This window comes from Leptosomus discolor, chromosome 2, assembly GCF_034619465.1.
Source record: "Leptosomus discolor isolate bLepDis1 chromosome 2, bLepDis1.hap2, whole genome shotgun sequence".
NCBI classification, from domain to species: Eukaryota; Metazoa; Chordata; class Aves; order Leptosomiformes; family Leptosomidae; genus Leptosomus; species Leptosomus discolor.
The window spans coordinates 43436085-43498867 of record NC_141392.1 but is presented as its reverse complement, the minus strand read 5'-3'; the positions used below and the strand labels follow the sequence as shown (position 1 = coordinate 43498867).

Genomic DNA, 62783 nt, shown 5'->3' with positions numbered 1-62783 from the left:
AAAGCAGCAGGGAAGCCCACTCACTGCATTCCACTGGCTGCTGAACCTTTTGTTAGTCAAGCAAAGCTCCAGAGTCATCAATATGATGATTCATTTCAAGAACAGAATATACTGATCTTTCACCTATTTTACTGACATACTGCCCTAAATTTATTTATAAGATAAAGGATAGATATCTAGTGGAGTAGAATTTAAAGAATGTATGTGATTCAATCACTTAATGAACAAACTGCTGCCAGATCCCCAGCTGGAGACTTGCATTCTGGAGGTAATACTTAGTTCTTACAGACAGACTAAGCAGGGGGCTTCTCACAACTGTAGTTTCTATAGCCATACGTGTTTCACAACCTGCTGCCTTTTTTTTTTTTTTTTTTTTTTCCCCAGCAAGCTCTCCAGGCAATAAATTATAAAATACTACACAAAAACCAGTTTGCATTTAAGCATAGGTTAAACTGATGCATTGTGACACTTCCACTGAGCGGCCATTATCCTCTAGTAATCATCTGTCATTCTTAATTATATGCCTGCAAGTTAAAAATCTAGTATGTTGTGACAAAATCGTGCAGTTGGAGAACTGCAGAGTACGCAGTTTGCCAACTTGCAACAACACTGATCAGGACATTTGGTTTCAGAAAGCCACACTGGATTTTCACCACGAGGAGAGAGTTCTTTACAGGTTAAAAATTGAGTAAAGTTGGGGTTTTCAAACACCCTTCAGATGGAAGTGTGGCTGAACCACTCCATTAAGTCATCAGGAAGCTGTACTACTTTCAGTAGATTTCACTTTTTTGCAACTTACTACATCATTGATAAACTTCACTAATGGTCTTACCATAAAATATTTTTGTGTGTGCTGGAAGATCTGGATGGAAGTATTTAAGAAAACATTTAACTTACCTCTGAACAAATCTAAGTAGTATTTTGTCTTTTGTTTAACCATTGAAGCAATTCTCCTCTCCTGGAAAACCTGGGAATCTATTGTTTGTAGCAAAAAAGGTGAACTGTAGCTACAATGAATCTTTTCTTCAACTACCACAGCACCAGAGAGTCAGAGACTGACATGATTACCAGTCCCAGCATATTACAATAATAAAAAAAAATGTTAACAATGAAATAAAACACATCCCATTTTCCATTTTTAACCCAAAACCCAATGTAAAACTATATCTGAAATTTACTTGCTCCTGAGCAAGGCTGCCACAGTCAGGAAAAGAACTGGGCAGATGAATTAGACTAGGTCAGCATGAGAAAACCCTGTTATAAAAAAAATGCCATTAACTCTTTAGGGTTAGAAGAAGGAAACAGAAAATTCACATTTTTATCATTCAAAATCCTTGCAAACATTTAACTGAAAAAATATGATAGACACAAGACAGACACCTTTGAATGGTTAATGCCAAATCTTATCAAAGGATGAGACTCCTGCCCAGACTGTGATTAAAATAAGGAAGTCAACACCACAGATCATTTTGGAGGCCAAAGATTTAGCAAGATTCAGCCAGGAAGCAAACGCGTGTAGGAATGAACTCGAGTGTCAAGGCCCAGAGCACAATCCCACCACAAGTAGCTTAGCTGGCCAAGTCAGCCAGTTGATAGAAGGTGTGAAGAAAACTTGATGCAACTTCAGTAGAGGCTCATCCTTAAACAGCTCTGTTGGGAGGCCTCAGTGAGGGCAATCCTCTTCCCCTTCAAGGCTGCTTTAAAGCTGAGGCCCTCCTCCTGGTCCTTACCTTAGCTGTGCCACAGCCATGCACCCCATTGATCCCGATCCTGGCCAGCTTCACAGACTGGCTGCAGGCCTGCCTCATCCCTATGGGCTTGCCTGGCAATCACTCATCCTGGTCACTGCATCCAGGCCAAACCTGACCCCAACTCCACTTCTGAATTTGACTTTGGACCTACCCTGTCACTGCAGATCTGCTTGGTAGTCTGGCCCCTAGGCTCAACCAGACTACCCTCATCAGCACTGTCTGCATCACTTGGCGGTACGGTGGGACTGATCCCTTGCTGGTGAAGCCACTGCTTCTGCTGGCCTTGTTATCATGCTCAGTAGCTGGCCTCCTCCCTGAGCTTTGCCCCTGCTGCACTCTGACACTTTTGCTGAGAAGAAAAAAAATCTGATGTTTGAGCTTTTAAAAAGTTCCTCATTTTGAGGGACTAAAATGCAGAAGGTAGCTTCGGAGTTGTGCAAACTGCCACATGTACACTACTGGCACAGATCTGCTGAAGCTTCTCCTAATCTAATCCAGATATGGATGTGGTACCAGAGTTAACAGAGTCGCTCAGTCTGAAAACTCAGGCCATACTAATACCATTTCTTTTTTTGCCCTACAGACTACACAGGAGCTCATGCATTAACGTTAGAAGTTCTGCTGAGGTGTATTTTCCTTGGCATCTTTCTCATTGCTTAGCACAGAATTAGCTGATTGGGGTTTAGTAAAATTGTGCACTATGACAATTACTAAAAAGGAATGTTGTGTTGGTCCAAACACAAAGGAGGCGATCATAAATTTTAAAGGATCAGAATGAAAGAATCAAAGCATACAATAAAGAATGAACTAAAGGTTTAATTCTCTTCAGTTCCACGCGTAGTCCCCAGCATGGATCAACACCAATCTCCTCCTGTAACTCCACACACCACTCTTTAGGTCTCAGTAGCTCTCCTTACTGCCCCTCATCTACCTTTCCAACGGCTCACTTGACAGGCATGCTGTTCTCCAACTGTCCATCTACGCAGTACTACAGAGGCTTTTGCGATCCCTCCTGAGGCACCGACATGCTGTAGCCATAAAAGTTGAGGAGTTTAAATCTCAGCATCACCACCTCCAACAGGCCACACTTCACTTAGCTTGCAACTTGCCCTGCCGCCACAGCACATCTGCAGCCACACACAGAGCCTGTGTCCCGTGGCACCAGGCAGTAAGGCGCCCTGACACCTAGAAACTCAGCACTGGGGCATCTTTGAGCAGAGGGATAAATTCTGTCTCCCATTCAATCTAGCCCTTGCCCTACAGTTCCTCTCGCGTAAAAGTCTGAAGTATGGTATAACTGAATTATGTTTACCTGACAAAGTTAAAAGAAGAGTCAACAATCAGTAAAAAAATCTGTGTCAAAGAGTGGAAGCTGCACCTTCTCCAAGTGCTCTCACATATTTGTTCTGAATAAAGTATCCTACTGGTCTCAAAATACAAAAGTCCCAACAGCAGGTTTTCCCCCTATAATGTTGCATCTTAGAAGTGTCATCATGAGATATGAGAGTTAGCTAAAACCCAGAACTCAACAGGAAAAGAGATTTGAGACACCACATATCACTTCCTTCTGCAGGCACAACTTTTTTTTATAGAAAATAGAAACCAAAAATTTTTATTGGCTGTACTGTAGATACCTGTACAGAGTGTAAACTTTAATATTTCACCAGATACGTGAATAATTCTGGAGAAAGTTATCAAGCACCTTCATTTCAACATATTTTTGATATTTACAGTAAGACATACCTGATTAAGTGTATGAATAAAATGAATTAAAAGTTATAAAAAGTTATTTAAAAGTCTCTTAAATGTTTATATGGTTTGTTATTTTATGATAAATACACAATTAAAGATGTCACACAGTTAAGACTCAGAATTGGCTCTGTTCAAAACGTGTTACTGTAGTGTCTGAAGCGGGAGTGAGGAAATGGGGACGTTAGATTACTGCTCTGATCATGACATTGTGAAATGTGTTCTGGCAGAAGGCTCACAAGCCCTGTTTTTTTCTGCTGCTGCAGGTTGGCTTGTGGGTAAGCTTCCTTTCCAACACACAGTGTGGAAGCCAAACTTCACTTCCAGATTTGTACTGCTAATTTGACATAAGAATACGCATTTTGATTTTCCCTCTCCTCTCCAAACTTATTGGCGATAACTAAAACATCAGCTTTGCTTTTATTTTCAGCACACCTTTTTGCTGTTACTGAACATTGGGGCACACAATGGGGCATCACCAACTTTTTTCTTTTAAACACCAGGTGACCTTTCTGGAAATCAGATTTTTAACTGCCATGGTTTCTCACAGTCTACGAAGAGGCATGGCATGGTTTGCTAAAGAAGAAAGATGACTAGAATAGGATTCAAAGACCACTTTCAGGCTTATAGAATCAAACATAGAAATATTATTTTAAAAGCTCTTAGGAAACAAATGTGACTGTGTGTTCCTTTAAAACCAAACACCTCCAAATGAATCAACATCCATTCTTAGATGAACTATCAGCAATTGAGATCTATATCTAAAGTTTGTTTAGCGGACTTTAGGAAACTACTCACGAATCCACCAGACAGAATAAAAATAAATCTCTTAAAATCCAACAAAAACTTCAAATACATCCACTAAGCAGTGCTGATTATCTATAAAGAATCATGTGCTGTGGGAAAGGATCAGATGACCCAGGATGAGAACTATCCTCACAGCACATGGATGAAGTACTTCCATAATCTCAAAAGTTGAGATTCAGTTTTTGGAAGTGGAAGGACTGGTAGTGGGAAGGAATGCAGTTAGGCACTAAATCTGTCATATTACTGGGTGTTCCCACCCACATCTATTCATCCTTGGGACCCCTTTGCTGTTTCTCAGCCAGAGATATGGTCCAGCCACCTATATGACGGGCTAAGCATGCCACTGTGCAGATAACTGCTGCATGCTCCGAGGTACAACCCAGTCTCAGGGTCTGAGTCATGCCTTCCTCTTGACTCTGTTCAGTATTTGTTACTTTAATTTTGCCGAGAGACATTTCCTCCTAGCCCAGCATGGCTGCAGCTAAGGCCTCCACATTCACCTTTAAAGGCAAGGAGATAATACTACAAGGAACAAGATGCAGTTGGACCCAACCCGGGCAGCTCTGTCTTGCCTAACTGCTACAAAACAGTCATTGCCTGTGTGTGTGTCTGCATGTGTGCATTGTGGCTTGCTGTCAGCAGCATGGAGCACTTATCTTTAGGGCCTGATTGTGTTGATAGGAGTGAACTGTTTACAGCACATTTCCAAAAGGTGTCTGCTGCTCTAAAGCTTATTTTAATGCTCAGTTTCTTTCTATACAATCCACTCCAACTGTGTTGTCAGGGCAGCGGCAAGAACGGCCTCCTGGGGTAGCCAAGCAGAGGTGAGTACAACCGCCATTATTCACTGTACAGTAGTTATGTCCTGGAAGAGAAGAGAGATGCAAAATGTTGAAGAAAAACAAAAGCAAGACCACAATAAAAAGCACATAGATACAAAAGAAAAGTGCAGATTTTGTGACTACACTAGAGAACCAACAACGAAATTGAGAGTGAAACAAAACTGTGTTGGGGAGATGGAAGTCATCATATCCCTCGCATCAGCTTCTGATATTCACCTCAAAGAAAGATCCAGATGTTGGGACAGGAGAGGCAACATGAAAAACTAGGCTGTTCCTGAACTGCTCTTCGTGAATTGTCCAAGTGGTCACAGACATCAGAATGAAGAGACAGTGAGTGAGGACATACAGAAAGTGCAACACAGAGGGATAAAGTCCAAAATGCTACAGAATATTATCCCTGGATACCAACTACTACAAAAACAAAGGAATGACCCATGAAAATAAAAATATCAGGTGGGTGGGAAGGAGTGCCTTAATGTTGAAGGGTAAAATGAAAGAGAAGACAGTGCTGGGAGCAGTGGATCTGAGGGGAAAGGCATCTGTCAGAGTAAGAGAAAAACACTTGAAAGACATATGGTGAGAAAGAAATGATACCATGATTCTGATTAATATAAACGTAAGCATTTACTCAGAGCACACAACATTGTTTTGTTTTATACTGCCTACCAAAATGGAACTGTGAATTAACTAGTAATAACAATGTAACCGATTTCTTCATTATGACCTTTATATGCACTTTTAAGCTCTGAACCAAGCTTTCAACTAAATGAAATTATGTTTTTTACTATATATATTGAATAATTTGAAGAGAAACTATCTTAGGGGTTTTTTAAGCCTAAAGTAAAAACACCACAACTCCTATAATTCCAGCCACGTTGTAATAATGAAAAAGTGAACTCTTCCTAGCTGTGATTTGCTAAGAACAACATAACTGAGCAGTAATATTACTTCCCAAAGAATAAATTGTTATTGCAAGAGTATCAACTTCCTTTCTTCTAAGCTTCACAAGGGGCTTCTCAATAACTTATCCGAAAAACTTAATATTCAACAGAGCAGAATGATCAGTCCAGTCACTCTACCGCCTGCTGTTTTCCGAACATTCCTTTTTTAAAAACACTAGATCTCATTAAGAACATCTGGAAGCCCATGATATTTCTGTTTAAACTTGGAGTTTCATCTTAAAAGTAAGTAAATAAGACCCTAGTCAGGAATATAGCATTCAATTTAGACGATGACAACATAGCAGTTTTGCCATGTCAGGTGCTCATCTTGATCATCCACTTGTCCTTTCATAAAGGATAGAACAGGCCCTTTCTTCTCCCCTTATTGTGGTTTCATACGGCAACCACAACAGCTGCTTTTATGAAAAAAAATATTAGATGGCTTTTAATTTCTTAGTAAACAGAAATCTCAGCACTAACCAGTTCTTCACTAACTACCTAGATCAGTTGGCAGCCTGTCAATGGTAGTTGCTACTAAATTCATTTTACACTAAGGTGTTGCACAGTTGTAAAACCTTGAGAATCATCTGGGTTACCTCCTGGGCACTGAGCAAAGGCTGTAGTGATTCCATAGAGACGGGAGCGCTTGTGAGGCTGGAAGTTATCCTTTTCTGTTGAAATCGTGCGATCCACTGCTACAACAGCATCCCTGCCATATGCAGAAGAGAATATACAGAAGTGAGATGAAGGTGGAAGCACAGGGGGAAACAAAACAAAAAGGGAAGAAATCAGAAGTTGCTTCTTTTTTGCAATTAGGAAGCAATGCCAGAAGCAAAATCCTCCAAGACCTCATCTTTCCTGGACAACTCAAATACGTCATAACCTTCATTCTAGGCAGCTAAGAAAGTTAGCAGGGAGCCACCTTACTAATTTTGAAGGTACTTCCAACACAGGACAATGTTCCTCTACAGGAACACACCTGTTAGTAGTTTTGACACATTCTCCATATTCTCCCCCTCTGACATTTTCTATGCTATAACTGACATTGCAGCTATTATGCATAATGATTATGGGCAATATTGTATTTCAGGTGGAGCCTGATATCCAGAAGGCATACAGCTAGTCATAAGCAATCTTTTCTTCCTAAAAATAAAAGGGCAGTCAACTGACAGACTTGTAACACACTGTCTCCTATTTATACAAGCCTATTCTAGAACAGCATTTCCTGGCTGTTAAGTTCTACCTTGGAAATCCTTACACACATTAATAGCTCTTCCTGCTGCAATTGATGGAGTCATTTTGTAGGAGTTTGCAGATAGAGCCCACACCACCATTTATGTCAAGGAAAAATAAATATTTTAAAAGGCATGGAGTGGATTTTTTTTCTGGAAAAACATAGTACTAACTCTAAAGTCTTGATCATACATCAACGTTTTAAATCAATTGCAACAAAGAAAGTGTCATCAAGACAGCAAAAATGTTTTTTTCTTATTTCTGGTTGAACATTCAGATAATATAGGGCACAGAAAGCCACAAGTGACTGATTTCTGCCCTCTATAATTCAGTGAGTACAGCCATAAGGGAAACATGTTAGCTCCCACTCCTTTCCCAAAAATGTTCAGTGTCAAAAGCATTTTCTTAGAGGACAAATCACTACACTGAAAAATGAAAACTCAGTTAGCTGGCAACATCAACAGGTCAACTCTACAGATCCACTCCACCCTGCATCAGCTGTTGCCAGGAAAGCAAAAAAAACCCAGGAATGCGTGAGAGGTCAGACATGAGAAACACAGTATACACTTCAGTTTCTACCAGGCAGAAGAACAGATCAAAGTGCTCCATAATTTCTTTAGCAGATAACATACCTTCTCCAGTCTGTGTAGTATAAATTCTTCCCATAGCTTGTAACACTAAAAGGATACTGAATTCCTTCAACAATCTTTTGTCGACCAAGCTGATTAGGGTTCATGCATTCCAGCCTCTTGGTACCTGGATGTAGAGAAACAATTAAGCCTTTGAAACAGTGCAAGAAAGCTCTCATGAGGAACAAAGGACAAGCGTAAGCACAAAAGCATGAACAGAGTAAAACTTCCTGGAAGTCCTTCAGTATGCTGCTCAGCCAAAGCCTCCCCATGCCACATCTCTGCGTGTGCCGAAGATTGGATGGAAAAGTACTTTGGTGCTAATGCTGATCAGCACACCAGCTAACTTAGAGGAATACAGATGTCTGTCCAGTGCAGCCACGGCCATTGCTCACAAGCTGAGTTTCCTGCTACAGATACCAGCATCCTCAGGCTGGTGTGGAAGCTGACATAAGGTCTCCTCCATTCTGGAGGGACACTTCAATCACTATAACCAGTTCCACCTCCTCTGGAAGGCATTTTTGCAGAGTTAGTTTGGTGAGCATGTTCCCAAAATGCTTGCTGGGTTGGGCCATGAAGGCAAGACCACAGGAGGAACATCTAACTTGCAGATGCAAATAGGGTGTAAAAAGGTCTAGCTGTAAAGCTACTACACATGTTGGGAACACTGCCAGTGAATACAAACACTTGCAGGTTTCTCTAAATGTAGTGGGTTTCACAATTATTAAAAAGCAAAAGAGGCAAATGTGAGAAAGAGAAGAGGAAAAGAAAAGAGAAGAAAAGAAAGATAGCACAAGGAGATATACTTGAAGGTTGGTGAAAGTGTCTTACAGTGAAAAAGAGAGCTTGATCTTATAGTTTATCAAAAACTTGAAAGATGACTAAGTGTAAAAGCACCTCCACAGAAGGAGATCTCTGGCAGAGTCTACAGGGAGAAAGACAGCAAGATGCAAAAAAAAAAGAAGTTCAAGCAAGAATGAAAAGCACACTTTTTTTTTTTTTTTAAACTGGTAGGACAGTGGCACAAGACTAACAATGGGTTGGGGGCAGAACCTTCATCTCTCAATCTGTAAATCTAGTGTGAATTGCTTTTTCAAGACTTGCTTCAGTCAAATATAAGCTGGACTTTGCCTAAGGTTACAGGTCTTAGAACAGTAGCGCCAGGATGACATTCTGTAGGGCCAGATTAGATAAATTAGTGGGTTTTTTTCCTGGTCTTAAACTCGCAACTTCTTCTACAAAGGCCTAAGCACCACTTAAAGAGATAGCCACATACAAGACACACAGATATAAACCTGTTGCATCCCTAGAAAGTTTTATCATCAGAATTGATATCCTTCAGCTTGCACACGGACTCATATGAATGCTACAGTGGTAGTAACAATGAATAAATTGAGAGATTATTAAAGCCAAAAGGAAAGGCATGAGGTCTAAGATGCAAACCAAATAGCTATAATCATTAATTGGCTGTATATAATTTCAGGATTGGACAGCCTTATTCCACTATTATGAGGAAAGATTTTAGCACCTCTTTACCTGCATCTACCCAGCACAACATTGAGGAATAAGGATCAAACGTCAGCCCATTTGGTAACCCAAGGTCATCTTTAACAAGAATTCTTCTGTTTGTGCCATCCATGTAGGAGGTTTCAATTTTAGGAGCTTCTCTGTTCCAGTCAGTCCAGTACAAGTTTCTTAAGAGGAAGAAAAAGGCAAGAACTAAGACAGTGGCTGACCTCAAAAGATTGTTGTAATTAAGGAAAATGCTAAGGACAAAAGTAACACGCGAACACCCTAAATCACTTAAATAAGAAGGACCACATTGCACTTCAATATAGAAGTAGCAAAAGTATAGTAAAGATGTAGCAAATGTTACACTTCCATTAAAAACAAAAAGAGCAAGCACACACATAAGAAAGGTTTTCTCTACATTGTTTAGGTTATGTGCAAGATGCCAGGCAGAAAGACCTCTAGTTCAACAGTTCTGAGGAACACTCAAAATGTACAACTCCAGTTCTCCTCCTCACTGCCCATCATGTCTGCTTAGGCTACGCAGCAGGAGCATTTGGCAAACATTTGTGGGATTCATTCAAAACTTACATTTTTCTTTGCAGTGCACCAAGTAAGCAACATACAAGGGAGTCAGAGTAGTTTACGGTCAGAGGAGAACCCCAGAGAGGGCCATTAATTCACCGTTGTTTTATTATTTGTTAGTGGTGTTTTTTTCCCTTGGATGCAGTTCCTGCGGCCGAAAATTTACATTGCCCCTCGATGCAAGCACGTTCACTGTTCGCCCCTTTACACACAAAACCAAAATCTACTAGGAGACAGAAGTCCGTGCTGCTTGATCTGCATCCAGAGCCTTACTCCATCAGTGGGGTTCTGCACAGAAGAGAGGTCTCTCCTCGGTCTGATTACATTTGTGCCTCTTCCCTTTTCTCACACCACAAAGTGCATTAATTTTGCCTTATTATGCTGTCACTTGATGTACATCCACAGATGTTTTCACCCCACTATTATGTGACTGTTACGTAAAACTTTATGTTAAAGGAATTGGAGAAGTCAATACCACTACTTTTTCATTTAATTCTGTATCATTCAAATTTTCATGGATCACTTGCGTTCCTTTCTCACTACAAATCTTGTTTGCAAACATCTGGAATGAGGATGCATCTTCCAAAAAACTCTCCCTGAGCAATATAGTACTTTTGTTCATACATCATTCTCACCTAAGAGCATTCCAAATGCCTATTATATCAATTAAGCAACCATTTAGTAGAGTTCCCAGTAATTCAAGACAGAAAAGGAAACCTCTTTGCTTCTGAGTATTTTGACTGAAATGTCATTTCTCAGCAGTGGCTATGCTGCAGAAAGTTGCACCAGGACAGTAACAGGCAAGTTCAGACATGAATGAACAGACATGCAGTACCACCATGGACTCTGTAGTAGTTTTAGTTTTCCAATATTCAAAGAGAAAAAAAATATCAACAGACAAAAACCAACATAAGAATACGTAGATACTTCCATTTTTGCAGGCTGGAACCATGACTTGAAAACATTTATAATTTCCTACTGACACTCTGTTAGGCTATTTCTGTGACTGCAGCTTACAGGATTAATTTTTAAAGTACGTAGTTATCTGCATCTTCAAATAGAAGCCTAATAGGACCTTCTCAGGCAACTCCAACTCAGAAGTGAAAATGACAGAAGAGACACCACGGGAGTTTTCAAAGAAGGAACACTGTGCAGGAAGAAGGTCTGTCATGATGGAAATGAAAACGTAAGATTGTTTAATCTAGTATTTTAGACCAGTAATTCAGCAAAAAAAAAATTATTTTAGGGAAGAGCAATGCTTGCCATCCTGCAAATAATGTACTGAAAGCAAGGTACAAGTAAGTATTTGACAAACCTCTCAAATAAAAACCACGGTATTACCTAGAATTACCTAGTATTACCATTTTAGAAGTTTTATTTCCAGTGTACCACTCAGACACAGGACACAAGCAGATTGTTCCATTTCTGTTTGTTAATTGTTTTAGGAAAAGGTAGTCCTATTATTATCTACAGACAGCCTAAAAACATTGACTCAGAGTATATGCTTATGTTAAATAAACAAAATCAAGCTTTGCACCCATCTCTTGATACATATCCATACCCTCTCATAGGATCCACAACAATTGCTCTGGGGTTCACCAGGCCAGTGTCAAAAAGGATGCGACGTTGACGCCCATCCAGCCTGGCCACTTCTATTCTATCCAGCTGAGAGTCAGTCCAGAAGATGTTGCGACCCAGATGATCTACAGCTATCCCTTCAGGGCTTCCCAAGTCTGCGGGAGAACAGAAAAAAAACATGCCTAGGCATTATATTTATTCTCAATACACAATGTCAGCCTCATAAGCACAACTCTTAACTGCATAAGTTTTCTCCTGTTTTCTGCCTGTGGTCTAAAAAATATGAAGTTAGATAAGGAATATGCATTTTGCCTTATGAAGTTTAAATACACGGAACTTTCATTAATACATAGAACGACAAATTCTATGAGGAACCAACTCACTGTACAAGTAAGCTTTCCTTGGGGAGTGGACACAAAAAGCCAATTGATAGCACAGAAATAAACAGTAGATATTATCAGACTCTTATTCTACCCTCTCTAGCAGGCCAAGATCTAGAATGGATTTTATAATCCCTAATATTTCCCCTTCTTTGGTACTGGCATACATGGCACCCCTCTGAAAACTAGATTTATGCTAAGATTAGCCAATGCGATACTTCAAGCTCCAAAGCACTAGAGATAATGATAGTAGCTAACTGATGGAATTTATATCCAGTTCTTTGTTTTTGCAGAGCAATCCTTTTTGGAACATGTTTTAGTACTGTATGTGCACAATTTTTCTTGGACAGTTGTTCCAAAAGCAACAGGAAATAGCAGATAATGACCTTACTGCTTTAGCATTACTAATTTCTAATTCAAATGAAGGATGCAGAATAAATATATAACACTCCAAGGTTTAATTCAGCCACTGTGAGAAACTGCTCTACACTTCTCAAGGTTCATACATCCATCGAAAAAGAAGAGGCAGGTTGTGTGGCATATAATGAAGCCAAAGACAGGTACAAATCCATTTTAGTCCAATTTCAGTTCCAAAAGAAAAAGACAAACTTGTACACAGTCACTCCCAAAAAGAGGTGAAGTGACCCTTCATACCAGTCATCTCTTGGAAAAAAACCAACCACCTTTCTAATGCAGATCCACACATCATGTAAATATCCAAGAATGACAGCATGTGGCCCTTTAGCCTTCTATTAATTCTCAAGTTTATTTACTGACAGCCATTAAACAAACAGTATGTGACACAAACAACCTTTCTGGAGAAAAGGCATTTGCTCCAGAACACTGGGTAGAGATGTCTAAAGTTTGCTACTGTGACTTTGCTGTGAATAGTTGCACAATAGCCTCAACAGCCTCTGCTCTCTCACACAGGTGGATTACACTTACCACACTTAACCTGGACACATGATATTTTGGATGTATATTCATTGCTGAAGAGGCAGAAAAGAACAAGCAAGATGCACCTCACTACTTCTGACTCAAGTTCATACACAGGGAGTGCCCAAGAAAGTAAACACGAATCAGTTATCTCTTTACTCCTCCCAAGGGCACTTAGGCATACTTTATCTTAGCTACACTGACTTCACATTACTACTTGTATTTCTCCAAGTGCCTCTTCTCTGTGGAGCTAAACCTGTCATCTGCAAGAAACCACCCTTCAGACCCTCAAATGTTCCTACTTCTTTTCTTGCTAATGGCAGAGGCTGCTGAGAGTGGCCTTATTTTGAGGTGATGGTAGCAAAAATGCCTAGTCTCTGGGATCAGAAGATCACTGACAGAAGAAGGTAGCAGGCAAGTATCTGCTGCCACTGATTCCCAGGAGCCCCTGTTCCCCAACTAGTTTCCTTGCTTCAGCTATATGCTAGGAGATTTTTCCTGTCTGGTTGTCAATGAGCCAGAAACCACCCCCATGGAGGGGTAAGGGAATATATAGGCTTCGTGTATTACCAGTCTTTCCAGAGGCATAAATGTGTTCCTGCTATACCGTCATCAGGCCTGATACAGTCACAGGCTCTGTCCCTGGGGACAGGCTTGTACAGACATGCACAGCTGATACAACTTAAGCACCTACACCAAAGAGGAAAGCTCTCCTTCCTGACCTGCCTCCACAGCTGCAGAGCTCAGAAAGCCTCTACAGGCAATACAGCTGCAGGGACACATTAGAACTTGATGGGGCTCCACGATAAAACATGTTTCTGCAAAGCAATGCAACTTGGATCATGAGAGCTTTAACAAACAAAAAAGTAGCACATTCCACAAAAATAAATGTGAACTGAAGAAAGCAGCTGCAGCTCACAGGAGGAAAAAGGCAAAGATCAAAACAAAACAAAGAATTCTCATGAGTCTTCTGAGAGAGAGGCATTTTCCTATTTCCTGAAATTTTAAAGTTGCAGTTTTGGCCAGCATAGAAGACATCCATTCAAATACTGAATATTCAAACTTATTTTGTTCTGACTTCTTACTGAAGAGCCCATTAACATAAAGTAAAGTGCAACATCATTCAACATCTCTTCAGGAATGGCATCCCTATGCAAGCAACAGAACAGAAATCGTGATGTGTCTTTACACATACAATGTTTCTTGTAGCAGAGAAAAACAATGAGGCTTCCATGTGTCATTGAAGCACCTTGAATTACCTAAAATAATTAAATTTAATTGAAAGCCTTCGCAAATATGTTAACAGCATTTTATACACTGCAAGATTTTTAATGTGTGAACACACTCTCATTAGACAGGCTAATTCATATCCACATAAAGTTTTTAGCAATAGGAATTTCCCTCATTTCTGAAGTGCAGAGTCTGAGAAAATGCTTTAACAGGGGAAATAATAGAAATCTTTTCCCCACAGAATTTGTAGGTGTACAGGCATGTACTTGCCCTACAGGTTAGGGTGCCTTTCAGATTTGGATGAAAAAGATGTCTTATAAATATCTCAGCCATCAATTTGTACAGAAATATGAAGATCCATAATTGCTAGAATGGTTATGGATGGCCTTAAGCTCTCCTTTTTCCCTTCCCAGGACAATGGTAAGATCCAAACCACCCCTGTCTCTCTGCTGCCCTTAAGAGCCTGAATGGAGTCCCAGCAAACTGGCTATTCCAAAGCACAAACTCCAGGTAGGGATACTCAACACATCCAAAGAAATCTAAAGCAAACTTATTGTAGTTTTAAAACTGGTTGATGATTTTTCTAAAATAATTTCCTAAATTTTTGTGACAATAGCTGCAAAGGATCCAAAGTAAGAGCGACCTGCACCAGTATCTTGACTTCACAGGCGTTCTAGGATTCTGAGATCACTAGTATTCAAAAAATGCTTCCAGCTATTTTTGTTGTTGTTTTTTTAATACCCACTTCCCTTCACTTTGTTCTCCAAACCTGTCCTTCCCCTTAACCCTTTCCATTTAGAAAAGGTTTTCATATTTAAGATGCATTAGCTTACACTTACCCTTTTAACGAAACTAAGCATGGACCGCAGCAAGCAGCAGAGCCTTTGGGGAAAGAGTATAAGAACAGGACATAAACTGTAAGAGCACTAACCCCACAATACCCTGTAGTCCAATTCTCAGATCCGTGAGCAACTCCAAGGGCAGAAACCAAACAAGGTGGCTTTACTCACTTTAATTTTACAACTTGAGTGGGAGACATAGAAAGTCACAGCTGAAACAGTTCCTAACCACCTTTCAGCTGTTTGATCCCCAAGCCCAGGAACAGAGAGCAGGGGTTCTCCTCTTCAACCTCCTTGCTCACCAGTCCCTTCTCAGGAGAGAGGGCAGCTGACAGGCAGAAAACAGGAGAGAAAAGGACTACACATAACAAAATCTCAGCTAGCCAGCACTTACCTTGCCTCCCAGAACAGAAAAAAAAAAGAAAGTGACACCCACAGATGATATTCCATGTGAACATACAAATGCAACTGTTTAGTCAGCTTTAGCTTTGGTTGTGGTCAATACCCATTCAACAGCAAACTGACAATCCCCTTTTCAGATCATAAATACTTTGAACAATGATGGGTCTACTCCAGCACATAACCTAGGTTTTTGATAACCTTCTTTCTTCACATATTTGCATCTTGTAGCCATTGCATCATTGTAAGCACAAATAACATCTATGTACGCTAGTCTGAGCTTAGGCTACCTATGTGTTCCATTCCTCATGGCCAGGGACACGGGACCTTTTCAGGAAGGATGCTGGACCACCCCTTCTGATCAGTATGGTTGAAAATATACGACTATAAGAGGTGGGCTACACGAAGGCTGCCAGCCTGGGCACACCACAGACCTCAACACAGGAATGGGAGATCTTGAGTGCACTTTAAAAATCCTTGATATCATGACCTGGGGATTTGCCCTGGGAGTACTAGCTGTGCTGCCCACTACAGTGGCAGACCTAAGGATGCCACCACAGGTAGAAAGCAGCAAAGGCCTCAAGCCTACCTCAAGATTCCTCCCCAGAAGTGACAAAGCATCCAAAGGAGGGGTTTTTTTGCCTTGTAAAACACAGCAAGAATATAAGCACAGCCTCGGACTGTCAGTGGGTATGGAAATCCTCTAAACATTCCTGTGAAGAGCTGAGACGCTGTCCAAAGCCCAGACTGCAAGGCTCTGAACTCTTTCCCCAACTAGTGCCTCAAGATATGCTTTAAAACCACAGCAGTAGCTTGATGCATCTTTCAAATCCCTCAACCTCCAATTAAAACGAGGCACTCAAATGTTAGACAGACACAGCATCCTGGAACTGCAAATAAGGACAGAAACATCTCACTGACATGCTGCTCCCACTTCTGGCATTAAACTTAGTTTATTTAAAGAGAACTGACTTCTTGCCTATCTTAGCAGCAGAAAGGCAGTGAAAGGCTATTGCATAGGGAACAAATCTTTTTCATTTTATACTATCCAGACTTTTTGGTTATTGTTTATCCAAATAACACCAACTTGTAATGCTACAGCTCAGGCAACACCTGGGAAGTACATATTACTAAACTCAAGTCATGCCATTCCTAGGGAGTAGCAAGAGGAAGAATTTTGCTGTTACCTGTTTTGATGATGGCTGTTGGCTCCCCACCATGCAGGCTAGCCCTGCTGATCGAAGGACCACTGATGTCTGTCCAATAAACCATCTTGTCCGTGCAGTCGTAAGCAACTCCAATAACAACTTTATCCTGTTGGTCAGCAAGCAAGTTACATCAGCTTATGCTAAACAACAATTATCTGCCAGTAGCACTAGCCTGTGGATCAAAGTCTCAAGCCTGAAAAAATAAAATTCTTGAGGAAAGACGGGAAACGAGAAGGACAGGCAAATGACTGGGTGCAAGTCATTGTAGAACAGCTTAGAGAAATACTTTCAACTTAAGTCCCTTTTAACTAGCAGACACCATTTACAGTTATCTGACTTCAAAGAAGCACTGTAAATATTAGTACTGAACAGTTGGTCTAGCTTCTACAACGTCACCTGCATATCCTTTTAAAGAAAGTTCATGTTGTTATTTCACTGTGTTATTCCTCATGTGCCTTTTTTCTCTCATTCTTTCGCGTCAGGGAGGAATAATGACTTCCATCGAATCTGACTTGTGTTCTATATATTCATCAACCCCTGCATTATTGCTGCATTTCAGCAGTGCTACCTACATAGCATCATTTGACTCAAAAAAGTTCTGGCAAAGTAAGTTTTTAAAATAAAAAACAGCTTAAACAAATGCTCCAGAAATCATTCTGCTGGAAAGAATATGCTCATGGACAAGGAACATATATATGCAGTTTTCCAGGCAGAAGAAGTTAGGACCAGAGTTTGAGTTTAGAGTTGAAACTTTCCTCCAGGCAAATGAAAGAGACTTTCAGGATAAAACAATAATTTCCCATGGATTCCCAGGTCTAACACCTTTGCTGCTTTTCTAACTTGCACCTTCTTAGAAAGATGGTCTCAGCCCATGCATTAAAACAGATGCACTTATTCATGCTGTAGGTTACAAAACAATCTGAAGACCTCTATGCTGCTAGACACCATCACTTCTCATATATACAACACTGAGACAACACAAACAGAGACAGCATCGTTAGTAGAGACTGAAATTTGCATTTTAATTGAAAGTTTTAAGGAAGATTTGCATCTTATCTCTTGGAAGCTCTTTCCTGAAGATCCTTCTAATTAATTCATTTAAACTAGATCAAGTAAATAATGAGAGCAGCTGACAAGGATTCACAGTTATGCCTATATATCGGCCTAACTATCTATTTTGCACAGAGCATTTTATTTTTACGTTATTGCAGCAGCACTTTAGACAAAGAGACAAAAACTTGATTTTGCCCTTACATCACAGCACAGTTTGTGGTACTATTTACTGAACTGAATCTGTGTAATTTAGTCAGTATTTGGTCTACTAAATATTGACAGTAACGCAAAAAAGCAGCCAGCATGCTCCCTGGTATTGCTATCTACTATAAATACAGTAACACTGGAACAAAAACAGAAATCCCAGGCTTCAGGCAAAACAAATGAAGGTGATGGAACTGGAAGTGAGAAGAGTTAGCATGTATCACAGGTAATACAAAAGATAGGTTCTCAGCATCAGGGATTCATTTTCAAGAAAAAAAAATTCTCAAGACAGTAGTAAGAAGCGTGGGAAAAAGATTTACCACCCACTGGGCCTGCACATGGAGAAGGACACAAAAAAGAAGAAAAAAAATTCTAGATATATCTATAGCCAAGAAGTGCAGAGAACTGACTGAAAAACAGGAAGGGATTAAGACTTAGGAAAAAACTTTGAGAGAGTAAGAGACAAAAAAAAGGCCCTCTCCACATACTGCTCTTGTAGGTCTCCTAGACTTTTATACCAGACTCAGAAAGCCAATGGAAGTCTGAGTGTAGGACAGTTTATGTGATGAGCTGTTGGAGGCACGTGAGATCACAAATACCAGATTTTTGTCTTATGAGCTATTCTTAAAAGGCAAATAATTTTTCTTATAGCTCAGTTTTAGGCTTTTTGATTAGTCAGGTCAGGAATTTTCAGTGACAAAGTGACGGGATGCTGAAATTTTAATCAAGATTAAAAATTGAGTTTGGAACTTGAATTATCAAATTACATCGACAAACACTCTCACTCTCACCTTTGTCACAAGTCTTCTAAAACACATGGACTTAGTGCAGTAGGTTACTTACTGGAATATGCAAGAGTGCTCTTGCACTATTTTTCTTCATATTGTTTCCCTCTAGAGGAACATGTTCAATTTTACCACTTTGGGCAAAAAGCAAGTGCGTTCCTGGTGGCAGAGGTACTGTATCTGGTCGAACAGAGGGCCCAATAACAACAGGAGGAGCAGCTGTGCTCAGACCTTGTTAACAGAGAAGGAAACAGATGAGGAAAATATTAGCTTGTACAGCATAACAAGGCTCCTTGTTATTTGCAGAGACACAATTACAGTCAGACTTCTTAGAAGAAAACAGCCCTATAAGCAGACACTAATAACTATAATCAGATGCAGAAAGCTTCTGAATTCTTCCCCTTGGTTGACAGAGAAAGAGTAATTAACATAATAGGTCTTTTCATGTTCAGCTCTAATTGCTCTTTCCTTCAAATGTTTAGAAAAACCTATCTTATTTTGCAGCTGAAGTGAGGATGAAGGAAGGAACATCCGGCATTTTCTGAGGCAAGTCAGTTACCACACTTTCAGATTTGCCACAGCTCCCAGAAGGTGGAAACTATAGGGGCCCCTTATGGTTTCAAGGCAGGGAAGAAGTCAGAAAACCATCTTTTTATTCAGAGGCTCACCACAGTTGTCCATATGCCCTGGCTGAAGGAAAAACGTATATTGGAGTTACTAAAGGGCAGCAGCACGAGTCATACCATACTGGCACAGCGAAGATCTGCATTGTTCCAAGTCAGTGCTGTATTTCAGGGGCATGACTAAGTCCCCACATTTGGGAAACAGTGCACTTGGGTGGAGGGACACCCACAAGAAACAAGTGCTTCAGCCACTTACATGGTGGTCGAACTCCTGGGCCGCTTCTGGTGCCATCAATCTCATTTCCGTCCCTATCCACACACCAACAATACCCACTGCTAGCATGGCACTGAGTGGGTAGGTAATTCCCGTGCTCATCACACTGGGGAATGAAGTTACCAACTCTTATTTCCCTCGGGAAGAAAGTGCCTCCACTTCCAAGAGCTACTTCTCGTTCACGCTGGCATTTGGTCTTTTCCACTTCTGTGAAAAAAAATAAAGACCAGTGAATATTTCTGTTTTAACTAATAACTATGTTCCATTAACAGTTAACATATGCCAACCACTTACAACCCAAGTATTCTTACCGCTGGAGGAACATGGCACTGTTACAAACCTTGAAGGCACATGCCTTCAGTGTGCCTTCAGGAACAGTTTGCCTTATGTAAATGTGACACACTTCCCTCAAAATTACGTCATTTTATCTTTCACTGTCTATCTAGCTTAAAACAGAACGAACAGCCTCCCTGCAGCTTCCTACACTGAAGGGTCATAAACAGAAGCTGGAAAATACTGCCTTTCTCCTTGAGGCACATCAGAAAGAACATTCTGTCCAACTCGCAAACCCCATGTCTAGTCATTTGGCAATTATCCATGGGCCTTAAAATGTGACTAATTACCCAGGCCATACAGCGGATAAAGGTTTTTTTGTAACCTAAAAGTCGAGTTTCCCTTCAGAGACACAAGAGAAAACCACATGTGGCAGATGCTGAGCTCTCTACAGAACATAGGAAGTGAAACAGCTTACTGCTTTGATGTAGATTAGGTTTTTAAAGTTCGGTTATTAAGTTTGAGCACTTATTTGATACTTTTGGACCCAAGAAAGGAATTGCAGGGACAGGTTGTGAGTCCCTGGAAAGCACATAAGTAAGGCTTTACAGAAAACAGGAATACTACTACATATGCACAGAAACATATGATGCACAATGGCTACACCACATGCATATGTATTACTGTAGAGATTACAGAAGACAGACTAACTTTGCAGATTATCAGAGATTCAGTTCTTTTGGTTTCAGTCTTACAAAACAGTCTTGACTAAAATATACTTCTTCTTATGGTATTATCTGTCAAGCAATAGGCAACATCATCTGGATCAATATATCCTTCTAGATGACAAACAACATCATGAAATTAAAAGAACACAACAAAAATAATCTTTTTCCCTCTCTGGACAAAGAAATCTGGCCTAGTTTTACCTTACACTTGAGACCCCAAAGGGTTCTGTGCATTGGGAAAGAAAGAGCTCTAACTATTGTGGAGTATCTTTTTCCTGTCAAAGATTTCTACAGACAGTTAGAAATACTTATCACAAACTTCCTGCTGAAGAGGCTTTAACATTACACTTCCATTTATTCCTTCCTTGTTTTTGCATTGCCTGGCAGACAGCATTAGCTATGTGTGGTTCAGACTAGACCCAGCCCAGCTGAGCAAAAAACTAATCCCATGTGCCCACAGACTGTTGTGGTGTAAATCACACAAATACAAAAAAAAAGAAGGGTAGTTTTTTATTATTATTTAAACTAGTTATGCAAGCAAAAGCTTTGGACAAGTTTCATGCACCTGGACACAATTAGAGAAATATAAATGTCTGGAGAACAGCTCACTCTGAACAACTGAAATATTTGGCATCAGCTTTAATGTGGGTGGTGGAGAGCCTTGAATCAACCTACAAAAGCAGATCCTGAAGGAAAGCTTCCATTAGCTATCTCAGATTTTGACTGCAAGTATTCAATGCACTATGCAATATGCAGGTAAAAGAAATGTTGATTCCAGTAACTGAATAGTTTTGCTACAGTTTCGCTTTGTTGTTTGTTTGGGGTTTTTTAAGTTCTAATTATAAGTACTGCTCAGGAGAGAAAGCAGGGGAATACAGAGTATTGGTAAGCTGTTAATTGCAAAATAAAATCTTCATTGTATCCATGTCATCTTTGAGAGACAGTATTAGTGCCTCCTCAGTGGGATATAAAAACAAATGTAGAAGGTGGTCACCTTTCCTTCCCATCTGAAACTCCCAGTATTAGAGACTATCCAACAGCTTACTAGTTTTATAACTAATAGACTCGATCAACTTTATGAAAATGAGTTAGCAAATACGCACTACACAAAGGAGTGTGTATACACTCCCAGATAAGATGCAGACGTCATACATAAAATACATTCGTATTATTGGTAACTTGAAATACCAATGTCTGTCCTAATTTCAAGACAGTGTTCACATTTTTATCTGCGGATTTTATACAGGAACACTGATGGAATTTTTGAAGAGTACTTATACGGCAATGATCAAGACCAATCTCACAAATGGACTGCTTATGCAGTTAGCTCCACTACAGACAAGAGACTAGTCAAACAAACTATTTTTCAAAATTAGTACTCAGTTTCTAGAAGGCGGAGAGCATGATTTGTTCTTTCTAAAAAATCCCATCAACACTGATATTTCAGTTGCATAAAAAGATATCAAATAGCCTATTGTCACTCACTTTTAAGAATAATCATGTATTTTACTCCTTCTGTGCTCCTGAAAGTCTCTTATATTTGATAACATTTTTAACAGTATCAAGTGCAATAATCTATGTTAAAGAAACATTCTGAAAAAGAAACAAAACCAGTGTTACCGTGTTCATCTGTGCTGACTCAATCATTTTAACCTGTCTTTCAACATTAAACTCATTTCAACTCACTAACATGAATTTAGCCAATATTAAAATTTATAAACCAAAAGAAGCCCCTAAACTAGTTACGACAGTCCAAACCAGGAACTTGGAATCCATACTATATTTTCTCTCTCCTTTTCTCTGAATCATGAGCAGGATTACTATGCTTACAGTTTAGAGGCACCTAAAGAAAAGTGAGCAGAATCCCAGTACAGTGTTATAGCCTATGCAGCAATGAATGCGCAATAACCTTAGATATAGGTGACAGCTGATTGGTATGAATAATCTGCTTATACAGTCATACATTTTACTAAGTGTGTTTAAGAGAAGATGCTCTGATTTTGCAAGTTTTAAATTGCATTAATTAACTGTCTGAAATGAGGCTAGCTGTGACAGAGTTAATGAGCTAACAGCCCAAGTTAGACAAAACATGTAACAAGAATTGGCACATACATAAGTAGTACAAGGGCTACTTTGTAAGCCAGCTTCTAGACAAACCTTACAGCTAGTAACTTCCCTTTCCTTCAGTACAGCAGCCTAAGTGAGGTTTCTTAGTGCTCTTCCTTTAACATAAACACAGTAATATTTCATCCAGTCAAAATTCTTCAAAGATCCAGAATAACTAACATTAGGAGAGTTCTTGATCTCTTGACTGGCAGGCAGACAACTTCCATTAACTACAACAGGTAGAGCCAAGAGCAAGCAACTCCTACCTGGAGTAACAGTGCTGTTACATCTACTACTATACCCGATCATAGCAAATGGAAAACAAGTCACGCCTATTTCAAAGCTCCCATATCCAGGGGTTACCAACCCTGATTTTCAGAGGTTCTTACCATTCTTGAAACCCACATTTGAAAGCCAAGACAAATGGTCATGTCAACGATGAGAAAAAATGGTATACACTAGGGTTAGTTCATACTGCCAGAGATGGAAAAAACAGTAAGAGCAAGACCTGGGTAATCTTCAGTGATGGAGGTAAGTGGGGGTGGCAACAGCCTTTCATTAACAGTAGGACCAAGTTTCAGTATTTGTCAGTATCTATGTTTAAACATTACTGATTAGTGTTTTTATTATAAAATTGAGTAAAAATCCGTTCTCACTGCTTTTTGATGTGGTTGATGCTTGGCTGGTGAAGGTAACACACTGACCTAATAGCTTCACATTTCCCTATGGCACCCTACTTATGCCCTTAGGACAGCATCATTTTCGATATAAAGCACCATACTGTGGGCTACCTTAATTTGACAAATGATTAAAATCTGAAAAATCACCCATGTCAGTGGTCAAATGTCATAAAGTAGTGGTTTTTCTAGTAACATCCCATATTACCTTAGTCTTAGTTTAAAATGTCATTATTAAGAAATTTAATTCCTTCATTAGGATTCCAGAAGAAAATATACAACCATAGGTTGCATCATTTGTTGAAGAGAAATAGGCCACAAAACATGAGGACAGGACTTCATCACTAGGTAAATTGAGCTCATTAAAACCAACATGTAGCTTCACACAGTCAAATGGAAAGTTACTCTTGGAATACACTGTGTAAATCAGCCTCTAAAGATAGGCTTATCTTGGAAACCACAACCAAAAAAAGCTATCAGCAGATCACATCTGTCAGTAGAGTACTTCAAGCAGATAAGCTGCCAGCACCCAGCCCAGTGCTGTAGGGATTGTGAGGGGGTATAAATAAGAATTCAGCACATACAGAGGGAACATCACACAGGTATAGAGAAGCAACGTGGGACTGGGGAATCACAGAATCACAGAATGTTAGGAGTTGGAAGGGACCGCGAAAGATCATCTAGTCCAACCCCCCCGCCAGAGCAGGGCCACCTAGAGTAGATCACACAGGAACGCGTCCAGGCGGGTTTTGAACGTCTGCAGGGAAGCAGACTCTACAACCTCTCTGGGCAGCCTGTTCCAGTGCTCTGTCACCCAAGGAATACTGGGTCCAGCTCTGGTAACCACAGTGAAAAACTGAACCAGTGTACAGAAAAGAGCTCCTAAGAGAGAAGCTGTAGTGCAGAACAGAGATCAAATGCCTGATGAAGAATTTACGTTCCATGGACCACAGAACACACAAGTCAGACTAGAGATGTAGAATGGTGCGTCCTGAACTCAAGCTAAATATATACCCTTCCTCAGAAAACAATTTTGTATTTAATGTTTTAAACATATTTTTTGCAGTTGTTTCATAAACTACCAGTGGCAATCTGGAATCTAGAAGTCACTGAATACATCATGGAACTGGAAAAAATGAAATGGAAACAGTGCAGATATGGAAAGCAGGACAGATGAAAAACATGCACACTTTTCTCCTGTAAGCGCAGAAACAAACAGAATGGTGAAAAAAGAACCCTAAAGCCATTCACAAGTATTCAAAGTCTTTTTTGGCTGTAAAGGAAAGCTTTTGCAGCAGCACTGCAGAAAGTGATTTATGGACTTTTAAAAAATAAGATGGAGGCTGAAAAAACAGGATGAGGAACAGAGATGTATGGGACGTCTTCCCTTCCATTTTGCAGGGGAGATTACAGTCTGATACACTAAACAAAATCCATCTAGTTCTGTGACAGCATTCAAAAATTTTTAAAAATCTGATATAACTACTCAAACAGGTTTTCATTCACGAGCTAAAGACAGAAGTGAGTTAAAACTGAGTCCAGAATCAGTATGTAGTCAAAGAGTACTTTTTAATCTCCTGTGCAGATCACTTTATTCCCCAAATATCACAAGGAGTTATACTGACATTTTAAATTGCTGTTCTCAGACGCTGCCAAAAAAAAAAGAAGAGGAAAAAAATAAAAACAAAATTACACACTTCCCTTTGTTCCTTCATTTTCCTTTGTAATCCGTCACTTAGTGTTGCCCTGGTAAGTGTATTTCTCATGTGAAATGGATTGTATACAGAGGACCAGCAAACGGCTCTTAACAGTCAGATCCCTAGTTCCAAGAATCTAGATTTGTTTCTGTTTAGTAAACAGTGTCTGGGGTCTGCAGGGGTAGAAACACTCAGACATCTGGGTTTTTTTGAAATGGAAAAATGAAGCGTGAGGAAATAATGAAGTACAGACTTTCTTAATAGCTGTGAGCAGTGGGACATTCCAGCATCATTAACTCTTTCATTAACCTGCTGTTGCACTCCTATAGACATTCTCGTGTGCTACTCAAATCCATTTTACTTGTCAGTCTACTTGTTTCAAGAGTTCTGCAATGGTAAGATTCAACAGTAGGTTTCATACAATAATAAAGACACCAAAAGAGCAAGCAATTGTACACTTGGACTGGAAAAGGGTACGCCTAAAAGAACTGAGTATTCGGATGAATGAAACTTCCTATGCTATCAACAACCAAGAAAGACTTCAGCGACTTGACTGAAGCTAATTAGATCAAAATCTTAGTGGGTAAAGAGGGGAAGAAAGGGTCTCTAATTACAGCTGAATAGAATACAGCCTTATCTGGAATCCCCATTCCTGAAGCAACTACTTTACAAATTGGGTGTTAAAGTAAACTAAGCTGCTTTTTGCTAGGCTTCAGAAAGCGTATTTTGATTCTATCTCCTGGCAATGGATTAACTGTTGGATATATCCATTTTAAAAGTACTAAAGCTTTAGCAACAGATCACATCCCAAGGGCAGCTATTGTTCTATTAACTCGCTAAGGAGGGAGGAGCAGCTAAGTTGCAGACACTGCTATTGCTGCAAACATTGCCATGGCTGCAGGCTAGCAGAGCAATACAGCTGCTCTGTACTTCAGTCAAAATTCAGCAAAAGTGAGACTTCCTCTCTACACAGATTTTTTTTCTGCTCAGAGCATTTCATGAGCAGAGCCAATCGATACAAGTGTTTCTAAAGCATGCCTTCTACTAGTAGTACAAAACAGTATATATATAAAAAAATAGAATCAGAGAGGCATATACGAAGACTAACAAAACCTGGCAGATCCCCATCCACTAAAACAGCAGATACAACAAAACTCTGCAAAATATTTTGTTACTACCATTAAAATTGTGACATGGAAAGATTCCCATTCAAGATACAATTGTGTTGAGTATGGAAAGTCAAGAAGTATACACGATAAGCAGCAAAAAATAATATAAAGCTACCACAAAATAGTACACTGTGCTTAGCAGTTTCACAAACAGACTAACCGCTGCATGTGAAAAGGTGTTGTTCTTAAAAAAACTATAACAAAAAAACCCAAAAACACTTAAGTATGATATCATATACTCAGAAGACATTAATTTCATCCCGGTAATAATGTTAATCAGTTGAATTCAAGTATCAGTTTACCAAACCACCTGTTTCAGCTACAGAGGGGATGTGCCAGGCATGAAAGCAATATTTCTGCCTCTACAATTCTGCCTGAAGAACTAGAAGCTTTAAGGTTTGATTTTGTTCCAAGTTATTCCTTTCAACTTTCTCCTCTAGGAGGAATAGTCATGGTTTTATCAGCCAGTTGGTTAGCTAAATATTTTGACAAAGGTCTGAAATACTAGGTTGTTTTTCATTCATCCGGCATTAAATTGAAAACACACATGGGCGTTCATGTATAAAAAGTTAGTTGAAAATAATATTGAAAGACTGACAAAGTGACAAAAGCTAGAGCTTCAGAATTAAACGCTGCAACATCTCCTACAATTTGCCTATGACAGAAGTCTACAAACACTGGGTCATGTGACATAATGTGTGTGTTGTTGAGCACATGCTGAAGTCATGTAAATATGATCTAAAACCACAAACAACCTCGCAACTTTTTATGCCTTTCCTATAAACAATCCTTTGCATTTTTGTTTCAAGACATGAGTCTCCAATCATGCAAAAAGTCAGAAATTCAGATTTAGGGAATACAGTGGCAAAAGAAAAATATGTTTCAGCAACAGATCAGGTAGTAATACTGTGCCATGCAGACAAGCACTTTGAAGCCAGCACATCTGCTATTTAAAAAAAACCCTCAATTTTGAATCATCAAGTCAAATACTTTGGACATCATTAAGACCACAGTGCAGCAGCTGAATTATAAAGAGGGCCTTCCTCCTCAGTCATAGTACTTCTTGCTTTCTTTCCCTTTGGCCATATGCCTTTCTTACTCTTGGCTGCATAGTTTGAGTTTGTTTGTTGAGAGATGCAGGGTCTTTTGCCCAACAGCAAGAATCTTAGAAGCAGGAGAATTGGGTTTGAATATACTCAGAAGCTAGGTTTTATTTCCTGGATGAAAGCATTCACCGTTCCGTAAAACCTGAGTGCTGTCCCATAGGTTTCCCACACTTTTGAATTAAAGTAACCATAACACTGCTACTTTGTGCTTCGGTGTTCCTTCCCTTCTTTTTTTTAAACATACCTTCAAGATCAGGAGTTTTATACTTCAAGGCCCAAAGTACAATGCAAGAACAGAAGTGTGGGAGTCTAAAGAACTTTCTGCTAAATAGAGAATAAGCTGGGTAAATACAGAAATAACTAAGTGCTAGTTAGAAACTGGAGTTAGTCTTTCCGGACTCTTGCTGGCTATATGTGGTATGTAGGCATCTAGATCCCACTGCAGACAACAGTGCAGGTACTTTGGTCTCACCCTTCACTTTTTTCCTGTAATTGTTGCATTCTATTTACACTGCCAATAGTTCCAGATGTTTTATCACAAGAGACTACCGTGTATGCAAAGCAAATCAAACTGTGGTCAAAACTTCAGAAGATAGTATCAGCTTGGGGCTGAGAACTGCTGAGGATAAACCAAACTAACCATAAAATGGGACACTGAACAGGATGTCATGAAAAAATGATAATAATAAAGATACAGATTTTGACACAAGTTCGGTGAAATTCAAAACTTGAAAGCCTTGAGAAAGAACAGAGACCCCAATAAGACAGTACACAATCTGTTCCAGAGAGGAAACAAATTAATATATATCCTCCAATTCCCAAATTATATTTCTGGTGCAGCTTTCAAGAACTATAATATTTTACCTCCTAACACACACCGGAAACCATCCCCACGATAACCTGCCTTACACTGGCAGCTGAAGGACCCGGGAGTGTTGTAGCAGAAAGCATCTGGATGACAGTGGCCCTGTTGACATTCATCTACATCTGTAAAAGAAAAGATCAGTCTCAGATAATTGACCCTCCTGATGGACAAATCAAAGCGATGAATTAAAGTGCAAACCTGCCATATTACTTTCAGGCTCCTATTTTAAAATATCTGATTAGAATTATAGACCTTTGGAAGAACATCTATACTGAAAAGCAAAGGAGAAAAAAAAAAGCATGCCTGTATTTTAGGTTCTGGCTCTCAGCAAATCCCTGCACTCTGCTATTCTGATGGGTAACTAGCATTGTTAACTTGCACAGTATTTTAGAAATATGCACCTATGTTTCTCAAGGAAAAGACTTAACACAGCAAGAGAAGTCGGGTTTGGCCAGCAATGTTTCCGACATGTAGTTAGGTAAAGCACTCCTCTACCGCACTCTGATTGACATGAAACAGAATATAACTTTTTTACATAGTCTAAGCATCATGTGTCTTCACCTTAGTAATATAAGCCAATATAGTGCAAACTGTTCCAGCAGATGAGGATCTGGTCTGCTAACTGCAACTACAGCAATTTTTGTGTTTAGCTCATCTTGGACCTTCTGTAGTTCAAACATTGAGGAGTGAATTAAGAAATGAGAGGAGGAAAGGACAAAACCTTAGTGCAATACCTGCCCGAGGGACTTAAACCATGAAATTTCCTACTTTAAATCACAACTATAGGGCATTGCAATCCCCAGCCAAGTTGTGCACTAAAGAGTATAAAACCCCACAACAAAAAGTATTACCCACCCTCGCAGGCACGCCCATCTCCGGAGAAGCCAGGGAGGCATGTGCAGATGTAGGCAGACCCACCGGTGTACACACACTGAGCACGCTGAGGAATGTCACAATTGTGTGTGCCTGCCTGGCAATGGTTTACGTCATATTCAACAGCTGCAGGTTAGAGGTACAAGAGAGGACATGAAAATTTGAACCTTTCTTTGCAAAGTTTGAAGACCATAATAAATTTATAGGGAAAGCAGAACAGCTATGAAAGCATACAGAAGAGAAAGGAAACAAGGAAACTGAGTTTTTTGTTTGGGGGGCTGGGACTTTTTTTTGCCAAGATCTCTCCTTTCACTGCTGTTAAATCTTTTTAATGTTTTACAAGGAACTGATTGTCCTCAGCACCTCATAAATGTCTGTTAATATAGAACAGGGCAGAAAGGCTACCACAGTGACAGATCCTAAAATCCATGACAGTTTTGCTTATAAAAAGGAGTCCTGGATGAAAAAAATGTAAGGCATCTCACAGAGGTACCTCTCCTGTTAGCTAAGTGGCCAGTTCACTGCACTGGGAATTATTAGATACCCTGCTACACTAACCTAGCACTGACCCAGTGCTGTCGTCACTTGGCAAAAGATGTGGGCTGTGACTCACTCAATAGGAGATAAACATATTTGTCAACTATTGGAGAGATTTTTGACCAACTGTGGAAGCTGGGACCAGTCCTGCAGCTTTTCATAACTTTCTCATCGTTGACAGCAGTGACTCTGAAGGCACTGCACTGCTTTACACACAAATTATTATATCTGTTCTGTTCGGTGAAGTAAGTTTTAGATTACAAAATAAACTATTCAGAATTACACTATAAATGAGTAAGATTTGGAGTTGGAGCTCAAAGGGAGTCCCCAAGTCCTCCTGTTCCTCAGCCTAGTAATAGGAGAACAGGATTTATTTACAACTCTCTTCTAAAGCTATCCAGTGAGTCATACAGCCGGTATGAAAAAGCTGCAGTTCCAAAAAAGCCGAATCAGAGCTGGTATCCCAGAGCAAGCTGGGTGCACAAAGAGGGTGCACAAAAGCACAAGGAGAGAAATGGGGCTCGTGATGGAGTGTAATACACAGCAAGCCAAGTCACACACTTAAGAGAAGAAAAGAACCTTTCTGCTGTAAGATGAAGGTTCCTCACTCTTAGCTGAGAAACAGTCTTGGCTATAACTCACCAAGGATAAATCGTGCTTGACAAACCTGATCACCTTCTACAACAAAGTAACCTGCTCGGTTGATGTGGGACGAGCGGTGGACGTTGTCTGCCTGGATTTCTCCAAGGCTTTCTATACGGTTTCCCACAGCCTCCTCCTTGAGAAACTGATGCATTATGGTCCAGAGAAGTGGTGTGGGCAGTGGGTGGGGATCTGGCTGACAGGCTGCACCCAGAGGGTGGCGGTAAATAGCTCCTTTTCAAACTGGCAACTTGTCACATGTGGGGGTCCCCCAGGAATCAATATTGGGCCTAATGCTGTTTAATATCTTCATAAGTGATCTGGATGACGGGATCACACGTACCCTGATGAAGTTTGCTGATGATGTGAAACTGAGTCGGGAAGCAGACACTTTGGAAGGGAGAGCCACCCTGCAGGAACAGCTGGATAGGCTGGAAGAGCAGGCTAACGAGAACCTTATGGGGTTCAACAAAGACAAGCACAAGGTCTTGCACCTGAAAACATCATGCAGGAGTGCAGCACAGGCTGGGATCTACCCGGCTGGGGAGCAGCTCTGTGGAAAGGGACCTGGGGCTCCTGGTGGATGACAAGCTCAACATGAGTGAACAGTGCTGGTGTGGCAAAGAAAGCCAAGAGGATGCTGGGTTGCATCAACAAGGGCATCACCAGCAGAGACAAAGAAGTCATTAACCCACTTGGCACTTGCCAGGCCACACCTGGAATACTGTGTTCAGTTTTGGTCCCTGCTACGCAAGAAAGATGTGGACAGGATGGAGGGTCCAGAGAAAGGCCACAAAGATGAACAAAGGCCTGGGAAGCCTGGCATATGAGGAAGGGCTGAGAGAGCTGCATTTGTTCAGCCTTGAGAAAAGAAGGCTTAGGGGAGACCTTATCACCATGTTCCAGTGTTTAAAGGGCGGCTGCGAAGAAGATGGTCCAACCACATTGGAAGAGTGTGTACAGGTTTTGTCAGTACAGAATTACTGTCAGGTTGCAAACAGACAAAAATTCTAACTAAAAAAAAACCTAATCTATATCCTATCCTGACAGTTGCAACTCTAGCAGTGGAGTCATTACCCCTCTTCTATCTGTCATTTGTATATATTTTTATTTAGGTTTTGATATTCGCAATATAAATGACACCCAAATGAATCAGCTTAATGTAATCAAGGGTAAAGCTCAGGGGTTTTCTTTCTATACAGAAAATTCACTTTCAATACACATCCCACACAATCACCTTGCAATTTTGCCATCTATCAAATGGAATTTCTACAACTTTAGTGAAAAACAGATATAAAAAAAAAGTATCCCTCATTAGGACAACGTTAGTCCAGCAAGTACAGATTAACTCAGGGTTCTTCCAGAAAAAAAAGGTTTTAAATTAAAGTAACCAATTCAGTGACATTTGAAGTTTTAATGGTCCATTAACAAACCAGCTACATTTCCTCCAAATCTCAAAAGATTTTAACACTGAAATGATCTTTAGTACTTATAATTTCTTTTCAGCATGATTAAGTATCACTTCAGAATAAGCCTGCAATAGCCAAGACACACTGGTTTAGACCTGTGCACTGCTTTGTCCAATGGATGAATCTGTAACTAAAATCTAATCTGTTAAATGTAATTCTGGATTAGATATAAGAAAGAAACAAAACACCAAACTCCAAAAGGCCAAAGCACAGCACTACAGAAAATGCAGAAAAGCCCTACCTCATCCTGAAAGTGAGAGGCTGTAAAATACCAACAAATTACTAACTGCTCGTTTTAATTTTTCTTCCTTCACAAATTTGAATTTTACTTCCATGTGAAATCTACAGTTAAATATAGGTACAGAAAGGACAGAAGCATTCAATAATCATTTCCACTTTCAAGTTGGAAACATTCTGAATGGTGAATTTTTATGAGATGAAAACAAAGTATTTCAGGCACCTTCTCCGGTTACCTAGTGGATTGTAATCACTAACTGCAGCACAAACTCCTAAATTCAACTCGTATTAGAAGTCAACGCAGATCCTTCAAGGTCTATTTTCTGTCTCTGTGAGATGAATCACAGCCCGAAAGCCAGTGGGCACTGCCAAGAAGAAACGTGAAACTCACCAACACAAGTCTGCCCATCTGCTGCAAACTGGTATCCTTCAACACACTCGCAGTGGTAGGTTCCTGGCTGGTTATTGCAGATGGCATTGCTGCCACATAGAGCTGGTTGCTCTGAACATTCGTCAACATCTAGAATATTACAAGGAGTCCAGTTGTTACAAAGATGCATTTAATACTGATGCCAGAAAACCAGAATCTGTGCAACTGTTCAATAACAGCAGGCTTGCATATTTAAAACCACATATTGGACAGGCCACACCTCATAAGAGATGTTAGTAACCTGAAAATAATTTCTCAGGTAACTGTGTCCTCAGCTAATCTGCACCAAAAGAAAACCCAGAAGAGGCTCTATAATGGAGTAATAAGGGGAAGGGACAGGAAACCTGAGAGGAAGGAAGAGCTACCGAGAAAGAAAATGCAGACTACAAGGTGATCAGAAGCAGTGATGTCTACTGGGAGCCCATGAACTTTAGGAAAGGCTTCCCCTTTCGTTATCCATATATATATCTAACCCACTGCTGCTCAGCTCACAGCACCAGGGGACTGAGGGGAACAGTGTGATGCTGCTGTTTTTGTTTGCAAGTTTAAGAGTTGGAGTGGGGGCAGAAGGTTGTGTTTTGTTTTGTTTTGTTTTTTTTAAATTAAAACCCCCAACAACTCAGTTAACTAATTAGGATGATGCACATTTCATTAATACACACTTTCGCCTCTTGAAAAGTATTTGTACTGTGATTTGATTATAAAACAAAACCCAAATACATTAAGAATACAGAGCTGGACATAGCTGCAGAAAAAAAGTCTCCTTGAACAGGAAGGATTTTCACAGCAAATCCTGAAAAAGGTTGTTTCAGTGGGTTAAAATATCTGTGCTCTGTACGCATGTGCATATGCCATTCCTCATCTCCCTCAAGAACTTTTAACCTAGTTGACTCATTTTAACCAGAACTTGCATCACAGTAAATTTCTCACAGCTAAGTTCCCACAGGTTTTACGAAAAGACAAAGTGGGTAGGAAAGATGCTTTGCAAGCTAGCAAAACATACCCAAGTTTGACCCTTCACAAGAGTTATTTTTGCTTACTTGGATCATTGACACACACCAGCTACCCCAGCATCCCTCTAACCTACCTTTCCCAAAACGAGCCTCTCAGGACAGTTTGTTTTGCTGGAATGGCTAGTCCTGAGGGTCAACACATTCCAAGCAAAACAAATTCTACATTAGCTGTCATTTTGTAATGAATGTTTTCTTATACCATAACAAACGTTTCCATCTCCATGGAAGCCAATTGAACAGTCACAGATGAAACGATTTCCAGTTCCTGGACGACATATTGCATTGGTGTCACAGTTATGGGTACCAGTGTAGCAAGGATTCCGGTTAATATCAGCAGAACCATCTGACAAGAGAGACCATATTTAGCCATGATGACTCTGTCCAAGTAATAGCGCTCAACTAAGGCCTAGAAGGAGATTGCTTGTAGTGCACAAGAAACAAGGAAAGAGAATACTTTTTGCACCAGGAAGAAGGGGACTTGCAGGTGATATGTGGGACATGAATCTCAGACATGGCAATAACACCTGTATTCCCTGTCACTCCCACAAAGGACTACCAAGTTAAAAAACAGAGAAGCCACAAAAACCTCTCTGAAAAGCAAGACTGACAAAGATAATGCATCTTCCTGTCACTGACACTAGACCCAAAATGTGATTCTTAGCAGCCTGGTTTGTCCATATTAATTAGAAGAACTTTATGTTTGTAACAAACAAAAGTGAGCACAGTATTTTCTTGTACTCATCTGGTGTGCATTTTCAAATTACTCCTTTGCTTTTTTTCTGATTTTAGTGCAAACAGACAAACCTGGACAGTTCATCCAAAAAAAAACCCAAACAAACCACCACTTCTTAGGCTGCCTACCTTACAAAGATAAAATGTCATTTTTCAAGACAAATTATAGAAACTAGCTGTTTCAATGGCAAATCTTATTCCCCTCTTTTGCCCTTTCCTCTGACAATACAAAAAAGTTATTAATAGAGGAACTATAAATTAGGTAAAGAAAAACACTCCATGTATCTGAGCAGCAACAGATTCAAGATGGTACGCTGACAGTATTTCAAGGAATTAGACACAAAGTCCACTGAATTTCATGAGTAGATAATCACTCAAATACTCTTCCCCATGTGAAAATACAAACTTTCAACTGTCCTATTTCTCTTCTTAATTGATGGATCCAGACTTCTACTGACTAATACAATGAATTACTATAACTCATTAATTGAACCCAGCTAAGGCAGGCTAAAAAATTATAGAAGCCTGCTCTTAATTACTCACAAAAGAGAAAAAGAAAGATTTCCAATTCATACATACCACTGATGGGGCCAATGGAATTACTCATAGCATATCGCAGAATCTGCTCATCTCGGTTATACAGGACAAACACACTGTCCACTGAGAGCTGCTGAGTAGCAGAAGCAGCATGGTGAGAGTCATCATGAACACATTCATCAAACGAGATGGTCTGTCGCCACTGATAGGCGCCCATGTACGTGGAAGCAACCCCATCCCTTTCTGGCTCTGTCACTGTGTACTCCCGGGTGGACGACGAAGTGATCACTGCAACATGGCAACAAACACGCTGATCAGAACAGAGAGCAAAAATACTCTGCCAAATGCTACCTGTGGACATGGGATACAGGCAGAATAGTGTAACAGAAATTTCAAAGGCAAGAAACTATGAAAGTGGATGTATTTCCATGCAAAGAAATAGGCACTTGACTGGGCTTATTCTGTCCTCAGATATCACAGCCTTGAGGAATGAGCCATATCATTTATCTTGACATATTTTAAAAATTTAGTTTCACTTTGTGGGTTACCAGGTAAAGAAAGGAAAATTCAAATCAGGAAACGCCGAGGTTTCTTTAGATTAATTTACATAATGGAACTATAAGCTAAGAAGGACAAAAGCCACCTCACCAGCATAAAACTACAACCACTTTTAGTTCATTGTGGTCTATTGGCCTTGGATTTTGACAAAAGTCCTGAAGAAGACACGTCTGAAAGCCCTTGTGTGCTTCACAGCAGTTTTCTATAGTGTGAAAAATTGTGACCAAAACTCTTCAAAGCAGATCTGGGCTTGTGGATCCTCCCACCAACAGAAAGCTCCTCCGAACTCCACTGTTCTTCATTTGGACACGGGAACACTCTTGTATAAATCCACTTGTAACAGTTGGTAAAAGCTGGATTTCTGGTAAGCAATGGTCTATCAGATATGCATAGGACAGGAGAATAACAACTATTTGAGTACTGGTAAATCAAATCCAGCCTGAAGGATGCCTCTTCCAGCCCCTGACTTTTCCTCCATGGGGACAGCATTTCTGTCAAGAAGGCAGGCGTTCTACAGGGCACACACTGCCCAAACAACTCCTCCAAAACTCTGAAGTTGTTTAGCACAAAGCAGATGCTTCCTGTTGCCTCCTCCTCACAGTCCATAACGACAGGCAAAGCAGCAAAAGGGGTTCATCACTGGCTACCAAAGCCAGCCGTCAGAGGATATAAGGCAATGATGATGCAACCATACCATTTTCAGCTATCTCCAGCAATCAAGGTGCGCCCTTGGAGCAAAGCATACTCTCTCCAGTATTCACGTGCACCTGGGTGCACCACAGGCTGCTTCCCCTTTATTGCTCTTTGACAGCTGGGCTGGCTGGCCAGCAGCAACACTCCAACCACACTTTGTTTTTGCTGTGTTGAAACACCCCATAATTTTATCCAGGAAGAAGAAAGCAAAAGAAGGGAGATTCCCTTGTAAATAGTGAAATGAAGAATGGTGCTCTTACCCAATCTCAGAGTCTGAGATAAGGAAGAGAGAGAGAGGAGAGAAGTACTGAAGAGACAATGGAGGAAACTGATAAAGGAATTAAGAGGCTCCTAATTTTCTGGTCAGTTGTTCAAATTCATTTCAAATAATTCTGACAAATGCTTGTTAGCAACACAAGGCACAGTCACTGCAATGCAGATTACATGACTCATACTGGTTTGCACAGTCTCATCAGACAAGACCAAAGCCCATTTGATGACATTATTACAAAAAGGTATACACAGTACAGCTCGTACTGAACAGCTGTGGACCCTATAAAAAGCTTTGCAACTTGTACAACTGCCATCAGCAGTGTAAAAATAAGGCCAATTAAAAGGGAAATCGAGAGTGTTTTGCAAACGCCAGTTCAGAGAAAGCTAAACTCACATTTTTTTCAATAAAAAGATTAGAAATATTTGCATTGTCCCCCTCAAAAATCCACCTTCTTTTGGGACCTGTTCCTAAACAGCAAAAAGCAACTTTCTAGAAATGGAAGGGTCCCAAGTACACTTGCTAAGAAGGGAATAAAATAATGTTTTTCAGAGTGTCTTACTCTCTGCTCTGAGAAACATGCTCGTTCTCACTTCATGCTTAGGGAACCTTACCAGAACTAGAAGTGTGATAGAATTCAGTGTATGGTTCTATTTGGACTGATGCACCAGATGGGATCTCAGGTATTCTGCCCTCCATTTCTGTGCTGATAGTAAGGTGACCATGTTCATCAATTCCACTGAATTTCTGCTTTATAACCAGTTTCTCATTGTTGCCAAGAAAAGTTACTTCAGTTTGCCGTGTAAACTCACCACCTAAAGAAACAGCATTAGTTAAATCATTTAATAGTGGTTTCTGAATCCTTCTATTGAAAGCATTGCTTCTAGTAGACAAAATGTAAATTATTTTCTGCAAGCTTTGATGCAGCATAATGGCTAATGTTTTGAATTTCTAAAAAAAAAAAACCAACTTTCAGAGGTATACTGATAATATTCTTGGATAATGCAAGGAAACTATTTTCTCTTAAGACTGAACATGCTAAATTGCAAATAAGCCTGAAGAAGCATGGTTTTTTTTAAATCAAAAGAAAAGTTCCAATGAAGCTAATAATAGTAGACCTTATCCTACCAGTTAAAATGGCAAAGGAGTTGTACATTTTAGAGAAAATCTCCATTAGGAATACAATTAATTAAAAAATAAATAAAAAATCCAGTACATCTGTTTCCAAATCAAAACCAAGTGAAACGTATGTTGCAAATTCCAGAACAAACTTCAAACACACCAAATCCAAGAAAACCCCGAAACAAAAAGTTACATTCAACTAAATTCATAGTACGGGGCTGTAAAGGAAAAGATTTTAAAAAGAAATACATGTTCTCCTAGAACTGACTGGATCCACAACCTGAATTCATGTGCACAAAGAACCAGATTTGGCCTCAAACTTAAGAAAAGCTGTAATTGTGAACTGGGGTTTCCCTCAAATAAGTCAGCAGAATCATTTGCATCTCCTGCAGGAATTGCTTCTGCTAAGAATTTCAGACCTTCATGAGGTCAGATTTTCATTTCTTTTTTGCTCCATTGGTACAATCAGGCAAGTGTTACACCTTTTGTAGATGTAAGGGCAGATTTTTTCAGTAGCTCTGCACACTCTAGTACCAAAAATCAGAACCTTTTTAATAATATCTTTCTTGCACAGGAAGCGGCCAAGCCATTCATCTTTCTAACAGACTTAGGTGCTTGTGCACTGATGGTAAATTAAAAAGCCCAATATCTATACATTGTAAACAAGAAAAATGGTGAGAACTTTGATTACAAAGCAATCCATTTGCAGCTCAGAATAAACATGTTTTCATCCTACATTTCTTCTAAATACACATTTCTTTTCTCTCAAGACAGAGGAAGGCATAGCACAGGTTTTGAACATTATTTTAATTTAGAAGTTACCAGTAACGCTGAATCCATTTTTATATCCTTGCTGTTCCACAGCAAACATCCATCCTATGATACCTCCAATAGAGGCAAGAGGCAGTAAAGAATACCCCAAAGTCTCCGGGATTGTGCTGATAGCAGTGTAGGCACGCCCTTGGTTCATCACAACATAGGAGTGGAGATCAGTGTTCTCAAATACAACTGGAACGGGGTTATTTCCTACAAAGATTCTTCCTTTGACCTTCCCATTGACTCTCTGAGGAGAACCTGGCAAATCAATACAATGCATCAGAACAAAACAACAGTTCTCTCATACTCTCCAAGGAATGTGTTCAGAGCATTGACTATGTTCAAAGATATTGGTGTTGAAATAAATAGCAAACAAACACTCGCAGAACTCAACAGACAGGAAACCTCCTACAAACAGTGTGTTAATTTGCTTATGCACATACGTGCGTGTGCATGTGTGTGTGTTGTCAGTATACAGGTGACCAAGTGGCCAAAATTGCCTGAAGAGACACCCCTTATCCTAATTAACAATTTTGTCTGCAAGGATAACTGCAGAAACAGACTAAGCTGTTACAGTGTCTCTGACAGTAAGTGGCACACAGAAACTTCTTTTGAAGATCACACTTTGTATCAATTCCTACTGAATGTAAATTTGTTCATTCCCTATTAGAAGGCAGTTAACCATTAGGTGTTAGAATAATTGACCTGTTATTCTAAACTATTCTATTTCTTGACTCAGAACTATTGATTGTTTTAAGACTGTCCATGTTACACAGAAGTAGCTACTTTGGATTGCTAGTTTTCTTCTGTATAAAATCTCCTACATGCAAATTCAAATTCCCTTATCGTCAGATCCTTTTTTCCTGCCTCTGGAAAATTCAGTTTTATGAACTGAAAGCTAAGTAGTAGGTTTTGCTTTCCCACCTCATAAAACACGGTCTGCAGTCAGCTATTTTAGTTGTTGAAATGCATCTATACTCTGAGTCAGGTCACTATGAGGATTACAAGTGTATACATAAAAAATTCCTTTATGGATTTTACACAGGAACAAAGTTTAAATGGATATCTAACAAAAATCTGGCAGATTAGTCCTTTAGTAAAGAAGCTTAAGAGTCAGACAAAGAGGAGCCATACTCTTTAGTTTGATGATCAAAGTCAATTTGTTCATCCCTTTTGAACTGTCCATTTCTAGTGCGAGGAGCAAATCAGATTATAACACATTGGAACTTCACATTATTTCTAGCAATAAACACTGGATGTTACGCTCTCTATTAAATTATGTCAGTTATGCAAAAGTTTCTTTTTTCTAGAAAATCATGTTAAAATGTGTAATGCATAATTGACCACCTAAAATAATTTGCTGTGTTCAAAAAAAACACACCATTTTAGAAAGCACAGCTCACTTCTTAAAATACCTTTCAACATATCTCAGTGATAAGTCTTTCAAGAAGTATTTAACCATATCTTTTTTAGTATTGAAAACAAGTTGCCTCATTCAAGAATGCCATGTGCAATTACTGCATATGTACCTAATTTTCAAAAAAATTACCTTCTGCTACACACTGTCTGCCATTTCCTTTGTAACCAGCAATACAACTGCAACAAAATCCGTTGGGATAATCTTTGCAAATACCATGAATAGAGCACTGGTGGCGGCTGTTAGCACAGGTCTGTTGGACGTCTGTGTGGTAGCGAAACACTGTAGAAAATAAGACCAGACACTTACACTTCATGTAATTATTATCGTATGCACGTATCTCTGGTTTGGTTTAAAAATATTTATAGAGTAACTTGATTAGGTTTTTTTTTTTTTTCCATTTTCTCTTCAAGGAAAACAAACATTTGCAACTGACTTTTGCCAACCTTGCAATATGCAAGTAACAGTCTACTATTCTACAGAAAACATTGGGGCTTCAGTCACCAGAAAACTGACTCAATTCTACCGATTTCAGCAGATCTGTGTTAATACAGATCAGTTAAACTAACTTGGTGAAACCAAATACACAATAATTTTAAATTTGTCCTTGTTTCCAAACCAAAGCAAAAAGGAGCCTTTCCAACCTCAGAACAAAACACATCCATACGGTACCCAGGACTGTGCACCAACTGATGCACCCCATAATTCTAATTGGCTTACCCTATTATTTCATGGAGATAGCAATTCTCACATCTCCTTCAAGAAACAATTAACATCTGGGCAGTCAGTCACACTGTTTTAAATTTTCTACAAACACTTCCTCAGAAGTTAGAATCACTAATCCCACCCTTGTAAAACTTCAGGCTACAAAACCCTAGCCAACAATTTTTACAACAGTTACTACTCCCAGCCTCTGTTGCATCACCTGCATTAATTCAGTAACACATCTATCAAAGCAAATAAGCCAGGTTTCAGTAGAACTGATCATAAAATCCTTACCAGGAACAGCCACTTAATGCAGCTATTAAAGTTAAGATCATAAGTTTAACAACAGTCCTGGGCAAAAGAGAAAGGGAGATCAGTTGCCACTAAGAATGCGTCAGCTTTAGGAATACAACTTTGCCTATAGGAAGCTTTCCTTAGGAGAGATTCAGGTTCCACAGACACTCTGTAAGTGTGCTCTCCTGTGAGCTTGACTAGGGCACTAGTTTACTAGACTGGCAAGATCCAGATCTGAGGTGACATCCAAGTTAACTGCCTCAATGAATAACACAAACTTATTAAATGTGTCCAGATTTTCAGATATGAAGGTAGTGAGAAGGAAACAGATTGTTCCTTTAGTAGTTCAATTTCTTGCACACGTCTTTTTTTGCAGACTATCCATGCTAGCTTATCCAAGCTGTACAAAAGACCTTACCTATACCAGTTTCATCAAATTCTTCTACGTCTATGACTTGGGGTTGCTGTGGGGGGAACTGCTGGACCTGGAACTGGCGAGGTGGAGCTTTTGCTGTTGGGAAATCTTGATGACTGTAAAAAGACTCAGTCGAAGGTGTTCCTGTTACATCTTGGTATGAAGTCAGAAAGTCTTCTGCAGCTAGCTGAGGAGCTCTGTATGTAACATGGTGCTGATCCTCTTCTGTGCTGTCTGTACTACTGGTGACATACTGCTGTCTTATTTCAGTGGAGCCATAGTCTGACACAAATGGTTTTGAAGTCATCTTCTGGTCTTGCTCATTGGACTCTAGGCTCTCCAAAACATTGCTGATCTTGGCAGGCACAATACTGTCGGATGAGCTACCAATCTCGAACACCCAGGCACCTTGTTTCCCAGCATTGCTGCTTCTATCAGAGAAGCATATGCCAAATCAAAATGAACAAGTACAAGTTGTGTCACATTTTTAGCCTACACAAAATGGTATCCTTCACTGAGAAATATCAGGATAAAACTGTTGAATTATCTTATCCACATACTTATCTACAGGTACAGTTTATTCCGCTATAAAACACCCCTGACAGTTTGGACAGCATTTTTTTTCCACAGTCAGATCTCTCTTCTTGAGAGTTTCTAGCCTTCTTGTCTCCAAAGCGATGGGAACAGAAGGAGATTATTTGGGCCATAAAGATCTTGCTAACGCTTACTAGAACCTTCTAATTCATTCCTTTTCCTTCTTGTTTAGTTTTTCTTTCAAGATAGACTATAAAGAGTTAAAGGCTTAAGTGGTCCTACATTTAGAAAGGCTAAGCATACAGCAGCTCCTACCAGTGACAATGGAACTACAGACTTTTGACAAATTAGACCAAAGTCTTCATATTCCTCAAGAGGGTGGATATTTATCAGTGGCAGACTTTGCTAATGAGATCTTACTAGTTCTCATTAAGTTATGTTACAGTTAAGGAAAATATGGAACTTTTGACGTTTTCTTGAGGAGTTTAAAGAAACAAAAAAGCATACTTGTGCAGGTTTCTAATGCTGTCTTCATCATTAGCAATAACATTGTAGGATCCTGGCTTTTCCCAAAAGTAGTAGTTTGTAGAGGCTTGACTAAAGCCAACCATAGCAGGAATCTTTCCATCATCATTCTTGGTGTACGTACTATAGAACTGCAAACTATCTTCTGGATAAAGGAAAATAGCATAGGAACTGGAGTCAGAAGAGGCTAAAACAGCCTGGAATGTGTTTCTCTGTGGAAAAAAAAATAACATCCATTTACTCGAGGAAAAACAGTCAAGCTAGACAACAGAATAACATTTCTTAAAACACAAAGTCAAAATCAGAATTTCCATCACATATAATGCATCATGTACTTCCTAGGAGAAATCATTATTACACAAGCTTATGTTTTGCTAAGGCAGTTTTAACTTTAGTATGCATAAACATTAAAAAGAAAGCATTATCCAAGGTAAGATAAATCTGTTAGGAAACAGCTAAAGAGGCTATCCTAAAGCATAACAATTCTAAGTTCCGTAACATGCACAGGATACTATATCCTTAAAATAAAAAGAGTGATGTGCTAGACTAAAGAGAAAAATTCTGTAAACGTAATATTTAAATAAGAGTTTAAGTCTCATGTTGCTACAAGTGTCTTTTCCTGTAGCAAAACTCCTATATACTGTAGGAACCACCGAGACAGTACCTCAGACATCAGCTATTTGTTCCTACCAGAGCGCAGAATCATTACTGTGAGCACAATGGCTGTGTCAAGGCACAAGAAATTAACCTTTGACAAAATAAGATTTGCTAAGTTCTGGTAATGTTCTCAGCTCTATACACTGTGAGCAGGCTTACCAGCTGGGATAATTATTGTGCATAAATTTACGTTCCTTTGCAGGATATTACCTAACATGTTCTAAAAAGGGACAATGGTTTGCAAGTAATACAAAAAATAACAATTAACTGTTTCTTCAATCAATGCTAGCTACAAAGCATGACCTTTTTGTGAATGTAATGCCATCTGTCCAAAAGGGATTCACAGTGTGAAGTCCCTATTAATTAGTCCATATCCCTATCAGACTTTAGGTATTTTTATGTCAAAATAACTTAAGAGTCTGTTGAAAAGTGCAAGCCAACTGGATTACATTGCACAGATGGAGGGTAGGATATCCTACTATTTCAGTTTATTACCACATCACACATCATTCAAAGAAAGAGTTACCAGGGAATACAACAAATCAGCTATGTAGATTCAAGCATTTTCTTTTGAATAAATAAAACACCGTAAAATAAAAATCAAGTAAAAATTCTGGAAACTCCTATTTTGCTACAGCCTTTTCAACAACAAAATACATTCTTAACTGTACAGGATTCATTTAAACACAACAGAACTCAAGCCTTCAAAACAACAGGTTATGGTGTTACACTTCAGCTGAACACGTGTCCAAAGCTCACCTTTTCTTCCAAAGCACGATAGTCTCCTGGTGCCTGGTAAGGAGCCACAAGCTTCCAGGTAACAATGACGACACTGCTGGGATCAAAAGTAGTCTCAGGAAAACCTTTTTTGATATAGTCTGATGCAAGCTGCAAGACATCTGAGGATGAATCTTCTCTGTAATACACTTTTCCATGTCCATCTGTTGTGTCCAGGTCAGCCATAAAAGGAGCAATAGCCCCAAAACTGACTGGGAACTGACCAAGATATTTTTCTTCACTTGAAGGTTCATTCATTGCAATAATCCCATTAGTTGCAACCTAATAAAAAGGTGGAAATTATGAGACAGATACTGTTCATATGGCTGTCTCCCACACCTATGTGCTCTAGATTACGATATTTTCATTGCATTTCCAAAAGAAATTGAGTCAAAAGTCAGTCTTGTATTTGTAAAGTAACTGATTTTTTTTCAAGTTTTTGTTTTGTATCGCACGTCAGGAGTCCTGGTATTTTAGCTGCCCCAAACCAGAGATCTACTTTACAGATAGACCAATCTTTTTTTCCCCCCTAGATAAAGATTTTAGCTATTTAAGTATCAGACACTTAGTGCCTCTTCTAGCAACGATATACATAACCATCACATTTCACAAGTTTCCAAGTCTTTCTCAGACCAAGACCCAGCGCAACCCCTCTGTAAGTCTGTCAAGAATTGTGTACAGACCCACCCAGATAACCAAAAGCTCTTCCTGCTTTTAGTTGTTAGTCTCCTGAAGAGCAGTTTTACCACAGCATGACTGGGGATGGTAAGGATGAAGCAAGTATTTGCAATAATTAATTTTTCAGTTAACCAGTGAGCTAGTTTCTTACCTGATGTAAAGCAGAGCAGACTACAGAGAAGCTGTATCAAAGACATAGCACAGCCCCTGGGAATCTGGACTTCTACGATGAAGGCAGAGAAGGATGCTTAATCTGGACAGTTTAGAAAGCTGCCCATTCCTTAGAAAGTCTGAAGTTGATGGAAAAAAAGCAGGAGGAAACTGAACAGCTTGGTCATGACATAAGTCATGACACAACAGGCTGTTTCATCCCCATGAAAACCTCGTTAGGGAGTCAGGACACAAGTGGGTCAGCTAAGCTTTCCTTGCTATGACAGTACTGCACTGCACTACAACCATCCTCACCATCCTCCTAGGAACTTCTCTGCTACTGTGCAAGGTTGACTGCAACCAGCTGCTGCTCACTCTTAAGATACACTGTGAGCACAGCTATACCAGAGGCTAGAAGACAGAATTTCTATAGCGGATACAGGCCACCCTGTAAGTTCCCTCACAGCTGAGTGCCCTGACAGAGTCCTATGGAAAACTGGCTCTATTATGGGGGGGAGTCATTAAGATATAGAAGTGAAACACTTGACCTGAAAATGTACAGTGAGATTTCACTGGTCAATGAGATGATGACTCTCATCCAACCACCTCTGACTAAAAATGAAATAAATACATATATACATACAGGTAGATCCTAGAGCATGTGCAAGTGTGATGGCCAAAGTCCCCTGGCAAACCAGAGCTGACTCCCACACACGCAGAAGCAGCAAGCAAGACTACACGTGTCAGGCCTTGAGGCAGTGCACAAACTGCTCACACAGAGCTTTTTGTTCCGGGCCCTTCTTCCCAATGTGAATGGCACTGTATGAATCAGCCACATACAAATGTATTTCCAAGTGTTTGACTACCAGAGGACAGGACAGGACACACCTGACTACCTGCTGGCAGCCAGGCACTCACCACTCTAGAGCTGCTGCCGCATATGCAGATGACTCAAAGGGACAGAGGTCCCAAAACTGGCACTGCAAGCTATGGAACTAAACCTGCAGTCTCCCACAGATCTATCTCACTTCCAGGGACTCTTGAGAGTCCAAGGAGAACAAACTGCCACTGGATCTTTGCACAAGGTCAAGATGTTCACAACATTATGCAATCTTTATGAATTCTTGGAAGAGGGTCAGAATGGCCACCATGACTCAGATGGCAAAGCCATCTAGCCCAGTTGCCTGTCCCCAGCCATACCTGCTAGCTTACGGATTCAGCAGAACAACATGTACGTACTCCTCCGACCAGCCTCCAACCACGTTCAGCTCAAGGGATTCCCTGTGGTTTGACTGTTTATTCACCCTCAGTGGATCTCCTTCACGTATTTGTTAAGTCTTCCCTTCAACACATATAAACTTTATGAATCCACGAAATCTCTTAAAAAGGAATTCCACAGATCTGTGACTCATACCCTCGGGTCTCTCCTACTTCTGTTTGTTTTCAGTCTGGTTCCCGGCTTCATTTGATGCCCGCTAGTTTTTGTATTGGACATACAGTCAAATCCTGCCCAGTCTCTCCCCCTGTGTCATTTCTCCTCCAGAATGAAGACCCCCAGCCTATTGATGCACTCCCTGTAAAACAGCTGTTCCCTGTCTCTGATCATTCTCATTGCTTCCACATTTTTCTTCCCCTTTTCTACTATATACATTTGGAAACAAGGAGGCCAGTACTACATATACTCTTCAAGACACAGAGAAATTGTGCAAGCCTGTCAGGGATGTTGGTTACCCATGTCTTGGCAACATCCTCTAAAATCTGGGCCACCATTACTACTGCTACATATAGCAAATCAGAAAAAGTATAGTATGGAAACCCCTGCTACAAATCACTGCTTCATATACAGCACACACCTATACCTTGAACTCTCCTTTGGCTACCCAGGGGGTCAGCGCACACACCCTGCCACAGACTAGTGGTCAGTCAGCGTGGTGTATAACTGGATAATGGTTAGCATAAATCATTAGCTAACTTTAGCAAATAGTTCACACAGTATATCACAATTTAGTTCAAAAATGGCTTGTCATATGCTGACTGTATTGTCTGCAGATGTATTATTTCATTAGCTGCTACACTTGAAAACACTAAAAATGTTAAGATCATGTTAAAAATGGGAAGTTGGCTTTACACATGAACAGTATATCTAAGATATATAAGCAATACATAATCTCCACAAGCATGATGGGAATGCACAAGCAGGTCATGTCAGAAAGGTGAGGGAGAAGCTGAATATTGTGACCATTCTTCCTCTAATCATTGGTGACTAAACAGTGGCCGCAGATCCTAAGGTGAACTACGAATTTTGGGAATACAGAACTAAAAAGACAGCATGGGCTACTCCACTCTAGACCCTGCAATTGCAGGCAGACATGCAACAGAGATCTAGTCCAGAAGCTTCCCAAAACTTCTGGAACATCTGTACACTAAAAAGTGTTTTGTACCCCTGTAAAGAAAAGCTAAAACTTACCCTCAAAATTAAAAGCCACCCATTATACTATACCACTGGAAGACAGTAGGGAAGATGGTGGGCATTACAGTCTGCTTTGCTAACACATTTTAGCAAGGAGATGCGCTCCACCTTTACAGCAACAAATTCATGAGTAAATTAGAAGTTTTTCCCTTCCTAATCCTTGCTTACACTTTTTGTACGCAAACACCCCTACTCCCACTCTAAAGCCTCTTGTGAGAGACGACTGGTGTTTGAAGTATTTTAAACAAATTCCATGCTCTTCATCAGATTTGGTGTGTGCAGACTTTGCAGCTGCATCATCCCCCATATATGGCAGAGATTAAAATACTATTAAGAGAAAATACAATCAGGACTAATTAATGCTACAGAACAAAGTAGAGACCAGAAGAAATGACCTAACAAATGGCTGCCTTCTTTTCACCTACTAGGGACGTGCTTCTGACTATTCATTTTTTAACCTTGCTAAACTTAAATGCAACAAGTAATTTTATCAAGAAGATGAAAAAACGTCAACCTCATTTTCGTTTGTTTGTAGTTTATAAATGAGTCAGTTCAGTTTTAAATGTTAAGAGAATGTTTGGTTGCAATACCCTATCACCCAGAAAACATTTGCAAGCCATTAAATGAAAATAAATGAAGAAACTGCTCACTTTGCAAAGAGATTTTTAGTGTAGAAAAGGAACATCTATCATTATTGAAAAAAAAATGGTTTTCGTTTTCAGATTTAACAGTACATTTATATTGAAAAAGATGGTGAATTGTACGATTTAACCTTACCCTGTTCCTTTTAAGACCACATACACAGGTTGAAGTGCAAACCCCAATACAAAAAAGTAATTCAGGATAAGTACTGGGTTTCATTAAAGGTTTCATTCCTGTCAAAAGGGAAAGGGAGAAAAAAAAAAAAGGCCTCAGGTGGGCGTTGTCTAAAGACCAGCTGTACGGTACATCTTTCCTTTTAGGGTATAATAGTATTTAACTTGACAGGAACTAACACAGATGTATTTTTAGCATGTTAAACTTCTGGATTACACACATAGTTAACATACATTCGTGGTTTATAGAAGAACAAATCACACGCACTCTATTATAAATCCACCCTGAAAAACCAAGTGAGGAGGACAAAGTACAAAGTAACTCTATTGAAAGAAAAAGTGTATCAGTGTGTGCATAACAAATTACATGTTTCAAACAAATGAGATATTTTTCCCTGTTTAGTGACTAGGCATTTTGAGGACTTGCATATTTCTGAATAAGAGAGTTTATTAAAAAAATAATTTATTGTTATAATGAAGTGCCAGTTGACTTAAAGCAGCAAAACTTTCTAATACAAACATAACCAACTATTAATTTAGTAAGTTAATAAAAGTAATGGTTAAAAAATTGAGCCAAGCTTGCCTTAAAGGACTGATTATTCCCTAAAAGGAAGTAATCCCTAATTCTTTAACTTTTTCACATCAGTGAGCCCTAGTGCAAACTGAAAAATCCTTTTAAAAAGCGTGCTATTAAAACAAACAGATCAGTATGGGTTAATGACAGGATTCAGTGTTACAAATGTTGCATAGGAAAACACCATATTGACGATTACAGTATGTGAAAGTCTGTTTCCACTTATAGTAAATAAAAGTTCTCTCTTCTGTCTATGAAAAGAAAGAAAGTTTTGTTGCCAGGGATTTTATGACAAGTTGATACTAAACAATCGTTCCTCAGAACTCCTTGCCTTTTTATTCATGTGTAGAGCTAACACAACTCAGCTTCTCAGCTGTTGGAAAAGATAGAGAGAGAAGCCACATAAGTTTTCAACTGACGAAGGCAAAACTTGCAAAAAAAACAAGCACTCCAAAATTAAGATAAGCTTATCAGATTACCCTGATGAACCATACAGAAAGATGTATTTCATCACAACTCAAAATCTGATCCAGGAATTCCTTTATGTATTATACTGCATTTCTACAAATACCACAAGTTAATTGTATCAGCTTGATAATATTTACTACCAACACTTTTGTAAATTCTGCTTACTGAGTAACATCATAGAGCTTAGTAAGTACTCGCTGCCAATATACAATAAAACTGTGTGCTGTGAAGGTGCATTTAAGACTGCTCAACTCATTTCCTTAACAGGTATATTTCTCTTTTTCCTACCGCGGTACAGTTTGTACTGTGCTTCTGTTTTTCAATACTAGTAACAATAAATACAAGTTAAAAGCCTCTGCATATTATGCAGACTGATACTGAAATACCATTCATTACCAGACTTTGCCTATACTAAAATCGCCCATCCTCAGAACTGAGTAATCATGCTGAAAGAGCCCTAAAAGTGATTCTGGAATAGCCTTTATAAGGGTATCTTCCAGACAAAAACTAACTAGAACCATTCCTGCTTTACAGCATGGGCAAGTAACAAGGTCATCAAACTAAAGAAACCTAGTGTTGTTAACCCACTTACTGGTCTTTGAAAACTCTGCCCCCTTTCTGTCACATATCTGACATGTTACTTGTTATCTTTGCTTCTCAGTGCCTGGATACACAGCCCATTATCTTTCAAGAATATGCCTGTGCTTGAAAAAGTGTATTTTTTACTTGGGTTGGCTAATCAGTGACCAAACTTAGAGTACGGAAGACAAGACAATGAACTAAGGGTCAAACTGAACTCCACTTAATACTTGTGAATTACTTTGCCTGTACTGCCAGCCTCAGTTAACAACACCCAATTTCCACACAGGCATAACTTGAATCCCTCAAAATTTTGGCTTTCAGACATGATTTCAGGATTTATCTAGGTAGGGGCAGTGTGAGCAATGAAAAAGTACACAACTTAAGTGGCAGCACTAATATAATTCAGCATAATGCAAGAATGTTAAATCTTCAGTGAGTACTCACAAAACAGACTCAAGTACATGGGAACTACATCAAATTTTAAATGACTGTGGCCCCAGGGATGTTTAGTTTCCCAAGTGTCTCCATGTAGATTAGTCCCCAAAGTTGCACCTTAGACCCATGGTGCTAAAGCACATTGGTTTATCTGCACAGGGAGGTGGGTTTTAACTTGATCAGATCAACACATTAAACACACTGGGCCTTCCCTACTAGGACATTTCTAAATATCCTAGTTTGCATCTTCAACTGCCGGCCTAGATGAGGCTTCAGAGGAAAAGAGGCAATGATAAACCAGTACTCTTGAAGCATTCTGAAGACATGCTGTCATTTTAAACATTTTTTCTGGCTACTTTTGAGCGGCTCTGCTCCAGACAATCTGTTTTCAATCCCACCTTCATATACCGAACGTCCTCCATTAGCTACACAATGCGCACACAACTCTGGGATGCAGATTCTGCTATGAGGCACACATACATGGCTGTTGTCCCTCGAGTAGGGTCTGGTACCTGGTATGCAAAGCCTGCAGTTGCCTTGGATGCAGATTTCCCCTGCCCAAGAGACCCTTGAGCAGTGAACATCTGAGAGTGCCCAAGACATGAAGGGGTAGAAATCACTCTCGGTGCTAAGAGGTGCACGTCTTGGACGTGTCAGGCTGCTGGTTAGACACTCAGCGTTTCAGTTCTGTGACTTTGGCATGCCGAAGCACGCAAAACAGAGACCACGACGAGGATGTTCCTAAGCTGGACATACACCCTATGCACGAAAAACGCCGGGGGACGGCGTCCACTCCGGATAGCCGATTGTATTATCTTTATCCTACTACTGCCTGTTGCGCCACCGCCCAGCATAGACTGCGTGCACCGCAAAGGATCAGCAGCAGCCACAGTGCGAGAAGGGGATTAGCGCAGCCCCGGTACTCGACTGAACACGACCGGGACAACTGAGCTCTTCGCACCGACCTCTGACCGCGGCGCTCACCCAGCCGACCTGAAACCCCACCTGCACCGCACGCACCAACCCAAAGCCAGGCAGCACCGCGGAAAGAGGCGACAATCACACCCCGCCCCCTCCCCCCCTCGGGAGCCCCCAGCCGCCTTTCCCGCCCTCTCGGCCCCACACTCACATAGAGGGAGCGGACGGCGGCGCCGTAGAAGCGCAGCGCCGTGCTCAGCTCCAGCGCCGCCGAGCGCGCATCGTCCCCGGGCTCCAGCGCCGCGTCGCCGCGCTCGGGGCCGTGCGGCAGCAGCAGCCGCTGGGCGGGCAGCACCAGCGCCGGCAGCGCCAGGGCCATGGCCAGGGCCAGCAGCGCCCAGCTCGGCGCGGCGCGCATCCCGACGGCTCCCGGCGCGGCGGCGCCGTCCCGCCGCTATAAGCGCGGGCAGCGGGGGCGGCCGGGCCGGGCCGGGCCGTCGGGCGGGGGCGCGGCGCCGCGGCCAATGGCTGCGCGGGGGGGCGAGGGGGCGGGCGGGACTCACCGCCCCCCGGGGCGCCCCCGGCACCCCCTGGGGCCCGCTCTCACCGCCCGCAGCGGGGACTGGGGGTCGTTCCCGGCCCGGGGCTTCGCCCGCCGCCTCTGAGCCTGCCGGAGCAAAGCGGGGTGAGCTTCGCCGGGGGCGGGGGGGAGGCCCTCGGGAGCGCTGGGCTGGTGGGAGTCAACCGCTTTCGGGATCAGAGCCTGCGGGGCGAGGAACTCGGGAAACTAAATCGGGAGGGGGCTGCCGGCATCCGGCAGCGGCTTCCAAAGCTACGGCCCCCTCCCAGGACCGGTGGGGCTTCTGCCTCAGTCCGGGAAGTGCGGACGCTGCGGTGCCTTCCGCCAGGATGCCGGCGGCTAACGCGCTGAAACCAGGTACCGAAACCAACGTGAAACCAAAGGGTGAATCCCTACGCTGCCTTCTGAAATAATTTTGACACCAGGTGCTTATTGTCAGGGGAAAAGAAGAAATACGTGTTTCAGAAATTAACACCATCAATGTCCGAGCTGCATTTGGTTGAAAACTAAAACAACAACAATCTGTAAATGAAGACTCACTGATTATGAGATACGTAGAAAAGAAATACGGAGTATCTAAATACATTCTTTCTGACCATGTCTTCTTATTCTATAGCCTAGCTCTGCTCCCAAGAAACACGCAGAAGCAACTGAAGAATGGGTATATCTTGTCTATTTTTCCTAAAGCTTCCAAGTGGAGACAGCAGTGTTTAAGGATTGTTCAGTAAAGCATATGCCATGATATCTCCACCGAACGTTTACAGCAGAAAATCACCCGAGGGAAGGCAACTGCAACACAACCCCCATGCTTTTTACAGGGTTTTTTACTTTTCTTTAAACACCTGCTCATTTTTTTTGTAAGTAAACATAATCTTGCATTTGGCAAATTGCAAGAGCACAAGACATTCCAATGTAGAGCTATAACCATGCCTACCTAAAAGAGAGCACATCTATATATCTAATCACCATTATTGTCACTAGCAACTGTTTACAACTGACTTCTGTATTTCAGTGAAAACAGCCCCTGAGACAAGTAGCATGGTGGTCTGGGAGGAAGACAAGTCTTCTTCCCACACAATTTTGTTCTCGCTCTACTTTCACTTGCAACTTCCCTCCATACTTTCAGCGCCCATAAGACAGTACCTGGCTAACCACTGCTACAAAAACAGTCTCTTGGCTGGATGACCACCATATCTGAACATAGTCATCTCCACAAAGATACCTCAAGATACCCACCTGAGGTATCTTCCTCCTCATTTGACAAATGGATACTTGAACTACAAGCAGTTAAGCAAACTGTAACTTCTTACTCACATTAAAAGTGTTCACTGACTGCTTTCACCACAAAACCATCCTCCCATTACAACCTCCCCTCTCCAGCATAAGCCTATTTCCAACATTGCAGAACCTAAAGGCAAGATGTGCTTGTGCAATGCAGCTCCATAGCAAAGAGAAAGCCTACATTAAACCCCGTAACACCTCCAGAACCCCATATACACATTCGCAACATAAAAATGTCATTTCTGTTAGGCTTGAAGTTTTCCATAGCCACATTTCCCTCAATACAAAAGTTACTCTCAATGAGAGGAAGATATAAGCACAACAAGAAGAAAACTCTGAGAGGGTAACATTTTCCTGCCAGATCCATATGGTTTCCTAGTATTATGTCCAGAATTTGGAGGATGAGGACCACTGGGAAGCTAGAACCTTACTGTAGTAAATTTTTCATTGATTTGAAGGCTGAAGAGTTAAATATTTACATCTGCGTGCTTAAAATACAGAGTAATAGCCATGTTATGGTAAATCCTTTGTCCATTAGTCAGTATATTGTGATTGTTCAGTCCATTTTTACCTTAAGAGGATTGCAGTGTTTCTGTCGTAGTTGAGTAAGTTTACCTTGTATGCAGCTCCCACTGTGAGGAGTAATGAGAATTGTTAGTTCTAAGACTAAAAAAGTATTTTCAGTTGTCCTTTCTAGCATCGTCAACAATGACCTCAAAAGGGGATGGAAAAGCATGCTTACATATGATGTAATTAATTGGAGATAGAAATTGGTAACACCAACCAGAATGGAGAATGCAAAAGACTTCAGCGAGATTTAAGAAGGGAAAGACGGTATTCAGATGCAAAATGGAATTAGCACCAGCTAACACACCATTGAGAAAAATCTTCCAGAACATAGCTAGTAAATGCTAAGAAGAACACCACATTTTCAATGGGTCATAGCTCAGATATGACAGCCATTTACAAAGCAACAGCATCCCTAGGGCAGCCACTGAGATACTGCACAACAAATGAGCAGGTTTTGCTGTGTTACAAAGAGGTCAGTCACATTTTCTAAAGGGATGTAATGACACTGTGTTTCCAGAGATTGCTTGTGAGACCAGACAGCTCACAGAAAATTCACCACTGGCGAGAATTCAGAGTGAAACACTAAAAAAGATCAGAGGACCAGAGGGAGTGATGCATTCTTAAAGAACCAAACATGTGTACTTGGGTAAATGATCACAGGGAAGAGATTTGATTGACATCTTCCATTAAAGATACAAAGTGTCTTCAATTCAAATATCTGAAGAGTGCTACCAAACAGATGGAGGAATTATATGGTTGAGTTTAAGGAGTATTGATAATTAGGATATCAAAATAACTAAAAGAAACCGTGAAACCAAGTGTCAGAAAATGCTTCCTTACCATGGGGTCTATTTTCAGAAAAATCATAGATCGGGCATAGTGGAAATAGAATAACAGAAAGCTTGGAGGAGTCCAGCACTAGGTTGGCTGGATTACTAAACAACAGATCTTAAGGAATAATTCTGTATGTCATCATGGGCAAGACAGCCCAACAGATTTTGACCTGAGTTTCTACACTCATACGGTACTAAAATAGCTCACAGGTATATGCACACACGTATTTGAAAACTTCCACTGCCTACATGCGAGGAGATTTGGAAAAGAGGATTGCAAATACTGTGACTCTCCTGACCTTCTCAAGCTCCTCCCTAGGTTCTATTAATGGAGAAAAGGGAGTTAGTGTCTCCTTTGCTGGCATGACTGGAGGAAGGAAAGTAATGGCCTGTGCCCCTCATGATGATCTTCTGCTGTTCAAAGATGACAAAGCATTCTAGTGGTTGGATCATCAAAGGACAGAGCAACCATGTGGTAATAAACTGGAGAGAATTGAGCATTTGGGATAATGACAGGAAAGAACAGGACTGAGGTCTGCTGAGCAGGAGCGTTTTTTAGAAAGACAAGGTCATGGGAATCAGAGGGTCATAAGCAAAGGCAAGGCTTGCAGGAAGATCATGGAGTGAGCATCATAAATTTAAATCACTCTGTCTTGGAACTCAATGTTCATTGTTCATTAGAGTGGAACATGATGAGAGTCCCTCTGTAACTCTACAAGAGCCTGTATCACTACGAGGTCACAAGATTCAGGAAAGAACTTCAACAATAGTGTATTTTGCAGCAAAACTCTTTACAGAAAGAGATTAACTTTGAAGTGCTGTTAGATGCTCTTGAGAAGAGATGCACATGAAAGGCAGTACTGAATCTCGCCCTCTGCATTAGTGCAGGGTACAGAAGACTGTGGAATCCCTTCTTTTTCTCTCATGCAGATATCTTACAGGGCAATAAAAGGACAAGCTCCTTGGGAACTCATATCCTGTTCTGGAGAACAGCTGGGCAAGAGTGGAGATGTGTTAAGACTTGGCCAATGACCTGGTCAGTACAGAAGAGAAACACTGCTGCGATATAATGGTACATAGCCGTTAACAGATCAGTAACTGCCTGGAGCAGGGCAAGAAGCATGGGAGAAACAGTATCTCTGAGGCCCTTCCTAGGTCTGGTGCTAGGAGAGACTGTTTACGTTTCTAGGGTTACCTTTATCTATTTCTGTCTCATTATTAGAACTGTTAACTGTATTAATAAGGGACAGAAAAAATTATCAAGGAGGAAGTTATGCAGTGAAGTTATGCTTACACAGAAGTATGAACACTTTTCTTCATCCCAGTGTATAACTCAGGAAAAATGAGATGGAAAATGGAACACAAAAATATCAGCATCACAGAAACTGGCTAGATAAAAAAAGCAGCCTTACAATCCTCCCATCTGTCACATAGCCCCAAGAAAATTACGATGCTTTTTATCTTTTTTATATTTTATCAAAATATCCTTCTTATATCCTAATGCTTGTTGTCTTTCAAGAATGGAGTCTCTAATCCAGCAAGAATACTAGGACTTCCCTGTAGAAAGAGAGTTGTAATAGGGCAAGAAGGTAGATAGTCTTCTATTTAAATATTCAGCACAGCACTAACTACTAGACCCACTCCAAGTTAACTACTACACCTACACCAAGTCTTACTGTTTTGCTGTTATCTAAAAGTTTTACTTCGTGCAACAAAAGACTCCAGACAATAATAACAGGCTTCGGGCTTTTGAAAAACACACAGGAGACAGGAAGACAAAATGTATGACCAGTTTCTCATATATCCAAAAACCAATTACAATACGAAGGAGCATTGTTTTTTAAACAATGGGAAAGGGATGTGGAAAAGCAATTTGAACGGGACAGGAAGACAGACATGGAAAAGGTATCCTTTACCTCCCAGGTACTCTGAGACTAAAGAAACAACTACTCTGACCCCCTGATATCTTACTGTGTCAGATTTCAGAACAGAGATAATACACGTAGGGAAAATGCATCTCCTTGTAGTCTGGTGATGAGGTGATATTTAATACATCTTAAGTTAAACCATCACTTCAGATCAAATGCACACCCAAACCAAAAGCACTGCTAAATTTTGTATTCTGTTTTACTTGCGATCCAGACTTTGACTGCAACAACTGTGATTTTCAGTTGTATATGGAACACACAAATCAGACACTGCACTGAGTCCCAGCAGCAAAGCTTCTAGACGACAACCAACAAGAAAAGAAAGGCCAAGCACCGCAGTGGTGCTAGTGGTGGCTAGAAATTCAGTAACAAATGATAATGAGGGAAGCTCAGCCTCGACTTTTCCACAAACATTCAAAAGGGTTATTAAAGTCTAAAACATGGTTGCAGTCTCTCCTGTAACAGCCAAGCTATCTGTCATCTGCTCCTTGTGCCTATAGCCCACCCAGCCTCACGGAGCCTGGCCCTGCCCAGATTCTCTGCCTGCTAGAATGACACAACTTAAAACAACTGTCATTTAGAAAAAGAGTACATGATTTCTCAAGATGAGTCCAAATAATCATGACAATTTAGAGAAGACACTCAGTTCATTTTCCCCCATCATGACTGGATGATCTCTTCTATAAGGAAAAAGACTCATTTCTGAAACGGATTTTCTGAAGTGGCATCCATTGCCTAAGATAGTGAAATTCACCCAGGGGAATGTATCATTACCTTGAGCAGCTGTGAGTAAAACAGAGAAACGATTTTCATTCAGAGCAGATGATGCTGTGGTGCAGCAAAGGCCAACAATTTTAATTACTGTTTTTTACAACAGGACTGGGTAAGGGAAGAAATATTCAATAAAGATAACACCTATTCTTATCAAACGTAGAGTCTCAAAATTAGATTGTTGTTCATTTTTACAAGTAGAGATAGTTGTGAAAGCCCTGCATAGAAGGAGAACAAAGTTCCCTACGTAAGTCCATGCTTTGCCAGATTGAACACTAGGTATTAATACTTCCTTTAATGAGGTTGCTTGTAAACATCTGCTTTGCTGGACAATGTCTACCAAGGAAGAAAATTTCCATCCAAAAAAAGATGATGTGTTTCCTGACCTCTCCTCGTCAACCGTTCAAAGATAGCTACAACAAAGGCTTTCTGCCTTCAGGAATCCACTCAGCACACCCCAAAGTTTCCTACAAGTTACTGAAATTTATTTGTGAGCTTATGATAACCTGCTGAGTGGGGTGGATATAAGCGTGTACTCAAAGGCTAAAATGTTTCTTCTCAAAAGCTTGCCTGAGGATGGCTTAATCATAACCTTAGACTCCAAGAAAACTGTCAACAGGCAAAACTTTGGAGTGACAATTCTGATCATTCCACACAAAATGCTTGTGAATACTGGTGGGTAACAACACAGTATTTTCACCAGTTTTTTAATTTATTTTTCTTTTTTTTTTGTTCTTCATAAGATTTCTTGTACCTTGAGTTGAAACTGTAGCTAGGAGGTGCTATAAATATAATAATTTATCCATAGATTAGATATGCGTAAGTTCAAGAACCTACTATGCATTTTTAATCTGAAGGCCTAGTTTGTGCGTTTGAAGATAAATTGTGTTTAAAATGTTGGACATAATGCATATAGTTGGCTGTAACACATCATGCATCTATAATGCCGAAAGAAAATTTTTGTCTCCTCTTTTTCTAAAAACTGTGTAAAGACTGTGAACTTTCCCCTGGCCTGAAACAGTCCAGATCCAAAAAACCAGGAGTAATTCCATGAATTACAGCTATTTATTTTTCCTGACCCAAGGACTTATATTGCTGTTCATCTCACTTGGAATCTGCAGACTAATATAAACAGTGGCCCACTCATTTCTTCCCAAACACAGTTTAGTCTTTTAGCCTAGGATGTAACACTATGGTTTTGTCATAAAGCAACAATAAAACATGAGGATCCGCACCAAAGCAACTCTGCACAGAAATAGCCACGTTCTCCCTGTGAAAAAGAGACATTATTTGCAAATTCTAGGATTGATGCAATAACTTATTAATTAGAGAAGTGACAAGGTAGGAGCAAGAAAAGCAGGAACTCTTTTTTTTTTTTTTTTTTCCTACAAGAGGCTGCTGAGAACAAACTCTGTGTGTTGTCTACGCTCCAAATTAAGAGAGGGACAGGGTGTGATCCCTGAGGCCAAGTAGCAAGGACTGGATTGTGTCCAAACTGCTAACCCCTAGATCTCCCTGTCTGTCTCCACACTACACAGCATGTAGCCCATGATCTCTGCTGGGTTACTGTAGCCCTAGGACACAAGCTTTATTTTTATTTTTCCCCCCAGCTCACAGTGTCTGAAATAAAGTGAACCATTATGCAGCCCAGTAGTGGTTTAGTTACAGCACAAAACCAAGGGTATAGGTCACATAACACAGCCTGTGACATGAGGGTACATGCAGGCAGTTGAAGTTACAAAGCCTTTGGGCTAGATTTGGAAGATTAGACAGGGCCAAGAACAAAGTCTGGTCCTGGCTTGTGAGTCCCTTTTGAGCATGGTCCTTGGAGCAAACTGTCCCCAGACGGCTCCTGTGCTTCATCTTGGAAAGAGCCACTCGGAGCAGACAGGAAATCCGCCAACACTTCAGCAGTTTGGATATTCAGGGGTCCAGCACAGGAGAGAGATCCCTGGCCCTCTCTCTTTTAACAATACAGATGTACCTGTGTATTGGCTGTCAGAGGCACATTTTTGAGTTTGTCAAGGGGGAGAGACAGCAAGACTGTTACAACTGAAAAAGTTACCAAAACCCTTTTCAAGTGATTATTTGTTCTCCCTCTGCAGTCACTATTGGACTTCTACCTAAATTATCTTTCTTGTCATGTCATCTGTCCCTTGAGCTCTCTGAACCCACCTTAACAACCTCCTCCTTCGCATTTTCCCTGCAAGTGCCTTTAACTCTGTACTGGCTGTGTGCATCCTAGTTTCCTTCCTTGTCTTTTTCCAGAAGACGTTTTTTATTAACCTTTTGGGATCTTAGGGCTGACCCTGTTTATGGCTCATTGACCAGTTCTCATTCCTTGAGTTCTTTCTCAGAGAAATTCACGTCTGTTTTGCTTTAATTGCAAATCTTTCATGATTCTCCCAAACTTCCTGCATGAAAAATATTTGAATGTTTTCCAGCAGCACAGATCTTTCAAAGCACGGTTCTGACAGCATGGGTTATTGTTATTCACAAGTAAGGCCACTAAAATTAAGGAAATTACTTAAGAAAGGAAAAGCGTTACCCAAAATAAAACTACCTAAATCTGGTCCTTAATTTTATATTTTTTTTTCTTGAAATGTAATAATTCTTTTTTATGCATTTTATATATTTAATGCATTTGTCCCTTAAATGATCTGATCCAGCAATCCCACCCATGTTTAGAGCCACTAAATACAATCCAAAATTGCAATTTAGAGACCCCTATTTACCAAGTGTCACAGCTTATACACTCTGGAAATATTTGGAGATCCAATTATCAAAAACAATGGGGAAAAATGTGTATTACACTGGGCCTAAGTTTTAACAAAATTATAGATTTTTGTGGATGTACTTATATTTACATTTTTATCACCTGAGGAAGGAATCTAAATTCCGAAGAATAAGCCACAGCATTTGAAATAACGAGAGCATTCTGTTCTTCCTGAGGGAACTCTACTGGCCTCTGCTTCTTCCATATTACTAAATACAATTCAGTTATTTAAGTACTCAGAACAGGACTTGACCTCATCCAAAATGTTATTATTTTCTGCAGCTTATTCCCTGCAGCAGTGCTAAAGCATAAAGCAGATTTTCATACAGCAATCACGGTATAATAGTCTCAACAGCACTTTCTATTACTACTCTGTCAAATCTCAAAACCTTTCCCAGTGATTTAAGAAACATTTATTGTTATTCCACTTCACAAATAGAAAAATTAAGGCACCAAAGAAATACAGCTTGTCCACCTGGCAAATCAGAAGACACACAAGAAACTCAGTGGAGATTTCCTGACAACCAGAAGTAGCTTTCTAAAGTGGAGCAGATCATGTTTCTTCCCAAGACAAATGCCGGTTTCAACTAATAACTGTCTCTGTGGGTAATCCAGAGTGTGAAGCCGTGTAGTTGTTCCTAATGCTCCCAAGCCTCAGGTAAGCTCACAGATTTGAGATATTAAGGGGGCTACCACATGGCAGAAATAAATTTTTAAAAATCACAAGGAAAAATGAAGAGTCAGTTTTTTAAGGTGAACATGTAACAAAGAATTCTGTTGCTGGCTGCCAAATTCAACGTTATTGGGCAGGCATATGACTGATGAATTAAATTCAGTAAGCAGAGAAAGATACAAAGCTTTTGCAACAACTCCCATTCTGTGTGGTGGAAGAATTAAAAGGTTGGTCTTAAATATCTGCAAGCTGTTACTGATCTCCACAAATTGTGCCATCACTTTGAAAACAGGATGTTTGCTTCAGAGTAAAGTAAAACAAACAGACTGATTTAACACAACAACAGCAAAAAATCACCCCTGACAGCGCAGTATTTTTCAAATAACCCTCTATCCAAAGACATCAAAGTACAAAGATAGCAGAATTAGAGAGGAACTTCCATTTGGAATGATTCTCACCTGAATAACGCCTTACCTTTAAAGTTTCCGCAGCATCAAGTCTGTTTTATATGGTAAACTATGACCAAGACTAACTGAATCTTCTTGTTTGCCGACGCTCATTTCCACACAGTCATCAGCATGCCCGGCATGTTTCATGCATCTAAGTGTTCTCCAAAACTTGGGAACATTACTGCCTAAGCATTTGCAACCTTGGGGCTTATATTTAGTATCATACATATTATACTTAGAGAAGAACTTACAGGTACATTTCCCTTATTATTTCACTTCCACTAACTATGATACTTTTCCTAGTTTCTATGATTTTTTAACATTCCCTACGGTGTACTATAGCTTTCTCACGCTTTTCAGACTGACTTAAACAGAAATCCCCCCAAATTGCTCAGCCTTGCCTAAGGATAAGACCTTCATCATCTCCAAAGAGCTCATCTTCTACTGACCATGCTTTATCCCTCTTGGTACCAAACATAAATATTTGTTGTATGTGTTGCTTCAGCAGAGTAGCAAATCAGTTACTGTCCCAGCATCCGAACCAGATGCTTTCAGCTGCTCTGCGGCAGAGCCAGACCCAGACCTGAGAAGAAGAAGCCTGCTGGACTTCCACTGGCCTCAGTAATCTCACTTCTTACTTTCAGGATGAACTTTTTTCAATTGAGAAGGAATAATCAGGGAGGGGAAAAAACTGGGTTTCAAAAAGGACTCAGATGAGACAAGGATAGTGGGAAACAGAAAGACAACCTGAGTTTTTTAAGTCAGAGGATACAAATCTAAGCCCTGACATTACCAGCATTTGTGCATGCAAATTGTCCTGTTCACTTTAAAGGGGCTGATCACACAGTAGCAGCAATCAGAAGAGAACAGCTTGGGCTATTTAATCCTGCAGGCAAAGAGGCAAGAGGTGGACTGCTGCCTAACCATGCATATGCTCCCAGCCCTGCCAAATGAAACCAAAGGTCGGCTGATCCTGCTGGTCTGGGCACTCTGCATGAAAAAACGGATGGCTTCTTTGACCAAAGACCTCTTATCTTCAGCAATGCTCAGCTGAGTGAGTTCTCTAAATGAGTGCCTGCTGTGTTTGAATAAAGGAGAAATGCTACCTCTCAGTAATAAGGAATGATGCCTAGAGAAAGGAAAGGAATAGGCATGCCTGACACTCCAGGCACAAGAAAGGCACCGGTACCGGTCCAACAGGGAAAAACTGGCTGAAGTTAGTGCCAATCAAAAAGACAGAGCAGCACACAGGAGGCACTAAGAGGCTTAAGCTGCGTATTTAGAAGGTATTTCTTGTTGAGATTGACTCCTACTTCCTAGGTCCAATAGTTTATTTCTGTCTTTGGGCTCTATTCAGTGAGTATTAAAGAGTTCTTGGCATTGCAGGCTTTCTCTTTAGGATACCTAGCAACCTGCAAATATAACAAAGTAGAAGCTGAGGGCTCCAGCAGGTTTTTCCCTGTCAGAGGTCCCATATCTTGAAGTCAACCAGCAAATATCCAAGCATTTGCTAGTCAACATGCATGGGCTACAGCACATGATACTCTTAATACTGCATACCTTGCAACGTCTAAAAGGTGACTCTTCAAGGTTGGCATCAGGATTGCTTGAAAATGGCCAAGAACCTACAATGTCACAAGGGAAGCAAAAGCTCACCACAAAGGATGTACTTATGCAGCCAAAGCTTATGCTAAAGGAGGCAAACCTCTGCTGTGCAGCTCCACAGAGAGATTTCAAAACAGAAACGGAGCTCAGATAAACTCAAACACCTAGCATGAGAGCATCCAGAAGAACCTCTGAGACTCATGAGAACCTCTCGCCTGCCAATGTGTCAAGCCTTACACATTGAAAGTGAGACAAACAACTGACTCCTACCACACAGCTTTTCGGTGCAGACTTCTCAAAATAAGCTGTTCCCGTCCTGCTCCCCCACCTCTCCCTCTCACATGGTCGCTAACACACCCTGCCTTTCAGGCTGGAGACGGTGTTCACTGTCAACCATTATTAACTACTTCGCAGATTTTTCGAGGCCGTGGTGGATGGGAGTTTGCACAGGCCATGCTGGGAAGGGAACCGCAGAACCCCACGCTGGCACACTGTGCTTCTCCCAGTACAATATTACTCTCAGCTTGTCCCACCGTTCTCTGGTACAGAACAGTAACAACAGCACCCTCGGCTGGCCCCTGCCATGAAGACACCTGCAGTAAAGGGGCTGATTGAGCTGCTGCTAGATCTGTTATGTTAAATCTAGAGAAATATACCTTTTTAATAAACATACTGATAGGTCGTGCTCTCTGTAAGTGGCCTCCAGCTGCCTTCAGTCACTACACACATACATATCTTAAAGGCAGGGGCAGTCACTATAAAGCTAATACACAGAAAGAGCATTTAATTTTAGTGTC

The 62783-nt window shown here is 40.5% G+C and overlaps 1 protein-coding gene across 2 annotated transcripts; it reads right to left on the bottom strand.

Annotated features, from left to right (window-relative positions):
* Positions 1 to 5050: 5050 nt before the first annotated feature.
* NID1 (nidogen 1) lies at positions 5051 to 50968 on the bottom strand. Of its 2 annotated transcripts, none has more exons than XM_086460980.1 (20): positions 50732 to 50968; positions 43413 to 43712; positions 41979 to 42208; positions 40941 to 41368; positions 39656 to 39805; positions 38113 to 38364; positions 36783 to 36983; positions 34689 to 34934; positions 33577 to 33720; positions 32326 to 32454; positions 29032 to 29175; positions 28176 to 28298; positions 19538 to 19759; positions 18717 to 18889; positions 16596 to 16722; positions 11608 to 11779; positions 9489 to 9646; positions 7956 to 8079; positions 6687 to 6799; positions 5051 to 5172 (listed from the first exon to the last, which is right to left on the bottom strand). In XM_086460980.1, exons 1-20 carry the CDS (start codon positions 50936 to 50938, stop codon positions 5051 to 5053), a joined length of 3765 nt encoding a protein of 1254 aa, XP_086317106.1. In that variant the 5' UTR covers positions 50939 to 50968. The 2 variants fall into 2 exon arrangements, with proteins under 2 accessions (XP_086317106.1, XP_086317105.1); XM_086460979.1 differs by having other exon boundaries at positions 19538 to 19762; positions 50732 to 50938.
* Between the last annotated feature and the right edge of the window lie 11815 nt (positions 50969 to 62783).

What these genes read in the sequence shown, in the direction of transcription:
- NID1 (XM_086460979.1), bottom strand. Translation starts at nt 50,938, where the DNA reads ATGCGCGCCGCGCCGAGCTGGGCGCTGCTGGCCCTGGCCATGGCCCTG. An exon ending in AGCATTAGAAACCTGCACAA is followed by an intron (nt 41,369 to 41,978) that starts GTATGCTTTTTT and finishes CTTCTCTGATAG; the next exon opens with AAGCAGCAATGCTGGGAAAC. An exon ending in GTTGTGCTGGGTAGATGCAG is followed by an intron (nt 8,080 to 9,488) that starts GTAAAGAGGTGC and finishes CTCTACATCCAG; the next exon opens with GTACCAAGAGGCTGGAATGC.